At 33.1% G+C, this 72,089-nt stretch overlaps 7 protein-coding genes and 1 long non-coding RNA gene across 8 annotated transcripts in view; 2 read left to right on the forward strand and 6 right to left on the reverse strand.

Moving 5' to 3' along the window:
- LOC114755904 (cysteine-rich receptor-like protein kinase 3) overlaps positions 1-698 on the reverse strand; it is a 1,837-nt gene extending 1,139 nt beyond the window's left edge. The window contains exons 1-2 of the mRNA XM_028944801.1: positions 576-698; positions 1-115 (exon numbers count right to left, since the gene is read on the reverse strand). The exon at positions 1-115 is cut by the window's left edge and continues 13 nt beyond it. Of these exons, the coding sequence (XP_028800634.1) occupies positions 1-115; positions 576-621 (161 nt within the window). The 5' untranslated portion in view covers positions 622-698. The remainder of the gene's footprint in view (positions 116-575) is intronic.
- Positions 699-700: 2 nt separating this feature from the next.
- LOC114755903 (cysteine-rich receptor-like protein kinase 3) lies at positions 701-3,475 on the reverse strand (the record flags this gene model as incomplete). Its single annotated transcript, XM_028944800.1, has 3 exons — positions 3,093-3,475; positions 825-1,240; positions 701-711 (listed from the first exon to the last, which is right to left on the reverse strand). Coding segments are annotated over exons 1-3 (810 nt in total), but the record flags the coding sequence as incomplete, so codon positions are not given.
- Positions 3,476-13,897: 10,422 nt separating this feature from the next.
- Positions 13,898-19,662, reverse strand: LOC114755905 (cysteine-rich receptor-like protein kinase 2). Its single transcript, XM_028944802.1, has 8 exons — positions 19,262-19,662; positions 16,883-17,280; positions 16,019-16,141; positions 15,715-15,842; positions 15,353-15,566; positions 14,863-15,094; positions 14,410-14,566; positions 13,898-14,193 (listed from the first exon to the last, which is right to left on the reverse strand). Exons 1-8 carry the CDS (start codon positions 19,660-19,662, stop codon positions 13,963-13,965), a joined length of 1,884 nt encoding a protein of 627 aa, XP_028800635.1. The 3' UTR covers positions 13,898-13,962.
- A 3,738-nt stretch (positions 19,663-23,400) lies between these two features.
- LOC114755927 (uncharacterized) lies at positions 23,401-25,341 on the forward strand. Its single transcript, XR_003741375.1, has 3 exons — positions 23,401-23,556; positions 24,702-24,782; positions 25,124-25,341. It is a non-coding gene; the product is annotated as an uncharacterized LOC114755927 (long non-coding RNA).
- Positions 25,342-32,597: 7,256 nt separating this feature from the next.
- LOC114755926 (cysteine-rich receptor-like protein kinase 2) lies at positions 32,598-37,500 on the forward strand. The gene is made up of 8 exons (XM_028944823.1): positions 32,598-33,016; positions 34,199-34,599; positions 34,705-34,830; positions 34,992-35,119; positions 35,860-36,073; positions 36,319-36,550; positions 36,651-36,801; positions 36,959-37,500. The coding sequence occupies exons 1-8, from the start codon at positions 32,622-32,624 to the stop codon at positions 37,271-37,273; spliced, it is 1,962 nt and encodes a 653-aa protein (XP_028800656.1). The 5' UTR covers positions 32,598-32,621; the 3' UTR covers positions 37,274-37,500.
- A 4,787-nt stretch (positions 37,501-42,287) lies between these two features.
- LOC114755906 (uncharacterized) lies at positions 42,288-43,391 on the reverse strand. The gene has a single exon (XM_028944803.1). It carries the CDS (start codon positions 43,389-43,391, stop codon positions 42,288-42,290), a length of 1,104 nt encoding a protein of 367 aa, XP_028800636.1.
- A 519-nt stretch (positions 43,392-43,910) lies between these two features.
- LOC114755908 (cysteine-rich receptor-like protein kinase 3) lies at positions 43,911-47,277 on the reverse strand. The gene is made up of 4 exons (XM_028944804.1): positions 46,848-47,277; positions 46,291-46,428; positions 45,952-46,079; positions 43,911-44,141 (listed from the first exon to the last, which is right to left on the reverse strand). Exons 1-4 carry the CDS (start codon positions 47,275-47,277, stop codon positions 43,911-43,913), a joined length of 927 nt encoding a protein of 308 aa, XP_028800637.1.
- Positions 47,278-69,709: 22,432 nt separating this feature from the next.
- The window catches only part of LOC114755909 (cold-responsive protein kinase 1-like), a 4,333-nt gene continuing 1,953 nt past the window's right edge, over positions 69,710-72,089 (reverse strand). Inside the window, exons 3-8 of the mRNA XM_028944805.1 lie at positions 71,805-71,942; positions 71,562-71,689; positions 71,190-71,403; positions 70,681-70,912; positions 70,305-70,458; positions 69,710-70,047 (exon numbers count right to left, since the gene is read on the reverse strand). Of these exons, the coding sequence (XP_028800638.1) occupies positions 69,817-70,047; positions 70,305-70,458; positions 70,681-70,912; positions 71,190-71,403; positions 71,562-71,689; positions 71,805-71,942 (1,097 nt within the window). The 3' untranslated portion in view covers positions 69,710-69,816. The remainder of the gene's footprint in view (positions 70,048-70,304; positions 70,459-70,680; positions 70,913-71,189; positions 71,404-71,561; positions 71,690-71,804; positions 71,943-72,089) is intronic.

Consider the following 72,089-nt stretch of genomic DNA (forward strand, 5'->3'; position numbering starts at 1 on the left):
CCAAATCCTCCTTCTCCTAATTTATTCTTTTCACTGAAATTCTTGGTAGCAGACTTCAACTCCTTATAACTATAATTGATTGAACCTTTCAACTTGGATTCTCCCGTTATCTCACCTGTTAAGGCAAGGACATTTTAAAGTGATCTCTTTAAATGTTTAAAAAACTAGTCAGTAATATTTATCCAGCTATACATACGAAAGTTCATAACATTCTCATTATAAAAAAGTGAAAATGGAAGGGGATCAATAAGCAACTTGCCAACATATAATACTCTTTCTGGTCTTAAATATAAGAGCTAATTGAGAAATTTGCTTTAGTTCTAAATGTGAGATCTTAATTAACAAAATTTCCCCTAAATTTATAGTTTCTAGCCCTAATGATTGCGTATATAGATAGAATCTTGTCTACTAATGAGGATAGTTTCCTGATTAGATGGTGTTTTTTTTTTAAGGAAAATCAACACATAGTTTTTATAAATAACTAATTTAAGTATTTAGCATTTAATGTCGGCAAATTAACCATCTAGCTATTACGTTTGGGACTAGAGTGAAGACTCATCAAATTAACTAGTTACCTCTAGGAACCCTTTCAATCTTTTCTGACCGTCTAACACGCTGCATCCAGGCAAATAATGAAAGAAGAACCAAAAAAAGAGCCACACCTCCACCAGCAACTCCACCAATAATGGCCGCTTGTGTTGCTTCTGGAACCTGCAAGTACAAGAAACCAGACACCTCATTTTGAAATGAGTCACTCACGAAGAACCATTACTACATCTAAAATAGAACCACACCTCTCAAACCTTTCAATTCACTGTATATACCTTGTTTGGATAAGGGTGTGGTATTAATAATGGTGAGGTTATCAGGAAAGAAGGAAGTGGTGGAGTATCTGATGAAACAGCCGGCATCAAAAGCCCTCCCATCTGAATTGGGAAGGCAAGTCTGCATAGTGTCGTAGCCTTGCTTCAAGCAACCCTCGCAGCCACTCTGTGAGATAGTTTCAGTACATTGTGCATAGGCATAAATGGTTGTGTTGATATTATTATTGTCAGGCACTTCTGGCGTCTTTGTGGCTGCAGAGAAACCAGTGATTCTGGGTGTTTCTGTTTGAAGATTCATTAGCACTTGTCGAATAATTGAGTTAAATGTTGTTGTGGCTACTTCTGGAGTCTGATTTCCACATGATGCAGAATTGAAAGACCCTGTTGCTTGCTCAAAGAAATTGCTGCTCTCATACCTCAACGGACACCACAAAGTATTATATCCCATGTCAGTATTAAGAAGCTCGGTATGGGTTTGCTATCAACTATAATGAACCTTTATTTGAGAGCACAAATTTTAGGGGAAAATGGTCAAGAAGTCCATGCTTATAAAATTAATTGGTGCAACCTGTCTTAAATGGGTGCAACTTTTCCTTAACTGTGTGCACCAAAATAAAAGAGATATAAAAATATCTGAAAATATATTGCACATGACTAAAATGCGACCCGCTTAAGGATTTGGATCATTAGGTAGCTTTGCACATTAATTTTCTAAATCAGAAACTTTTTACCAATTTTCTCTAAATTTTATCGTTTGATTTCGCTGACATGTTTATGGCTTCTCAATAGTACTCCTTTGATTCTTAATATAGGATCTAATTATTGTATTAATTTTGATACTAAATATAAGACTTACTTCTCATATTTATAAATTCTTCTTAAATTTTTTTAGTGATACTCTCTCAATCATAATTACTTTCATTTTTTTTTTTTTTGTTCGAAGGTCACTTAAGCACCTTTGGCTGGCAGCTGCCCACTGGAGCTTCAGTGGCTTCTCAAATTTCACTATTTACTATTTTTGTTTGTAGAGCTTTGGTGACTACTATTGTTTAACTAGTGATTACACCAGTTTTAATAGTAATTACTTTTGGTTCTAGAGCTCTAGTAACTATTCTAGTTTTGTTGTTTACAGCTTTTATTTTTAGAACTTCTGTTACTACTCCTGTTTAGCTACACTACTCTTATACCTGAAGTGTGACAATAAACTACTCTCAGCGAATATATTTGCAGGGTAAAGTGTGGTATTAAAATAAAATGGGTGGAAAAAAAAAACAACGATATTAACAAAAGTAGTAATAGAAGCTGCTAATATATGTTTTTTTCTTCAAGTTTTTGAAATGAAAATAGCAAATAGTGAAACTAGAGTAGTAAATAATTAAACGAAAATAGTCACTAAATCTTCGGCAACTCCTAGTATATTTTTCAAGTTTTTGAAACTAACAAAAGTAGTTAATAAAAAATCTAGACTAGTCATCAATCAGTAGCTGTATAAAATAATTACTACAGTTTCATAGATAAAAACAGTAAATAGCAAAACTAATCACTGTGCAACTGAAATACTGAACTAATAAATCTGAGTAGTTTGTCAAATCACACAAAAAAATAATAGTGTCTGCGAATTTGTGGTCATTGGCTGCAATTTTTTCACTAATTGTCTTCTTATCTTTCACATACAATACAACTTGCATCTGTGGCCTCCCCACCACCCCATCAGCACGACGCACTGTAATAATCTTGTGGGCACCAGTTTTATTTTTCAACAATGACGGCAAACACAATGGACCCAGACCCTATTTATGTCTGTGTCATCGCTCCCAATACACACACACACACACACACATATTTATATTACCCACACGTGGACGGGCTTTCCGTGAGTCCGTGGGAATATTAACTTCTTTTTATATAGATAGATATATATATATATATATATAATATTCAAAGGTTAATATCAACTTTAGCCCTTACTTTCACTTTAGTTTAGTTTTGATCTCTCCGGTTTTTAACCTATAGATTTTAGTCTCTTAAGCTTTTTTTTTTTTAATTTAAAACCTTAGTTCTTACAATTTTTATTTGGATCATTTTGTTGTTTGAGGAATGAAAATATGATTATGAAATTTGAGGGATTAAAGAGACCAAATTTAGTGGGTATAAAGATTATATTAACCTGATATTCAAATAGATATTTTATCCTTCGAAAGATATCTCTAATCAACCATTTGAAAACAAGGGAAACTTGAATTTGGCGGAGGGCCCGGCGATACGTACCTGAGGAAGCAGCCGTCGTAGATGACACGAGCAGCGTTGGCCGAGCAGTTGCGGATTTGAGCGACAGCGACGGTGAAGCAGGCGACACAGTCGGCGACGGAGAGATAGCTCCTGCACTGAAAAAGAGCGAAAACGGGGGTGGCTCCGCTGGCTTGCTGCGCCTTGGCGACGTGTTTGCTCTGGTTAGCGATCTGATCTCTGAGATCTCCAAACGCTGCGTTTAGGCTTTGATTGAAGGAATTAGCATCCATAGGATCGAATCTGTTGTACTGGAAGCAGCCAGAGTTGAGAAGATTGGTCTGGGGGTCGGAAACGACGCCGTTGCAGGATATGAAGGTAGTAAATAAGAGAAGAAGGAGAGTAACAGGTTGAAGCGTGAGCATGGTGCTGCTGTGGAGAGAGAATGAAGATGAAGAAAGAAATGAAGAGAGGTCATTTAAGTCAATGGGTCTCTCAGTTAACTATAGGAATATCATTTTTTTTTTTCCTAATGAAAAAGGCGAAATGATATATTAATAAAATAAAAAGGTTCTACTTCTACAGCTCAGCAAAAGAATTAGAGGAGCAGGTGATTGAAAACGACTAATTAATTAAAATGAGGCTTCATTTTCGTGCCAAGACTTGAGAGGAGAAAGGACAAGTCGTTTTTATATAAGGACTTTCTTTATAAAATTATCATGTAGGACCAACATTCTTCAATAAAGATTAAAAAAGTCAGTAAAAAATTCTTATTTAAAAATTTTGTTGGTGAGAAAGACCCGATATGTTTTTACACACATAAAGTTTCAATACTATATATGATTTCAAATACAGAAAATAAAGATATTCAAATCCAGGTCCTTCTCACTAACAAAATTTTGGAATCAGAATTTTTCATTGATTTCCTCAAAATAAAAAGACGTGTAATATTAATCACCGACATATTTATGAGATAACTAATTTATCCCATTTACTCATGTATGAGAAATTTAGCACTAGTGTTAAGTTTATACATAAGGAATATTCTTTATATGACTACTTTTTGGGTCAACAAGCTCATTCACATAGACCAAGAAATAACAGTTATATTATTAAATGTGTTTCAAAAGTATAAAATTTTTTAATCCTACCCTTATGACAAATTTCAGGAAGCTAGTGAAAAATTATTTACATGAGTAATAATAATTTGTAACTAGGGGTAAACTAGAAAAAAATTCATTAATGACCCTGTTAATACCTTATAATAAGAACCAAAATTTTCTTCTAGATAACTCCTTATAATAACGACTAGTGGGAGTATAAATTTCTTCATGTGCCCGACTTTTAGATTTCCTATATGTTTCATCATAGTTATTTCAGTCATTAGATTTTTTTTTTAAAAGTAGAATCTAGGATATGTAGAAGGGAAAATAACCAAAAAAAAAAGAAGCTAAAAATTACTAGATACCAAATAAAGAATATTAAAAAAAATTTGTTATTATTTACAAATTCAGTGTTGTCAACGGTAAATAAAGTATTGTTACTAAACATAATTTGGGATTTAATAATTTTCAGTTTTGTTTTTTTGTCATTTTTCCTATGTAGAATAATAAGGTCCTTGATTAAAATTAAACAAGTGAGATTGACTTGTACCACGGCCAACTAGGACGTACATTAGGAAATTGGGGGGGGGGGGTGGAATTAAAATTAAATTTCTTTTTGATTCCGGTAGAAACCCATTAGTTTCGAAACAGAAGCTCGCACTCGGCTCGCATTAGTCCACAACTCTAATCATTAAATTTGGATTTTGCTTTTGAGAAAAATTGGACAGAAAAAGTTTAGGAGTGTAACTCTAGGTCGTAATTAATTAGAGTCGAATTTTCAAATTATTAAATACGAGGGAGACTTTTTTTTTTTTTGGCCAGACGAGGGAAACATGGTTTTAAAATTATGTTAGCATGTTTCCCACCTTTATAAACCTATGAGCTGCCAGTGCTCATCCTTAAAACAGGTAATCACAATAAATATTATCTTTCTCTTGTCTTATATATAAAATACAAATAATAAAATTAAGAAAATAGAAAATTTGTTTAAAATAACGGATATGTAAAAAGTGTTTTATTTTTCAACCACCTTATTAAATAAATAATAATAATTTTTGCAATCCATGGAGGCTGAAGGGAGTTATAATTTACAGCGTGGAAGCACATTAATGATAGTTACATTACTAAGTGTAAATTATAATTGTGAAATAGTCAGCATTAATTGAATAATTGTTCCATGTGAATGATTTGGGCCGAAAGATGAGTAATGTCTCTACTGGGCCGGGCCCATAATCCAGACGCTAAGTCCAATTTTAGCCCACCAACTTCTCCACCCGTAGGGATTGGTTTTAGTGTTCAAAATGGTGCCCCCACTGTATTTAAAAAAAAACTCCCAAAATAATCACCCATTGATGAACATGCTTTCTATTTATAAGACTGATGCATAATTACACAAAAATACTGGGGAATAGAATGATTTTCGGTTTTAATTAGCTTCAATCAATATAGGCTTTGTAATTTGTAAATTTTATGTTATTTGATAACTTCAGAGATTGTTTGCCTTGGATGCAAAAGTAAACCAATTGCTACATTTGTTTTTTTTTTTTTTACCTTCCCGTGAGATAAATAATTTCACCATTGCCCAGCCCCGTAATATGTTTTCACCCCAGAAAATGACTGAGCCCACCAATCTACTGGGCTCATATTGTCATTTGCCATTAAAAAATTCCAAAAACAAGCGAGTCACATAAATCTGTTATTATTTTTTATCGTAGAATTTAGTGTTAAGGTGCATGATCTAGCACTTTGAACTTCTTTTCGGATACATCCAGTTCTGTAAACTATTTTGTTCTTTGCAGTTTCATCCGTGCCAAAGGTACCTTAACCATAGAATTTATTATTGCATGTTATTCACTTTTTATGTATGAAACTTTTTCATGATTACATTTCTTCCTGGTTAATAAATTCATTTTTTTAAATATTAATAATTAGAATAATATTTTTAACTCAGACTTTCCAATTCCATACGTCTGTTAAAATAAGAAATCGTCGTTAATATTAAAATAAAAAAATTAAATCTGAATTATTCGAATTTAATCTTACGGACGATGATGAGAATGGAAATGAATTCCTTCCAACTACACATATATTGTTTTCACCCACACACACACACAAAAAGTATAAGCAAGGGACAGAAAGGTTTCCCCACAAAATATCCATAGTTGTTACTTAAAAATTAAAAACAGAATTGAATATTTGTCGGGTTTCAATTTTAAAATGAAGAGCAAATAAGATGAATTTTTTACCAAGATCCTACAAACAATAAAATAAAATACCAGTATGCTATGCTTTGAAGAATAATTGGGAGATGTTATATTTAAAATCGTTCAGAGAGTGAACGAGTTTGAAAATACAAACTTCCTATATCATATTTTATTTTTTTGACAGGATTTCAACTTCCATCATCACACAACCCCATGTTCCCATCTTGACCCCGACTTTTATTTTTTCTTTTTATTTCCTCTCGCACGCCCCAACCCTCAAGTACGCAGTGTGGCATTCTTCCCCTTCTCAAATTATCCTTGCTCAATCCTTAACATGGGAGCCGCATCACGCATGCCCCTTCTTCTTTCTTTCTTATTTTCTTCTTTCATTTTCCATTTTCTTTCTTGGTTTTTTTTAATCCTATTGGAGTTATCTCATTATGCTAAAAACTTAATGAAATAGTTTTTAGCAGATATTTGCTTTTTTATTCTTTATTTTTCATAAATAGGTATAAAAATAGGCTAACATTTAATGAGATAACTTTTGGTAGAGATGTACTATTTTATCCTTTATTTTTCATAAATAAGTATCAAAATATGCTAAAAATTAAATGAAATGACTTAAATAGAATAAAAGATATTTTCTCTCTACTTTATAAGCAAGGCTAGAGGAGTATATTTGGTTTGTATGGTAAAAAAGGTTTATATTTAGGACCAGAAGAATTTTTTTATTTTTTGCTTTGCAGGAAAACATAAACCAAGATTGTAAAAATAAAACAACACATAGGAAGTTGTTCTTGCTAGGAATGTCTTCTTTGTAAACTTGTTCACCCTCTGAACGATTGTAAATGTAGCATCTCTGTAATTATTTTTCAAAGTATGGCACTTTTGATATTTTATTTTACTGTTTGTAGGATCTTGGTAAAAAAGCCCAAATAAGATATAATTATTCGAACCAATGTTCAAGAGAGATTAACAAAGTTTATTAAAAATGGTGCTCCCACAATAATCACCAATTCATGAACATGCTTTGCATTTCTAAGATTGATATATAATTACACAAAGATGTTGAACAACGGAATAAAAGACATGATCGTTTCCCGTTTTATGCTTCTTCTGTTTAGCCTTTTTCAATTGTGTGATTGAGACTCCAAAGTCACACTTAGTTGTGAGTTTCTTGCAAATCATAATTATCTCCCAATGGACTTTTACTTAGCTTCAATCAAAATAGGCATTGTGGGTTTTACGTTATTGGATAAACCCTTCTTTTGGAGCAAAACAACTACTTCAAACATTGACGGCCTTAAATCCGCAGATGCTTGGGTGCAAAGCAAACCGATTTCTATGATTTGTTTCACTTCCTCTGCATCATAATCATTAGGGTTTAGGGTCTCATCCACCACCTCCAAGTGGATGCCTCTTTCATATAGTTTCCAAGCCTACCAAGTGGGATTAAAATGTAATTGAGTAATAAGAAGGTTAGAAAAAAGATCACAGCAAAACTTATTTTACTGTTTCTTAAATAGTTATTGAAATTGTATTATGATATAGGAGGAATAGCTTTTCCTAAAGGAGTCAAGCTCCATTGATAAGAAAGTTATATATTTATATCGCCTGAAAAAAGAAAAGAAAAGAAAAAAAAAAGTTGTTTGTAAATAGTCAAGGAAATTTCATCACCTTTCTAAGGAGGAATTCACCTTCAGCATCGCCATCAAGTTTTAACTCATTATTTTTTTGGCCGCTAACAATCTCTAGGATAACAACACTAAAACTATAGATATCATCCTTTTCTGACAATTGACCATGGGTTACATATACTTTGGAGCTGTATATCCTCTGCAAAATGCATAATATTAATGATGTCATTGACTAGAATACGACTCAAGCTAACATAAATGAAAATATTTAGAACAAAAGAAAAATCTAAAATTGTCATATACAACACAAATTATCGTACGATGTTCCACTTATGAATAATATTCCGAAGTATTCATAGCGTACGAAGGCAAAAAAAAGTAGTTAAATATATTGGTGCAATAGAAGCCTTTCAATAATCAAGAATTAGAATAGAAGTTAATAAATTACAGAATAAAATTATTCAGACTTACAATGTTCCTGCAATTTTCGTGCTAAGATAAGATTTTTTTTAGGTAAAAGTCTTGCTAAGCCAAAATCATGATCCAAAAGGATGTTATTAGTCTTAATATCTCTATGTATAATACAAACATGATATTCCTCATGTAGATAAGCCAAACCCCTCGCTTCAGTCATTTTCTATGACACATATGCATATTTACAGGATATATTTTAATACTCAAGCACTGAAATATGACATATATAACATAAGATTCAGAATTACACATAAATAAACCAGAATGTTATGTTGTAATTAAATATTGAAGTATTTGAATTCACTGCACCTTGTTTAACTGAGGGATTATTACTGATATGAATGGTGTAGTTATCAGGAAAGAAGGAAATTGTGGAGCATTTGATGAAACAGCCAGCATCAAAAGCCCTACCATCTGAATTGGGAAGGCAAGTCTGAACCGTGTTGACCCCTTGTTTCAAGCAATCCTCACACCCACTTTGTGAGATAGTTTCAGTACACTGAGCATAGGCATAAATAGTTTCATCATCATCATTATTATTATCAGGGACTTGAGTTTTTGTTGCTGCAGAAAAACCAGTGACTTTGGGCGTTGTGGTTTGAAGATCCATCAGGAGTTGTTGTGCAGCTGAAGTAAATGCAGCGGCTGCTACTTCTACACTTTGATTCCCACACGATGCAGTATTGAAAATTCCTGTTGTCTGCTCAAGTATATTGGTACTCTCATGCCTAACAGTACCATAGAAACGAAAATTCTTATTTAGATTAAGTGAAATATTGTTATTTTGTTGGTCCTGTTACTTTAAGTAAATGCAATTGAGTGTAATGAAAAACTAAAAAAATTAAAAGAAAAAAGCTAATGAGTATTATATATGCTTCTGATGAGGTATTCATTTCTTTTTTTCTTTTAGTAGTGTCATTTTGAATCATTTTAAAAAAAGTAACTATACCCAGTGCAAAAGACAAAAAACAATTCTATCTCACAGTATCGTCAGGAACCATTAATTATTCTTGAATCTCTAGTCGATAATATCCATTTAGATGACGTCTCATAGTAATGTTGATCGTGGAACAATTAAAAAAAAAAAAGATCTTGATTGCACCATTTTTTTGTTACATTTTACGACAAAAGAAAGGCATACCCATTGTTGGACCAACAAATAATAATATAATATTGAAAATCATAAATTTTATTTAGAATAACATGTTTACTTTATAATTAATTATGATAAATCCTGTTCATCGCATAATAATATTCTATGAAAATAAATCTTACATCTTTTGCTAAAAAAATTTTAAAAAGAAACCAAGGGAAGTGGCCGTTACCTGAGGAAGCAGCCGTCAAAGATGACGAGAACAAAGTTAGTCGCGACGGAGCAGTTCAGGATCTGTGCGGTGGCATGGGTGAAGCAGGAGGCACAGTCGGCGGCGGAGAGGTAGCTTCTGCACTAAAAAAATACCATAAACGGGGAGGTTTCCGTCGGTCTGCTGCGCTGTGGCTAAGAACCTGCTTTGATTCACCGCCTGACACGAGAGAACACGAATCGTTGCGCTTACACTGTCATTGAAGGACTTTGTATCATACTCATCTCTGTTATATTGGAAGCAGGCTCGACTCAGAAGATTGGTCTGAGGGTCTGAAACGACGCCGTCAAGGGACCAACATGACCAGACTATGAAGGTAGCGATCAAGGGAAGGAGAGTAATAGGTTGAAGCATGGTTTAGTGGAGTTTTGGTTCGACAGGTCTGAGATATATGTGTGCGTGTGCGTGAATGAGTTGGGCTAGGCTTGCGGGAAGAGAGGAGAGAAGAAGACAGAAATGACAAAGGTCAAGTCAAGTGGCTCTAAAATTAGTGGCATATTGAATGATTGATCGGTCACTGACAAACAAGTGGAGTCAATAGAAAGAATTATAATAAGGTTCCAAAAAAAATAATTCAAAAAGAAGTTTCAGAAGTTATCATTTCCTCCTCTAAAACTTGTCATTACAAATGTTTAAGTTGTTATTGGGACTTTTTAACAATTATTTTTTTTTCTGGAGACTTTATTGTGATTTTCCTGGGTCAATATGATTTCATATGGAGAGAAAAAAGATGAATAAAATAATGATAAAAGGGAAGTGAAGGGTCCTAGATAATGATGAAGGGATACGAAGAAGGCAAGATGTTTAAATATCCTAGAAGTATTCATGAAGGAACGCTCAACATTTGAAAGTTTTTTTTTTCTCTTGTCTTGAAAATTTATTTCCGTAGCAAAAATATCCTAACTGTTAGCTGTAAACAAGTTTGACCATTAAATTATGTGGTTTGACTAGTATCTTTAACAGTTTGGACATTAACATTTTACATTAATCTTCTTACAAGATTCTTAATTATCATTCTTCCATTTTAAAAGGCTACTGAAAATTACATGGGAGACTTGTCATACTTTTCATTGGGAAAATTTCATTCTAAGATCACTATAGCTAATTAATATCAGCTAACCCCCAAAACATTTCAAAATTTTAGTTAATCCTCTTGGACCAAAATGAAATTAAAATTTAAGGATAAAACTACAACAATACCTCTCTTTTTTATTTTTTAAAAAATAAATATTAATTGTTGTCGGAGCTCTGGCCACTGGCGCTTAGGTGGCTGACCCTAGAGGTCGAAGCTCCGGTGGTCGGAGGATTATCTGAGCTGAAGGATTTTTTTTTAAAAATAAGGTGGCTAAGGGTGTTTGAACCCATCACCCCTTGGTACACTAAAAGTAATATGATCACCAAACCTACCAAGCCACTTAATCATATAATGCAAAGAAAAATATATACTACCTCCGGTCCTAATTATAAGACCCAGTTGACTTATTTGAGGAGATTAAGGAAGTAAGTTAAGTTAGTTATTTGTAATAAATAAGTGTTGTCATTCCTAAAATATCCTTACTAATTAAGTGTATTGGCTAGAACTATCATTATTAGAAGGATTATTTTGGAAAAAAAATGTATAAATATGAGAGACAAAATGGATTGGGGTCTTATAATTAGGACCAAACAAAAAGTCAAACGGGGTCTTATAATAAGGACCGGAGGTAGTATATAACAAAACAAATGCAAGTGTTCAAGTATAAAGGAACAAGTAAAGTTTGATAATTTACAAGTGAAATTTAGCAATTTAAAATTTTTTTGGCTATTTACAAGTAACATAATAGAATTTACAACCTTAAATGCAAGTGTTTAAGTATGAATGAGTAAATAAAATTTGAAGATTTATAACAAAAATGTTGTGATTTACAATCCAAATTTGACAATTCACAAGAAGCATAAGAAAATTCACAACTCTAAATGTAAGTGTTTAAATGTGAATAAATTAGTGAAATTCAACAATTTATAACAAAAATTCAGGGATTTACAACTCAAATTCAGCGATTCACAAGAAACATAAACATTACAAAACTTATATGAGAATTAACGACCTCAAATGCAAGTGTTCATGTTTATTGTAAATCACTAAATTTCAGTAGTAAATTGTTGAATGTTTGTTGTAAATTGTTAAATTTTACTTATTCATCTACACCTAAACTCTTGCATTTGGGATTGTAAATTTCTTTATGTTTCTTGTGAATCCAAATTTGGGCTGTAAATCATTGAATTTTTGTTGTAAATCTTTGAATTTAATTTATTTATTCACACCTAAACACTTGTATTTGGAGTTGTGAATTTCATCATGCATATGTTACTTGTAAATTGCTGGATTTTTATTGTAAATTGATGAATGTTTGTTATAAATTGTTAAATTTTGTTTGTTCATTTATACATAAACTCTTGTAGTTAGGGTTGTGAATTTTTTTATGTTTCTTATGAATCACTAAATTTTTGTTATAAACAACTGAATTTTTGTTATACATCTTTGAATTTTACTTGCTCAGTCACATTTAAACACATGTATTTAGGGTTGCGAATGCTCTTATTTACTTGCAAATCACCAAATGTTTGTTGTAAATTGCTGGATTTCACTTGTAAATAGTCGAATTTCACTTGTTTATTTATACTTGGATGCTTGCATTTGTTTAGTGTTATATATATATATATATATATTTCTTTGAATTATATAACTAAATAGTTTGGTTAGCTTGATGATCACATTACTTTTGATGTACCAAGGGGTTATGAGTTCAAACCCCGCCTTGGCCACACAAAAAAAGTCCTTCGGCACCAACTACCTAAGCTTAGGTGGTTGGAGCTCTGACAACAATTAATATTTATTTTTTAAAAAAATAAAAAATTGGTGTATTATTGTATTTTTGCCCTTTAATTTTTATTTCATTTTGTCCATAGGGGTTAACTGAAATTTTAAAATATTTTGGGGGTTGACTGATATTAATTAGCTATAGTGGTCCTAAAATGAAGTTTTTCCCTTGGTAATTCAACATAACTCTGAAGTGCAAAATCAAGTCTCTTGCAGCTAGAAGTAGGGGTGATCATTAGGCTCAAAAGCCCATAATGCCTGCTTGAGCCTTGGTGAAATTATACCCAGCCTGGCCTTGAAAAAGTAGTCCAAACAATAAATGTGCATTTTCAGGTAGAGCCAAATGTTGGGCATGATATGCTACCCTACCCAGGGTTTATATACATAATTGTATTTAATGTATATAATATACATATATTCATTGTATATAATTATATTTAATATATACACACATGCAACATTCATATGTGGTAGAATTATATATTTTAAGATTTAAATTGTTAATATATTTAATTATGGATGTTGTTTGAAAACCTATACTATTGCGTTTGATTATATAATTACAAAGAGATATAGAATGATAAATAGATATATGAATTTGTAGTGTGTTTTTTATATTTCTTTTCTTGAAATAGTCTAAATTATGAAATTATAAAATACATTTAAAAAATCAAAATATTCTTTATTAGGTTTAGTGGAAACCTTCACATAATATAAATAACGCATAAGGGTATCATCACTTAGGGTGGGCAAGAAAGCCCACCCTGCCTAGCCCTGCCCCAAATAACTTGGGTTTTCATCGGGCAGCACTGGGCAATGGGCTCCAAAATACAACTCATCGATCATTCGAGTTGGGCATCAAACAAGGGTAATGCCCTGCCCAGCCCTGTCCATGTACAGCCGTAGCTAGAAGTTATTAATTGTGCAGAAATTCTTAAAATAAAGTTATAGTTGCAAGATAAACGATTATATAAAAGTAAAAATAAAATTTAATTAAGAAATAATGTAACATCAGATTTATTACAGTAAAGTTTCATGAATCTACATCATCTCATAAACATCTACACAATTAAAGCCAAATAAAATACAATCTACCCGAAGTTCATCCCCAATTCATCATTTATACTTTGTACTCGTAAGATCGACGTGTAATTAACACATATATTGAAGAATGGAATAAAGGAAGAATCACTTTCCATTTTTTCTTTCTTCTCTGATTAGGAATCCAAGTCACACTAAGCTGTACGATTCAAAGATGATGGACCTCTAATTAATGAGCTTCAATCAAGAGAGGCATGGTGGGTTTTCTGTTTTCTGACAAGTCCTTGTTTTGGAGCAAAACAACTACTTCAGACATCGTTGGCCTTATGTCAGCATATGCTTGAGTGCAAAGCAAACCAATCTCGATCACTTTCTTCACTTCTTCTTCATCATAGTCATTAGGGTCTAAAGTTTTGTCTACCAACTCTAAGTGCATGTTTTTCTCATATAGTTTCCAAGCCTGTCAAGTGGGATTAAAGTGAAATGGAATATAAAAGGGGCGAACAAAGGAAAAACATAAGTTAACATATATTGGATATTTTTATTAAATGTTTTATTTGATTCACTACTTTTTATACGAGAATTAACCATGTGAATACTGGGTTGCTAAATAAGGCCTCCATTTGTTTTTGAAAAATAAAAATAAGTCTTAAAATAATCATGGGAATTTTCTTACTTTTTGAAGCAGGAATTCGCCTTCATCATGGCCATGGACCTTCAATTCTTCACTTCTCTTACCACTGATGATTTCCAAGATTACAACGCCATAGCTGAAAACATCGGCCTTTTCTGATAATTGGCCATGAATAGCATATTCAGGTGCTGTATATCCCCTAACATATATAGCATGTAATGGATTATATTAGTAATGTCTATGAAAAAATTAAATTTTGGGTCCCATTAAGATCTGGAATGAAGACACTTGACGAGTAATGTATTGCCTTATGATTGATTTGAAGTATTCATGTCTTATAATAACAAAAAAGGGGAATTTGTTAAAACTTTGTGTAGAGATAACAAGGATTTCCATTGACACAAACACATATCGTATCAAGCTTAGTTTAGTTGCATAAATAAGTACAATAAAAGTAGTGAAAAATTCAAAAGAAATGTGACTGTTTCAACTCACAATGTTCCAGCTAATCTTGTGCTAACATGAGATTTGTTCTCAGGTAAAAGTCTTGCTAATCCAAAATCTGCAATTCTAGGTTGAAAATCATCATCCAAGAGAATATTGTTGGTCTTTATATCTCTATGTATTATTCGAACATGAAACTCTTCATGTAGATAAGTCAAACCCCTTGCTGTTCCTACAATAATGTCATATCTCTGCTTCCATGTGAGAAAGCCTCTCCTTTTACCTGTTTCTCAAATCTCCACATTTCAAGGGTGGGAAAAAGATATGGGTAAAACAAAAAAAAAAAACGATATTCTCAAAATGTTAGAATATGTTACTGATCTCTAAGTCTATCAAGCTCAACAAAATCATGAACTATAAGTTCTTAATATTACTGGATCACGGTGAAAATATGTCCATATACTATAATATTCGTAACAAGCAAAATAGCTTATTATTTTTAAAGGACCGCATAAAAGTTTTATGAACTGAAATAACATACCAAATAAGAATCTATCAAGGCTAGTATTTTTCATATATTCATAAACAAGAATTCTCTCATCGCCTTTGCTACAACATCCCAGAAGTCGAGTAAGATTTCGATGATGAACATTACTTATCAGCTTCACTTCGCTCTCAAATTCTTCCTCCATTCTATTGGACTTGCGTACAGTTAATTTCTTGACCGCCACTACTTTTCCATTCTTCAAAGTACCCTATTCACGATAATTAAAAAATTCAATGATGAGAAAATTATTAGTCCTACTTTGTCCTTTGTAAAATGTTAGCTTAGAACTCAATTGAAAACATTTTTGGTTTAGAGCTTGACCCATGTGAAAATAATTAAAATCAAATCTAACTTACCTTGTATACAGCACCAAATCCTCCTTCTCCTAGTTTATTTTCATCACTAAAATTTTTTGTGGCCAGCTTCAAGTCCCTATAATTGTAAGCTTCTGGTGCTTTCAACTTGCTTGCTCCAGGTATATCATCTGTTAAGGACAATTTTAGCCAACGTTTCTTCGTAAATTAATAAAACCAGCCAAGGACTTCTCCCTTCAAAATTAAAACACTAAAGTCCATAATTCATTCAGCGAAAACCAAAGCATCACATCGTAACATTACAACTAAATATATGGTATAGTGAATGACTTCTCAAATCATTTACCTCTAGGAACACTCTGTGGCTTTTTTGGTCGTTTGATCCAAACAAATAATCCAAGTAGGACCAAAACAACGGCCGCAGCTCCAACTACACCGCCAATAATAGCCCCCTTATTATTGCTACTACCTGCGCACAAGACAGATATCTCATTTGCCAATAAATAAGTCACTCACTATAAACACCACACACACACACCTACTTCCTCCGATTCGCAACAACTAACCAAACCACACGGATCAAAATGTTGGTCAACATTAGTTACAAATAATGAATATATAAGATATGTAATTTTCTTTTTAAATATGCCCTTATTTATGAAGATGATAAGTGAGAGATCAGAGGTGATGAGTAGGAAAAGAAATGAGAAAGAATGAATAGGGAGGGGAAAAAAAGATGAGTGTCACATGTAATTATTTGGAGATAAAAATGGAAAAAATACATCAAAGTTTTAGGCAAACACAAAGTATTGCTTATACTCTCTTTAGTCCATAATATAATATCTTGATTAAAATAAAATACTGGTCCAAAACATAAGATGATGTCAGGATAATTAATGTGATTTTTTCATTTTCGCCCCTGTTAAATATAGAAGAGAGAGGAGAGAGATGGGGATAAAAAAAGTATAACACTAAGGCAACTTTATTATTGTTAGGGGTAACATAGGAAAACTAATATTTGAGGATATATTTAATAACTAAACTTCAATTGCTTAGCGTGTAAGAAAAGTTAACTAACTTTTTATATTATGAACCGAAGGGAGTATATAGGACCAGCCCCATGTGAGAGAATGTTGCTTATATACAGACCAGAGAGAGTATTTCACATCTAAAATACCCACGTATACTTAAATCTGGGAATGAATATTACCTTGTTTGGCCAACGGTATGGTATTAATAGTCTGGTTATCAGGAAAGAAGGAAGAGGTGGAGTATCTGATGAAGCAGCCAGCAGCATAAGCCCTGCCATCTGAATTGGGAAGACAAGTCTGCATATTGTTGTCCCCAGCGTTTAAGCAATCGAGGCAAGCACTTTGTGTGATAGTTTCTATACACTGAGCGAAGGCATAAATAGTTGGACCATTATTAGGCACTTGCGTCTTGGAAGCTGCATAAAAGCCAGACACGGTTGGTGTTGTCGTTCTCAGATTCGTTAGCAATTTTTGTGCTGCTGATGTAAATTCTGTGGCTTCTCCTGATGCACTACGATTCCCACACGACACAGCATTAAATGACGTTGTCTCGCTGAAGAAAGTGCTCACCTCGTACCTAATTAAACAAGCCACAACATATACCATGTCATTTTCCCAAGCTCAATATGTATAGTAGGGGTATTATAGTACTGGGTATGATGTACAAACTGACAGTATATTTGTGTTACTAAGAGAACAGATTTAAGTCAATTGTGCACAGTTCACTCACTATCAATAATGATCTTATTTACTATTGTCAAGGCATCGATTGACGATGTATTTGAGTGGCCAGGACTTGGAAACCATGCATTGGGGTATCAAGATATGAGGGAATAATTCTGCAAAGGACAATAAGAAATAGAATCGGGAGAATGTTTGAAAGTGAATCTAGCAACTTCATATGAGAAGCAGCAGTGGAGGACTTTGCCAATATTGTAAACTACTAAATAAGTTAAAAGAGAGTACTTTAGATTCTGTGAAGTATGAGAGGGAATAAAGATAGAGAAGTTAATTAGCCCTCATATATATGTAGACGCAGTGATTTTAAATGTGATTAATATAGTACTTCTTTGTAAAAACACAAAACAACTTAATTTTCAAAAAATAATAACGAAGTATTTTATCAGTACTATCAGATTAGATATATTAATTAGCCATGGTTTTGACAAAAACAAAAATGAAAAGATATTAAATTTCCCCGGTTCTCTGCTCTATTAATTAATCGAATGTCAAACCCTGCAAACTAATGTGATAAAATTGGCCTTCCTTTCGTGATTTTCACAAGGCACGAGAAAATTTATTCTTTTTATAGGGCATTATATAGGATATTTGTTATACCCTTTTCATAGTATTTTTAATATTTTTTCATTTTTTTCAAAATTACAACATACATGAGTTTAAATAAGAGACTTATAAAAATGAAAATAAAATTTAAACCTTTGTTTAATCTGGACGATATTTCTTAAAAATATCTTCTGAAAAGGATGACACAGTATAATTCAAAGTAGAATAAAGTCAATGGGAAACCCCACGCACAAGCTAATAAATGTGGGAATATAAATATATTATCTCTAAGATCCACCAATCCTAAAAGAAAACGACAAGGACAAGGGAAAATAAAAATTAGATGATACTTCAATTTTGGAAACTCTAGTCTCAATAGGAAAAATTCTATTTTAGTTATACAATAGGAATTTTGAATTTGCTGAAATGATCATATTACTCTTATGCTATTTGTTCTTATTCTAGGAAAATATTTTGAAAACAAGTTGTTCATTGCGTTACCAATTTTGTTAATATTGTTACGTAACTTGTTAATTATGTCTTAAAACTTATTCCCTCCGTTTCTTATTATAAGAGACATTTGATACTTATGGCATGTTGCCATATATAAAAGACACTTAAAAGTTGTTTCTATTTTTTTGTATTGATTTCCTATTTACTCCTATTTTTTTGTCTCCAACTCATACTCTCTCTCCCTCCCACTTCTATTTCTTTTAATAATTTAATTGTTTTCTCTCATACTCTCTCTCCTTATTAATGGGGGCATTGTTGGAAAAAAACATTATACCTTTTACATATTAATTGTGCTCAACTAATTTTAACTATTTTTTGGATCAACGTAATTTGGTTATTTGTCTCTTATAATAAGGAACAGAGGGAGTACTAAATAATTTAAAAATATATTTTTATTTTTAAATATGTCTTTATAATAAATGAGAAAAAAATGAAAGAAAATATATAAAACCATAGCGTGCTTGTAGAGATAATAAATAATTAAAAGTCAAATTAAAAGTTCTAAAACTGACCATGTTCTTCTTTAGATTTGAAGCATATAAATTGTATGGAAGAGTGATCCACAAAAGAGGAGCCGAGCGACTAAGTGTGAATACTTAGATAATTATTTCCCCAGGCCTCTACTCTTTATAAATTAGTCAAATGTTGGCCACACTGATTATTATCATACAGTTGGCAATAAGGAACTTATCTACGCTGTATTATTATTATTCAAAAAATATGAGAATAAGTCAAACTTGAATGGCTTGGTAGAGTGGTACCTGAGAAAGCAGCCATCGTAGACGACCCGAGAACCATGGGTCCCGGCGGAGCAATTGCGTATTGCGACGGCGGCGACATCGAAGCAGGCAAGACAGTCGGCGATGGAGAGATAATCTCTGCACTGAAAAAGAGAGGAAGCGGGGTTGTTCTGATCACCTCGCTGCGACGTGGCAAAGTGCTTGCTTTGGTCTTTGACCTGATCTCTCAGATCTCGAAACGTTGCGTTTAGGTTCTCACTGAAGATGGTGAAGTTGGAGACCACGAACTCGTAGAAAGGGCTGCACGCAGTGTACAGAAGATTGGTCTGTGGCTCTGAAACGACGACGTTTAGAGTCCAGCATGACCAGAACAGGAGGAGGAGGAAGAAGAAGGGATGAAGAAGACGAGCAGGTCGAAGCATTTATGTTCTGTTAACGAATGAAGATGAAGAAGATGATGAAATGGCCTGTCTGGCGATTAATGATGTGAGTAAAGCGAGTGTTAATTAATAACGGCTTTTGAAGTTGACGGCAATGAAAATGAGGTGTCGTGCCGTTATACTCCTCTGGTTCTATTTATAAGGCACTTCCAACATGTTTCACACAAACCAAGGAAAACTTTAAACTTCATTAACTCTCATTTAAAATTTAATGACTTTCCAACTTTATCCCTATTTAATATATATTATACCTCATATAAACAAAGTCAACACAATAATAAATGAAAGGTAAAATTGTACATCCATGTAAAAAATTTCTCTCAGTGCCTTATAAATAGGACCAAAAAATACTTTTTCTCTCTGCCCTATAAATAGGACCAGAGGAGTATGTGGTTGAAAATCGTTTGGATATATAATAAAATACTCCCCCATTAGCTAATACCACGCTGTTTCTGTATACAAGTCACTTGTATCAATTCTAATCTACTAGTACTGTATATAAATCACTTTCCAATATGTTTTACACAGACCAAGAAAAATCTTAAACTTCATTAACTCTTATTTAAAATTCAACAACTTTTTAATTTTATCCTTATTTAATATATATTATATCTCATGTAAACAAAATCAACACAATAATAAATGAATGATGAAATTGTATATCCATATAAAAAATTTCTCTCATGACTAAAAAATCTTTTTTCTCTCTACCTTATAAATAGGACAAGAGGAGTAGAATATATTGATAAATTGGTAAAAGTGTTCATATTTATCCCTATTAAATAAAGAGTACTATTAAAGAAAAGATATGTTGTATATTTTTTTCTCACTTATTTTCATCAATTACACATATATATCTTTCATATATTTTTCACGCTCATAACTATCTGATCTCGCTTTCCACTCTCCTAGTCATGCTTTTTATAAATAAAGATATATATTTACGAAAAATGCAATTTTTACATATAAAAATTTTAACAAACTTTTTTAATCTAAGTTATTTTTAATTATATGTTGGACATAAGGGAGTCCTATATTTCAACAGGCATTTGTGATTTGACCAAGACTTTCAATGTTTGAGGCGCCGTGATGAGTATGGAGAGTAATATAGTATATTAATAGTTTTTTTCCTATTCAAATACTTATATGCATATTTCCTATTAAAATATATGTCTTCTTCAATAGTTAAGCGTAAATTACATATTTTTGCGTTATGCATAATATTTATGCCATGATTGATCTAACAAGGAGGATAGATAGAATCTAAATGGAATGTGCCTTTCAAATTTCTCACTAAAATATGATGCTTATATAAATATATAAATATGTATGTATAAACGATAACTAGACCCTTGCCATCCGCAAATCCACAAACACAACATTATGACTTTATTAAATTAAATTAAATAGTTCCTTTTTATGCATATTATAGATTTTTTATTGTAATTTTCAAAAGAATATAGATAGAATTACCTCCTTAAATATGATGTGATGCAATTTTACCCTGACTATGATAAGATAAAAACTGATCAATCTCATACCAACTCTACATCCTTTTTATGCAATGCAGTTTGGAGTTTTTGCATTTCCAACATCCACACCACACCTTCGATGATTTTGTTTGATCATCCACCACGGCCAGCGTGAGAGGGCCTTATAGGAAGGCTTTGGTTTGGCTGCTTCCTGAGAATAGCATAATGTGCTGGAACTCGCCGAGCGCAAGCGAGTACATCGACGATTGTCTTCTGAGTGATGAGAAAGTATGGGTGGCTGTTCTTGTAATGTGATTCTATCATGAGTCCCACATCGGGTTTGTTGTCTTGAAAGAGGCATCACATAAGGTTTGAGTTTCCCTGTTGTGATTCTTCCAAAAATTTATGCTCCCTTGTTACTCTTTTCATAAGAGTTAGTTTGACTTTTAATTTGATCTTAAATATAATACCTCAATCTACTTTGACTACATTCAACAATTTTTATTAATGCGTCTAAATTAGTTAGCAGTTTCTTAGCCAAAAAGGTTTTCCATGAGATGAGAAATGAAAATTATTAGCCCCACACAAGGTTTGTGAATAAGTGATTCTCCGGCAATGAGCAAGAAATATCTGTCTTTCTGCTAAATAGTGTGTATTGAACTTATAATTCATTAGATACTTTTTATGAATGTCAACTAAGTACCATAAGTAAATTCCTCCTGGTTGTTCAATTATTTAATAACCAGAGTCATTCTTTGATAAATGATTAGTATGAGTCTGACTTAATAGAATTTGATCAATCCTTTATTCTATATCGTTAAGGCAGAGAATTGAACCAAGAATTCTCTTCCTTTATCATCAATCGAATCACTATTCAAGACCTAAGATTCTAGTTTATCATCAATCCAATAACCATTCACGTTTTTTCTTTTTCTTATCAAGGAATAAATCGCTTTACCTATATAACTTAGGTATCGTATTTTTCAAAAAAGCGATTGATTGATGGGATTTGGTATGATACTTATGAGATGATGAGATTCAAATATTTCTTCTCAGAATGCATTGATTTGACCCCATCAGTGGGACCACCACCCCATAGTGTAAATCCCTTAACCTCAAAAACATTATAAACTCGTTGTAAAATTTACTACTATAGTAGAAAAGGAAAGCTGTTACAACAAACTACCATAGCAAAAATAGATTGCGCAATTTTAGAAAATTAACATTTAAACTTGGTTCCATCCCAAACCCAGTTGCATGCAACTAAAATCATTCAATAATATCCACTAGGCCTCCGAGCCTCCAGCCTGGGTAACAAAAGGCATCAACATCAGCCCATATAATTGTTTTTCCCAACAAAGTAGATCAAAGTTTCATAACATTAGCAATGACCTCCGGCCAACCAAAATAAGGGGATAACATTCCCTCTAGTTTACAATAAGATCAACAATCAAAATAGTTCAAAAGAACCCTAAATGTGGCAATATATATACTAGCCATACATATACAAAGGCTAGAGGTCTAAAGCTAACCAAGCTCAAGCCTCTGCGTCTCTTCCTAAAGGCGCACGCCTAGAACCCTCACCTGAAAACATGGTAAACCACGGGGTGAGACAAACGTCCTAGTAACCAATCTTTCCAATTCAAGGTACAAGCTAAATAGGTGCTTGTGAGGTGTCGAGTAGGGCATTTCACAAGTAATATTATAAATGATAGCCACAACAATTCATGCAAGTGCAATGATGCAATTTCCATCAACCATATCCCTCACTTGGGGGGATTTTCAAGAGCCGAACCCGGCTTATCCCTCACTATAGGGGACGTAAGGAGCCAAAAGGCCTATCCCTCACTCTGGGGGATGTACTGTGTAATATCCCAAATTTTATGGATTTGAGTAAAGCATGATGAAGGAGAAATTTTTAGAGAAATTGTTGAGATTAAGACCCTTAAAATATGGTCTGAATAATTATAAAGTTAATTTCAAGAATTTAGGACCTATTTTCTTGGAATATTCAAGAAAAATAGTTAGAGGCTAATTTTTGAGCTGAGATTTTTAGGAAAATTATTTTATACACTAAAGAAGCTAATGGAAGAAGAAAATTCATATAAAATATCCAGGTTTGATTTCTGGAATTATTTGACTATCCTTAGAAAAAAAAAATAGAGAAGGATCAAATTAAAAGAAAATAAAGACCAAAGGGCATGATGGTCATTTCACATCCTTTGTCCCTTTTTATCTGCCAAAAACGCCTCCTCCCTTCTCATTCTCCTCTGCTGCCGACTTGAATGAAAAGGAGAAGGAACAGAGAGAGCTTGAAAGGGCGAGAGGAAGACGAATCATCACGAACTGCCGGAGAAAGAATCAGAGGTGTTTTCTTGCATGCAAGTGTGCTTTTCTGATTAAGGTGAGTCCTTCAGGCCTTCCTTTGTCCTTGTTTTCTTTGATTGGGACTATATGAGAGTGGAAGAAACAAATGAAAATCCAGCCCTAGGGAGAGAAATTCAGGAATCGCATGAAAGCTTTGGTCGAAGCATCAATTGGGAGTTGTGTGAGAGGGTGCCTGCACTTGTATGCTGCTGTTTGTGTTTATTTTTTTTATTCTCTGGTACCTGATTGTCGAAATAGGGGATAGGTGATTCAGGGGGTTAGTTTCGGACTCCCTTTTCTTTGGTTATAAGGTTGAATATTGGTGGTATTGGAGAGAGATTTCGTGACCCACATGTATATGAAAGTGCGTTGGAGTTGGTTTTATTTTAATGACATGTTCGAAGACGTCTTTGGACCCAATACCTCTATTGTTTTATGCTGATACATGGGCTCCATACGTGAAAGGCAAATGAAAAGGAAATCGTATGATCATAAAGATTAAATAATGCTACATGATATTTTGGAGTGAAGGCCGTGAGGTTTAATGGGAAAAGAAAAAGGAGTTCTTATTGTTTTGTTTTGGTTAAATGGTCTTAACCGCTGGATAGGAAAAGGGCAAAATGAGTTTGAATATTTGAATGCTACACGGATTGGAAGTGATTATTCTTTAAATCTGGAATTTAACAAGAGGAGGAATTGTTGAATTTGAGAGCCAAAATCTGATTCGAAGTTTATTGGGTTGTCTTCTCAAATGCTGAATATTATTCTAGTTAGTGGACCAACCTTATTGTGATCAATGATTAAATTTTACTACAGTAAAATGAGCATTTTAGAGGAGCAAAAGACATCCATATATTATGAAATGGAGGAATGATGTTAATATTGGGATGTTGCAGCTGAAATTAAATCACTTGGCAATGATTTGATTATGTATAAATGGGAAGTATTTTCGGTCAAGTGGATTGAAGAGGAAATGAAATCTTAAACTAGGGGACATTATAGTAGGAGATAGAATGATATTGATAAAGCTGGAATTTTATAAAAGTATGAAATAAATACTATTGCTATTATAAATTTTAAGGACCTTGAATATTCAAGGGTGTTGATTTATTTTTGAAGCCTAGGAATAAATGATCTATATATATATAAATATTAATTTGCCCTTACCTATATAATTTATAGGATTTGATATTTGTTCAAGTCCATTAAGAAGGGAGTCAAGGAAGAAGCAAGGGGAAGTTAGTACAGAAGAAAAAGCAAAAGGTAGTAACTCTTTTCCTTTAATGTGATTGTATATGGATTGCCACATGCTTGGATGTGCCTTTATGCTGATTGTGCATGAGAACATATAAGTTGCCTTTGCATAATAATATTTGTCATGACAATATGCGCTGGTTTCCATTTATTTTGGAATGTGGGCACGATAGATAGCGATTAACTATATGGGTGTATGGTGTATATGCATCATTGATTATACTTAGATGCAAGGTGTTGTTCTCTTTGGCCTGTGTAGCATGTTGTTTGTGATCTTGTATGATTACGTGAGGGAAATTTGTTACTACTGGGATTCTTTAGAATCTCACCCCTTCTTCCATGTAATACAGTAAGAGCAAGTACTCCTAAGGGCAAGGGAGTAGTGATCGGTGGAGTTTAAAGGTGCAAGAAGCTGGCGATCATTTGTACATCCATATTTTGCTTAAAATGCATCTTATTTTGGAGTAAAGATATATATATTGTATATCTATTTTGGTATGTAAATATTCCTCCATAAGGAGATGACTAAGGGCAGATAGATCATAATGACTGCTATTGAAGGAAATGGTCAAATTTTTGATATAATTATTATTTTTCCTAAAATTATGTGTATCTAATTACGTATCTCGTCGTGTGAGCCAATGGCCAAGGTGTCAAATGTTAAACCCTATTGGCTATAGTTGACTTAATTCAGGATTCGAAGGGCAGGATGGAAATAAAAATATATATATAATTTCCAGGATGAAACCTGGCTTTTAATGGATCATGATTAAATAGAATAATTCTACTAGTATATAAGGGATAGGTGTTACATACTGAGCCAACCATCATGCATTAATGGAGGCCTTACCACGTGGCAGTAACTATCAAAAACTCTCACCAATTCCCAATTCATGCATCATGCTCAAACCATAATCAAATAGTAATTGAACATTTCATAAGTAACTTCTTTCAGTGGCATATCTTTCACAATTCCAATATTCATTCATCATCAATCGAAACCCCACAAGACTGTTTTCCTTTTTATATATAACATACACTTTGAACATAATTGTTACTCTGAGCACAAAACATAAATCAACTCACAATACCACAGAAGCATGTACTAAGGATTCGAAAATGGTTACCTCTTGCCTGAGTAAGGAATAACAACCAACGATATGGTCCGTGCACCAACAAGGCTCACAATTGGTCTACACAAGCACACAAACACACAACCACAATATATTAGCTTTCAAACTAATAATGTGGCCAAAACAACATTTGGGGACACAAAATTCCTATCTCCAATCAAACTCTACCCAACTCAAAGGGTATAACCATCAAAACAACACTCCAAAGTCATAAAAATCCATTGAAACCTTAATTCCTCTCCAAATATCAATTTAGGATTCAAACCTCAAGGACCCACTATAAGAATTCAACACCCAATCACCCCATTTGAACAATTGAAGTCTTAACAACATTCTAAACCGATTAAACATCCAATTTAACCCTCCTTATCATAACCCAAATCACAAAACTCAAAATCAATCTCCACATTGTCATCCTCAATCACAAACCTCCCAATCTCATAAACCCTAACTTCAAAACTCCAAGTTCTTTAAATCCAAGAAAACTACACCGATTAAATACTTAGACTAACCCAAAGCAATCAATTAAACTCAAAACAATCGGTCAAAAACCTCAATTTCATCACAACCTAGAAAACTCTAGGGTTTCACCATAGATCTTCAGAAATTCCAAGAAAGAAAGTAGATTAGAGGTTAAAATCACTTACTTGAGGTAATGGATTCTTAGAAATGCCCCCTCCAAGCCAAAATATCAAAACCCTAGCAGAGCCTCTCTTTCTACCTTAGATTTTTCTAATTTTCGCAACACTGAACCCCTCCCACAACTATATAGATTTGGACTCCTTCGCCGCGGCGAACTAATCCCGAGAGGGATTACTCACCTAAAAACCCGACTTCGCCGCGGCGAACTCCAATCTTCACTGCGGCGAAAGCTTCCCGAGAGGAAACTCTCGCTTGCCCAGAAAATCTTCGCCGCGGCATACCCCTACCTTCGTTGCGGCGAAACCTTCCCGAGAGGGAAACCTTGCTCACTTGAACAACTTCGCCGCGGCGTCCCTATGACTTCGCCGCGACCAAACCTGCCCGAAAGACAATCCCCCCTGGAACTCCCGGTTCACCGCGGCGAAGTAAAACTTCGTCGCGGCGAACATACCCTGAGAGGGATATGTTCACCTATTCCTCCAACATACCTCAAATCCAACCCAAACACCAAGATCAACATTAAATTGCTAATCTATCCTCAAAATCAACCAAAAGAGGTTATTAAAACCCGATAAAACTCAGGATGTTACACATAGCATGTTGTCCTAGAACCAGAACCCCTGTTTTTTTTTAGAGAATCTCCTAATTGTTTTAGCGCAACAAGAAAGAGATTCTTTAACCAGAAAGAAGTCAGTTCAGATATAGGATACCTATCTAGAAGTTTTTGCAACTCAATCATGTATGATGGAATCATCCAGTTTTCATTTAACTATTTTATTGGTGCGTGTAAATTAGTTACCACTTTCTTTGTAATAAATACGAGAGGGAGTACATAAAAGAGAAGGGAGGATGTAAATCTGGCCTATTTTATACACTACAAAAAAAAACACCATTTATCTCTCTTACTTTCGTCTATTTTTTGAAGAGAAAAGTCACTATTCTCATCTCTTTTTTTTTTTAAAAAAAATAAACAAGAAAATAAAAGGCATTCTTGTCTGTTTATACAATATTTATTAGCACTTGTGGGAACCACATCTTCTCTTAGAAGTATCAAAAGCTTCAAAATATGGTTTCACTTAGACTAGTATAGGTTTATTGTGGTTTTACTTGTATTGCCTCTAATTTTAAATATAAGAGTTAGTTGACTAGTTTTAATAAATTAAAAAAATTAGTTAACTTAGTTATTTATAATAAATATGTGTCTTTTTCCTTAAAATATCTTTGCTAATTATGTTTATTAGCTAGAGTTATCATTTGATAAAATATTTAATTAACATGTGTAACTATTACAAGAACTATCTTGAGAAAAAATAGATATGAGAGATAAAGTGAATTAAGATCTTATATTTAAGACCAAAATGAATATCCAACTAGTTTTTATATTGAGGGCTGAAAATAGTATTAGATACTTTTATGTTATTTTAGTATGATTTGACATTATTATTGTCTTTTGAGTACTTACATAACACTTATTTTAATATACTCCTATTGTGTGTACGTTGTGATTTGGATTTATGTTTTTATTTATAATTCTCCTTGAGGAGGTATTTAGGTAATGATAATAAGTATGAAGCATTTTTTGGATTTTCTTATATGTATATATATCTTTATATATATAAGTGATTTAGGATTCTTAAATTAGTTCCAGTCCAACAAAAAATGTTACTCTTCTGGTCCTATTTATAGGGCAGAGAGAGAAGGTATTTTTTGGTCCTATTTATAAGGCACTGAGAGAAATTTTTTGCATGGATGTACAATTTTACCCTTCATTTATTATTGTGTTGACTTTGTTTATATGAGGTATAATGTATATTAAATAGGGATAAAGTTGGAAAGTCATTAAATTTTAAATGAAAGTTAATGAAATTTAAAGTTTTCCTTGATTTGTGTGAAACATGTTGGAAGTGCTTTATAAATAGGACCAGAGGAGTAATTTTCAAAAAGGGACTCAAAACAGAGGTAAAAGCTCATTCAGAATAAAGATAAAAAATGTTTACTATAATAGTGATAGATTCTGTTTCATAGGTAAGGCTCCCAAAATGTTCACTAATAAATGTGCATGGGGAATTGGGGTTATTTCTGTTTTCAAATTATAAAATTGTAAATTCCCAACAGTTTTATCTCTTTTTTAGCTGTTGAACATCGGAACATGTATCCATACATCAAGTTGACCAACGGGTCTTCAATGTACTTCCATTAGCAGACAAGGCCACACATCTTAACAGGGGAAAAAGAAAAGTCAATGCTTAGCCAAGACACTGAGATCTAATTTTCGTTGTGCGTGAAAAGTCGATCGATCAGTCAAAAATTATACTAGTTTAGAATCATTGACAAGATTATTTTTTAATTTTACTAATAAATTACTTTTTTGGCCTAAATGTTAATTTAATTACAATTATTTTAATTGTGATCAAATCAATCAACTTTGACTCGATGCTTTTATCACTAAAATTAAAAATATTGTAATTTAATTAGTTTATAATATTGCTTTTTTTACCAGAAATATTGCTTGATACTTCCTCCAATGACCAATCCCATACACACACACACACTCTCACTTAACAATTCATTTTTAACATGTTTCACTTGACGTTAGGAGAAAATTTCAACCTAATTAATTCTTCTTTAAATCTAAATAACTTTTCAATTTTATTCCCATTTGATGTATGTACTTTTCAAGAAAATAACAATCTACAAAACAACAATGATAAATTAAAGATAAAGTAATACATTCGTGTAAAAAAATTTAATGACGTGACATTAGAAAAAAAAATTCTCCTCTTTTTGCTTTATAATAGACTTAAGAGGACTAAGGAGTACATATAGAAGCAACAACTAACCATATTACACGGATCAAAATATTGGTCAAAATTAGATAAAAAATTTTTGCCAACAAAATTAGCCAAAAACAATAAATATGTGAAATTTTTTTTTTCCTAAGTATGTCATTATTTATGAAGATGATGAGTGAGAGAGAGTATGAATTGGAAAAGAGATGAGAGAAAATGCGTGGAAAAAAAGAAGAAGAAAGGAACACGCAATTGATTGAGGTAAAAAATAGGAAAAGTGCATTACATTTTTGACAAACATGAAATGTTGCTTACATATAGAATCAACCTTATGCGAAAAAATACTATATATAGGACCGAAGAGAGTATAAGATAAAGCAAGGGAGCAATACGACAGAGCTACTTCTCCCCAATTACTCTCTCTCGTTCTTACTATAAGTTGTAATTAATTTACTACCCTATGTAAGTGGTCAAGATAATTAATTGAATTTAGTTTTTATTTCTGGTTAAATTTCGAAATTACCTTTAATAAAATAAAAATAATTAATTGAAGGATTTTGGTTATTTAGTTAATACTACGTGAACAGACTGAATATTTTAAATCAAACATGTTATATTATATTATAAAACATGCAAGAGAGATGTAAGAGAGATCATTACGGCGATAAGAACACCACGAGTAATTATTTTTGAATTTATTAAGTAGCCAATAGCAATTTAGGCCACACAAAAAAAAAAAAAGGCAAGCATGACTGTTCTCTTTAAGAAAGGTTTGCCAATGAACACGGGAATTTAGGTGTCCTTGTCATTTGTATCTTATTTATGACATATTTATCTTTCTCAAATACATTATATTTAAATATTTTATGAATATTCCAAAAGTTTGACTTCTCATACAGAGTTGACTTAGAATAACAGCTTGTGGAGAGGTTGGACATTAATTGCAAAAATACAATAATTTATATATATAGCTCAGGCATTATGAAAGCAAAATAAAAAAGGATTATTATTTAACGGTGCCGTTTATATGTATTGAAAAAATGGCGCCGTAGGTATGTGTGGAAGGGATTCTTTTCAAAGTAAACGGCAAGAAAAACAAAGCTTTCATTGTCGTTTATAAAGTTGAATCTTATCTCTTACCAGTGACTTATTATGGATTTTGATTCAAAAATGTGGAAAGCTAAGTCATTATAAAGTCACGTATTTGCCAAATAGATAACGTTAGAGTTAGAGTATTAAATAGGTAATTATTTCGAATTCCTCTCTGTAGACGGAGGCTTTAAAAAATACAAGTTGGAATGGAGGCTATAAATAAAAATAAAAAAACAAGTTGGCCTTTTTATAATTTTTATAATGTTTAGAATTTTCACATTTAGGCTTGAGTTGAGAAAAAATTAATTCAATAGAGACATCCCCGTTAATATTCAATTTATATGATAAAATTAGCAATAAATTATGTTATTAACAGGTCATGAATGATATAATTTATATTTTAAAATTCATTCCGTGAATGTGAAAATTTAATTTTCTAAACGGTTGGAAAATTGAAAAGAACAAAAAAAAAAAAAAGAAGCCTACTACTACCTAAGCATCTTGTCGCGTAGTTTGCATTTAAAAAATCATCTTTATCTTTCTTTTTCCCCTCCCCCTTGATACGCCAAAATCATATTTTATCTTGTGATATTCCCCCTCCTTTTTTATTAAGGAAAGAGCATTGCTAAAAACCACGATAAAATAAGAGAAGAAAAAATACATGTAGAGTTTTATGTAGAGTTTGAGAAGTCATATGATTCAAAAATTATGATGGCAAAAAAGAAAATTATGAATTATGTAGGTTTGGTATAAATGGACACACATTAACTATAGATTAATAACACGAATTTAGATCTAAAATTGGAGCCTCTAGGTTCCTGAAGTTCAACGATGTATATATGGACTTTACATTATTATACAAAATTCAAAGATAAATATAAATTATGTACGTTTCTATACATTTTTTCTATACTATGGAATATATATTTTCACCTTTATTTTTCTTTTTGATATGAAGAATTTTAATTTTGAAAAAAAAACTATTTTTTGAGAGTCTTAATTGTATGTTTGAGAAAACCCACCACCAGTCACAACAAATTAAATTCAAAGTTAGTATCTTTAATTTTAATTTTTTTTTAAAATAGCATATACTGATATACATACCACGCAACAAATTTTAAGGAAGAGGGCCCCTAACATGGGAAGTACATTTCTAGGTCAATATTCCCAACAGATCAGATGTCTGCATCGGTGGTGACATGCAAAACCATAATTGCCTATTTAAATGATAAATTATGATTTAATCTAACTTAGTTGTACAAATTTATAAAACTTCTATTATAAATTGAGAACGTGATTTACAAATAATTATTAAAATATTAAGAGATATTTTCACAATTTTATTGTAGTTACCCAAAATGGCTAATAAAGTCAGTCCAAAAACAAATGTGGCTATTTTTGCAATTTGCCTATAGAAAACTGTTATTAGTTCTGCTCTATAATATAAAACTTTAATTTATTTTATCTCTTGTGTTTATCATCTGTTTTTAAGCTAATTTACATAACTCATAAACTAATATAATCCAATGTTATGCAGTATCATTTTACAAAGATCATGTCGTGTTTGTTATAATTAGCTTTTTTATTTAACTTTCTTAATTTACTAAAATTAGTTAATTAACTTTGTTATGTTAAAGAGTAGAATTGATATACTACCTCCAGTATGTAATATAAGAAGTTAAGAATTAGTTGTGGATTGTCCCTCGTATTTATCGTTTTCTTTTCAGATTATCCCAATTGGTCGCAAATATTAAGAGAGTTTGCTTTAAAAAGTAATTTCAGTGCAAATGATTTCATGAAAATTTTTAGAAAAACCAACACATATTTTTATAGCATATAGCACACGTCGGATTCTTCATTATTAAGGTTAATTAGATATTATGTTAAGGGGTATGGCTAGTATTTTATTGAGGTTCCCGGCTGCTGCCGAAAGCTAAAATAATAGTTAATGGAATTCAAACACAGAATATAGCACACGTCGGATTCTTCATTATTCTGCTATACACAGACTATTCACTCTTCCCTTGGTCAACGTTCACCATGATCGTCTTCATACACGTATACATACACATACATACACATATACAAACACATACACAATACTTATATATATAGTATCCCACCTTTCATTCACTTCGCATCTTCTCTTTTAAATCTTTCTTTCTCTTCTGCAACTACAGAGAAAGAACACCATGTTGCTTCACCTGCAACAGAAACCCCACTTTGTCTTCTTCTTGAGTTTGATAATCTGGTCATGGTGGAGCTTTGACGGCGTCGTTTCGGAACCACAGACCAACTTTGTGAAACTAGGGTGTAGCCAGTACAACGTTAGTGACTTGTCCATCTTCAGTGATAACTTGAACATAACACTGAGAGACCTGAGAGCTCAGATCAGCAACCAGAGCAAGCACTTCGCGACGGCGCAGGCCGTGAAGGGTAACAATCCGGCGTATGGCCTTTTTCAGTGCAGAAACTACCTCTCCGTCAAAGATTGCCTTGCTTGTTTTGACTTCGCGAAGGTTCATATACGCAACTGTTCCGTCGCCGCCACCGGTGCTCGTATCATCTACGAAGGTTGCTTCCTCAGGTACAACTCTAACTTTGACTTCTTCTTGTTTTTTTTTTTCATACTACATCATTAGGATATAGATATAACATTTTTTTTTCAACTTTCATTATAAAACTAAACATGTGATTTTTATAAATAAATAAGTCCCCTTATCATAGTTAATAAATCCTGCTGTGTGTTCATCAATACTCATCACAATCATGAACACCGTATGCTCATCACTGACACAATATAGATTATCCAAAATTTGATATGGATGGTTTAAGTTTGAAAGTTTTAATATGCAATTTTTTTAATGATAAATTTATTTTTTAAAGAAGGGTTAGTTATAAGATTATCTTTATTTTAAATTCTATATCTATTAAAACAAAAAATTAATTATAATATATAAAAAATTTAAATTAAGTCTAAGCCATCCAACATCAATTTTGATGTACTCCCCTGTTTCGTCATGGTCCTATAATCCAACTGATGTCAAACACCGTTTTGAAAGATCTTTTAAATATGAGATTGCGAGTTAAAACTTAAAAATACATGGACGCATGAGCTATGACAAAAAAAAAAAACTTACTGTTTCATATAATTTTTATATTCTTTTCCTCGGATATATTTATATATATAGGCAGGCACACACATATAAAATATGAATGCGCGTGTGCGTCCACAATCTGGGACCGAGAAAATGTAGACAGTACTAAAACAGGCAAAAGATAAAATGATAAATTGTTCATTCATGCTTAAACAAAGATTAATATTTAGATGTAATTAGTTACATCATGAATAGAAGATATATTGTTTTTTGAAATTTTCATTTTATAGAATTTATTTACTTTTTATAATAGAGGAAATTCCTTGTAATTAATCTGTCCCTTTAAAAGGGAGAATTTTTTTTAAAAAAAAACCCCAAACAGGCTTTATGGCACGTGTAATTTTTTAATCAATAATGAGTTTAGATATTTTGTATAGAGCATCCACGTTATCACGCCACATACTCACTTGAATAAACCGGGGGGAAAAACAAAAACTTCATTGTGTCCTTAAGGAAGAAAAAGTTCGATTTAATGAATAAAATAATTATTACATGATACAGAAATACACAAAGAAATAGTTGTCGTTATTATTATTATATGATGGTAGCAGAGATATAGATATAATAGATATTACATGACTTTTGTGTTTCCTTTTTTGTATCGTGTAAAGGTACGAGAGCAGTGGATTCTTCGATCAGAACACAGACGCTGGGAACAACATAATCTGCGGGAATCAGACGATCAGAAACACCACAGGACTTTCTTCAACTGTGCAACAAGTTCTAACGAATCTGGACATAGCAACCCCAAGAATCAGTGGTTTTTATGCAGCCACTAAGACGCCTGTGCCTAACAGTAATGGCTCAAACATTTATGCCATTGCTCAATGTATTGAGACCCTCACACAAGTTGGCTGCCAGGATTGCCTCAACATTGCCTTGAGAAATTTCCAGATCTGTCTTCCCAATTCAAATGCTAAGACTTATGATGCTGGTTGTTTCATGAGATACTCCACCACGGCCTTCTTTGCAGATAATCAAACCATTAACATTAATCCCTTCCTGAAAGAAGGTATACACACACACACACACTTATAAAAGCTTGGAATTACTTTCCAGTGAGATTTACTTGTGTCTGTGTCTGTGTGTGTTTATTTTCTTTTCTTGTGACTTGCAGGGGGAGCTTCAACGAAGAAGAAGGCCATTATTGGGGGAGTGGTTGGAGGTGGATCTTTTCTTTTGATCCTCCTTGCATTATTTGCTTTGTACAGACGATCAACGTCGTCCAAGAGGATTCATAGAGGTATAAGACAACTTGGAAAGACTTTATTTATGCTTTGTCTTTTTCAGTGATATATATAGTTTGCTCCAAAGGAAAATGCTATATAAATTAAATTATGAAGATGAATCCCTTGCTGATTTTAATTATTTATTGTGAGGTTTTTTATCTGGTTTTTCTTACAGGTGATATTTTAGGAGCAACTGAGTTGAAAGGCCCAATTAATTATAGGTACAGCGATCTTAAGAAGGCCACAAAGAATTTCAGTAAAGAAAATAAACTAGGAGAAGGAGGCTTCGGTGATGTGTACAAGGTAAATCCTATAAATATTTGTCTTCAATATTATAATCGACTGATCCCTTTTTAAAATAGATTATTGATTCTAAGCGTGTTTCATGGATCTGCATCTTTTCCTTTCCAAAATCGTGCTGTCCGAATCTGGTTAATGAGTTTATATTTACTTGATTCAACAGCTGAGATATGAGCTTCATCTAATGGAACCATTTTTATTAACATATGAAATGTATTTCATAGCCATGAAAATCTAACTAATAATAATGGATCTGATTTAAGATATAGAAGAGGACGACACGAGTTGCATAGAGGAATTTTGTATTTGATTCTGTCTCTGTAGGTTCCTTAATATTTGTGAACAAGGTTCAAAGAATACTACTCCTCCGATCCTTAATATAAGACCCATTTAACTAATTTGATTAGATTAAGGAAATTAGGTCAGTTAGTTAATTATAAGAAATATGACACATTTTTCCTAAAATACCATAATCATTTTTCTTAATACCCCTTCTTCCTCTCCTACTTGATTATGGTTGAGGAAGTATCCATAGGGGTAATTTAGAGAAAATTGATAAATATGAGAAATGGATCTTATATTTAGGACCAAAACGAAATCAATAATTGAGTTCTATATTAAGGACAGGAGGAGTACAATAGTTCTTACTTTATGATTGACTTCTATTCATTTACTTATTTGTATGGATTGTTACAACTTCAATAAGCATGACCTATTATTTATAACGTATCTTTGTTGAATAGGGCACTCTAAAAAATGGGAAGGTAGTTGCTGTCAAGAAATTGGCTTTAGGGCAATCCAAACAGATGGAGAAAGATTTTGAGAGTGAAGTAAAGTTGATAAGTAACGTCCATCATCGGAATCTTGTCCGACTTCTTGGATGTTGCACTAAAGGACAAGAGAGGCTGCTTGTTTATGAATACATGAGAAACAACAATGTTGGCACATTCTTGTTTGGTAGGCAAAATTTAAATAATATTTTAAAAATGTTTATGGCCTTTTTTAAAGTATGATATACAAATATGTTTCTCAACAAATAAGCATGTTGACTTCTTTACAACAGCATTATATACAACTAACCAGTTTGTATATCATAACATAGCGTAGTCAAACACTTAAAATGAATTTCTTGAATCGTTTTGAAAATCATCTTTAAAACTTTTCTTTTCATCTTTTAATAATTTCTAAATTGTTGAAAACAGGAGAAAATAAAGGCTCCCTCAGCTGGAAGCAACGTTATAATGTAATTTTAGGCACAGCAAGAGGTTTGGCCTATTTACATGAGGAATTCCATGTATGTATCATACATAGGGATATAAAGAGTAGTAACATTCTTTTGGATGATGATTTCCAACCAAAAATTGCTGACTTTGGGTTAGCTAGGCTTCTCCCGCATGACTTATCTCATCTCAACACGAAATTTGCAGGAACAATGTAAGTAAAAGTATATGCTTATACAAGTTTCAATGTTTTGTGTGTCATTTTTACATGACTGATTTGATCCATTATACCATAAATATTTTGTTTTTGCTAGGGGATATACAGCACCTGAATATGCAATGCATGGACAACTATCAGAGAAGGCCGATACCTATAGTTTCGGTGTTGTAGTCCTAGAAATCATAAGTGGACACAAGAGCGGTGAATCAAAGGATGAGAGTGAAGGAGAATTCCTCCTTCAAAGAGTAAGAAAATTCTCAACAAATATAACAAAAAAGTGCTATTTATCTTCGAATATGGAAGTACAATTTAAAGTGTCTAGCTACATGATCTCCAATAATATAACATAAAAAATAACATATTTTACAGTCACATAACTAACACTTTGTTTCAAACTGGCAGGCTTGGAAACTCTATGATAGAGGCATGCACATTGAGTTTGTGGACAAAACCCTAGACCCTAATGAGTATGATCCAGAAGAAATGAAGAAAATCATAGAGATTGCTTTGCTTTGCACTCAAGCATCTCCTGCAGCGAGGCCAACAATGTCTGAAATTGTAATTATGCTCAAAGGCAAAGGATTAATGGAGAACAGAAGACCCACTATGCCAGTCTATGTGGATCCTAATTTTAATCCCAGAAGGGACTCTTCAACCTCTAACAATTCATCCTCATCAAATGCTACTGCCTCCACTATTGTTCTATCTGGAAGGTGATTGATTGCATTATGCAAGAACTTGATGTCAAGGGTCACTCGAAGTTTCAACTGAAGTAAGTGTTGTAGTAATGATCAAGGAAATAGCGTGTAGGGTTCATCGTAATTTCATGATTCATGATCTGTGTGCAATGAAACGTCAATTCTGTTTCTGTGGGTAGAAGTGTATGTGAAAGTGAGGTCATCCTTGGCCTATTGTGTGAAATAAATTCTGAGCCTTTTTGGTTTTTTGCCCTGTTTTTGGTATTTATTTTCGGAAGAGATATACAAAAATTACCAACAAAAAAAAACCCCTCGGTTTGAACTTTGAAGCTAGTACATGTGAAATACACGTGAGCGAAAGAGGCATGGTAGGCCCCATTATCAACATAATACAAAGCAGTTTCTCTCTACATATATATTTACAAATCATTCTTATCTCTCTCTTTTCTTTATCTCTTTCCAACGAGAATTGAATAAAAATAAAATTGAAAAACAATCATTAAATATTTTACAAATGACTTATATTTAGGACAAAATTTTCTCTATAAGTGATTTATAATAAAGATCGAAGTGATATATAAGATGCATGCCCAAGATGTGTTTGACGCTTGTAGGAACCATTAGCATATGTCCTACGCTTGATTTAAAATAAATAAATAAATAGGGTATAAAATTGATTGTCACAAGTCCCACATTGGGGCGGTTGCCTTGAAAGATGGGCTGTATATAAGGCATTAGGCTCTCAAACTCCAATAGCTAACTTTTGGACCCTGGTTCTCTTAAAAATTTATACTCATTACATTGATTCTTTCATTGAGAGTTAGCCGACAGTGAAGCCATCAGGACATCAACTCTTGATGAGGATGGTGAATTGTGTCCCGTGTTGGGAGGATTACCTTGAAAAAAGAGCCTTATGAAATCTTAAGCTCTCTTAAGAGTGTGGTTCTTTTGTAGTCATTCTATGGGCACAATTAGAATAAATTAATGAAAATACGATGAACTTAGGAAGAGCAAGAAAGAACTTGGAGGAAGGGAAGTTTCAAGGGGGGAGGAAAAATGGTTTCTTAATATCGTTCATGAATTACTATATGTTCAGTAAATATATAACTTCTGTAAGTGTACGTTAGCATCTATCTTCGGTGACAAAATAAACATAACACTTCGAGACCTCAGCTTAGATAAGCAATCAAAACAAACACTTTTGCGACCGTGAATTAGTGGATTCTTCTATCAAAACACATACGTTCTAAACAAAGTAATCTGCAGGGATCAAATTTAAAGAGGAGACTGAAGAATCCAGAACGAAGCAAATAAGCTAGCTGCTGCAGCTATAATGAGCTTCTTTTTGGTCAAGAATTAAACAGATTTAAAGAGATGGGAATACGATATCGAAAATAGACTCCAAAAATTGTTTTCATCCTTTTCTTTCATCAACACACATTTAATATAATTTATTCTTGACATGATTGTACGAGTAATTGAGATAATGTTAAACTCCAATACGAGATTGTTATTTCATGTGACTGTATATAAGTAATATCATTTAAGAAGTCACATTATGTAGAAATATTATCTCCAAGTGAACAATAAGATTGGATAGTTGATGCCAACTGTTACCAATCGAAAATGGGAAAATGAATATCTTACTTTATTACTCTTCATAACCAAGTATATATGTACATGATTAATATATATAACAGAAAGATAACAGAAATTAGTTTCTAACTTAATAACAGATTAATTCCCTAACACCCCCCGCAAGCTAGAGCATGGATGTTTTTCATGCCCAGCTTGGAAGTGAGCTCATGGAATCTGGCTGGATGTAGAGGCTTGGTGAAAATATCAGCTAGTTGATTTGTTGTCCGAACTGGGAGTAGATGAATAACCTTTGCCTGTAGCTTTTCTCTGACCAGATGACAGTCAAGTTCGATGTGTTTTGTGCGCTCATGGAAGGTTGGATTGGAGGCAATCTGAATAACAGATTGATTATCACAGTAGAGCAGTGCAGGATCTATGTGAGATAAGTGGAAGTCGTTTAGAAGGTAGATAACCCATTGTAGTTCACAAGTGGTTGAGGCTAGAGCCCTGTATTCAGCTTCAGAGGATGATCTAGAGACTGTGGTTTGTTTCTTGGCTCGCCAGGAGATTAAAGAGGAACCAAGGAAGATGGCAAAACTAGTGACTGATCGACGAGTATCAGGACAACCAGCCCAATCAGAGTCACTGAAGCTTTTTAATTTCAAGTTGGATGTAGAAGAGAAAAGGAGACCTGCTCCAAGAGAGGATTTAATGTACCTTAGAACACGGTGGGCTGCCTGAAGATGGATATCAGTGGGAGAGGACATGAATTGGCTCAACTGCTGTGTAGCAAAGCTCAAGTCCAGCTGTGTGGTAGTAAGATACTGAAGTCTACCAATAAGTTTCCGATAAGATTGTGGATCAGTCAAAGGTTGACCCTTGTCTTTGAAAAGCTTCAAATGTGGGTCCATGGGAGTGGAGGCAGGTTTGCATGCCAAATAACCAGTGTCTTGAAGTAGCTCTAAGGCGAATTTACGTTGAGATAGAAAAATGCCATCTTTGGACCGAGCAAGTTCAAGACCAAGAAAGAAACGGAGTTCACCAAGGTCTTTAATTGTGAAGGCTGCATTTAAACGTTGCTTAATAAGAGAGATTTCAGCCAAATCATTTCCAGCAAGGACCACATCATCAACATATATTAGTATAGTAGTAAAGGAATAAAAAACAGCTCTGAAAAAGAGAGAATGATCAGAGGCTGACTGAACATAGCCATAGGAAAGTAAAGCAGATGATAATTTTGAATACCATTGGTGACTTGCTTGTTTCAAACCATAGAGGGACTTTTGTAATCTGCAAACCAGATTTGGAGAAGAGGGTGTAAAGCCTTTTGGAAGGTCCATATACACTTCTTCATGTAGGTCTCCATGAAGAAATGCATTATTGATGTCTAATTGATGTAAGAACCAATTTTTTGCAGCTGCAATAGAGAGCAGTAAACGAAGAGAAGTCATCTTGGCAATTGGTGAGAAAGTGTCAAAGTAATCAATGCCCTCTGTTTGTGTGTAGCCTTTTGCTACAAGTCTGGCTTTATATCTCTCAACTTTACCATTAGCTTTATACTTAGTTTTGAACACCCATTTGCACCCAATGGTTCTCTTGCCAGGTGGTAAAGAAGTTAAAACCCAAATCTGATTCTGTTCCAGAGCATGTATTTCTGTTGTCATAGCATCCCTCCATTTTGAATGTTTAACAGCTTGACTATATGTTTTTGGATCAGGGTAGAGGTGACAAACAAGACAAAATTATGGTAAGCAGAAGAAAGAGAAGAATAGGATAAAACTGAAGATAGAGGATACTTAGATGAGTAACCTGGACTTGATGATTGGTCAGCAGTAGAAATAAGGGCACAATGATAATCTTGCAAATATGATGGAGGTTTATGGGGTCTAGTTGAGCGGCGAAGGAAATGGGAGGTAGTCTGAGGAGAGGGAGGAGAAATGGATGAAGGGGTAGATATAGAGGGAGGAATTATTGATGAAGAGGAGTTATTATTATCATCAATAGTGTCAGCAGAAGCAGAAGAAGAAGTGGGTGAAATAGTGGTAGGTTCAATAGCAACAGAAAGAGAAGTGGGTGAAACAGTGTTGGGAAAAGAGACAGAGGAGATGTTGTTGTCATCATCTAAAAAGACAGGAAAGTCTTGAATGGTGGGGTCAGAAGGAGAACTAATGGGTGAAGAAAGAGAACTGACTTTGTCAGATTTGAAAGGGAAAATTAGTTCATGAAAAACAACATCTCTAGACAAAAAAATTTGATTTGTAACCAAGTCTAATAAAATGTAAGCTTTTGAGCCAGACGGAAAACCAAGGAAAATGCATTTTCTAGCTCTTGAATCAAATTTAAACCTATGACTGGATAATGTAGATGCAAAGCATAGGGAGCCAAAAACTTTGAAATCAGAATATGAAGGTTCAGTGTTGTATAATTTTGCATAGGGTGTGGAATTATGAAGCACAGGAGAAGGTAAAAGGTTGATAATGAAAGCAACATGCTGAACAACAAAGGACCAGTAAGTAATAGGTATGTTAGACTGAAATAATAAAGCACGAGCAACATTTAAAATGTGTTGATGTTTCCTTTCTACAAGACCATTTTGCTGAGGAGTCTCAACACAGGATGTTTGGTGTAAAATTCCTTTAGAAGTATAATAATCAAGCATAGAAAATTCTGGGCCATTATCAGAACGGATGACTTTAACAGTGGTAGCAAATTGATTTTCAATGAGAACTAAGAAATTTTTAAGCTGTGTTCTGGCATCAAATTTAAGTCGCAATAAGAATAGCCAAGTATAGCGGGAGTAGTCATCAACAATTGTAAGAAAATATTTATGTCCTTGAATAGAGGGAACAGAAAAGGGTCCCCAAATGTCAACATGAATCAGATCAAAAATTTTATTGCTTTTACTGGAGCTTACAGGAAAAGGTAATCGTTTGTGTTTGGAAAAATGACAAGTATCACAAACAATGGAATGAGGAATACAAGTAATGTCAGGAATTTTCTTATGCAAAACAGATAAAGTTGAATTGGAAATGTGACCAAGGCGAAGGTGCCAAAGAGTGAAGGTTGAGTCTGTTTTGGTAGTGGCCAAATGAATATGAGAAGCAGGAAAGGATAGAAGCATATCTGCATTTAAGAGATAAAGCCCGTCGAAAATTTTAGCTGTAGCAATCATCAGTGAAGGTTGGAGCAAGTGTATCTGACATGAATGAGAATAAAAAAAATTAGAAAACAGTGAAGAGAAAGTGTTAAACGAGAAACCAATATGATGTTGAAGGTAAAATTTGGGAGATACAGGACATTGTGTAAGACCAAAGAGGAAGATAGAGCAATAATACCAGAAATAGAAGCTATGGAATGAGAACCAGTAGGAAGATGGACAGAAATGGGTGAAATAGATTGATAAGAAGAAAATAAATCTAAGGAAAAGCAGACATGATCAGTAGCATCAGAATCGATTATCCAAGTACTGGAAGGTGGAGAAGGAAAACCGAGGAGACTGAAGTAGATACGTGATTAACAGAAGTAGAGGCCGAAGGTGGAGATGGACTTAGCAGAGTTAGGAGATGTTGGTATTGCTCAACAGAGAGTTGAGGAAGGATAGTCATTGTTTGTGTTGAGTGATGAGGAGGGAGAGGCTTAGAAGGATGGATTTCTTGAACAGAGGCAAAATCTTGAGTCAAAAAATTATTCACAGAGGCAGAGGAACCATTGCGAAACCTGAAACCCAGTGGAAAACCATGCTTTCTATAGCATGTTTCTTCAGTATGCCTTGGTTTCCCACAGTAGGTGCATTGTTTGATGGTACTCTGGTTCGAACCAATGAAAGAACCCGCAGGAGAAGGTCGTGAACCCTTAGTAAGCATAATCTTGGGCTCTGGAGCAATGTGAAATTCGCGTTCTTGTTGCAGTACAAGGGAAAAGGTTCGAGTAATGGAAGGTAAAGGATCAAGCATCATAATTTGAGACTTTACGGAAGCATATTGCTCGTTAAGTCCTTTGAGAAATCTGATCACGTAGTCTTCCTCTCTGTGCTTAGCAGCAGATCCATGGGAGGAACACGCACAGGGCTTGATCGGACGGATACTAGAGAGTTCATCCCAAAGGATTTTAAGCCTCGTATAGTACTCTGTAACATTCAAATTTCCTTGCTTCAGACTGTGTATTTCTTCCTGGAGATCGGCGATGCGAAAAATGTCAGACTGAGAGTAACGAGAACAGAGATCAGTCCAAATGTCGGAAGCCCGATCAAACCAAAGGATGCTCTTCGCAATGGTAGGAGAAAGCAATTTGGTGAGCCATCCTTGCACCAGGTTGTTACAGCACTCCCAGTATGGAAACATCGGGTCAAAAGCGGAAGGAGGAGGAAGAGACCCATCGACGAATTTTTTGGACAGGAGTGCCATGCGCATCGATCTTGCCCAGGTGTGATAGTTCGAACCATCAAGCGGCGGTGCAACCAGAATTAATGCGGGATTTTCATTGGGATGTATGTAGTAAGGAGAGGTCTGATCAATGGAAGGAGAAGCGGTGGTGGAGTCAGAGACGACAGAGTCAGCCATGGAAGCTCAGAGAGAGGAAAGTAGGACCGGATAGGGTGAAGGGCAGAAAAGGAAGAAAGGGAGAGAGAAAAAGAAAAAAAAATGTATGCTCTGGATACCATGTTACCAATCGAAAATGGGAAAATGAATATCTTACTTTATTACTCTTCATAACCAAGTATATATGTACATGATTAATATATATAACAGAAAGATAACAAAAATTAGTTTCTAACTTAATAACAGATTAATTCCCTAACACCAACCCTTTAAGTGAAAAGAATAATAGACGTAATTCAACCAAACTTTAAGAGAGATTATTAATGTTATTTACCGAACACACTCTAATAATCAATCAGCAAACAATTTCCAAGATCGAGGTATCCTTATGCACTGATCTTATTCAAGAATGGAATGAAGCACAATCATTTTCCATTTTCTTCTCCTCCTTCTACGCTTTCTTTTTTAATTTTTGTGATGATCCAAACTCCCAATTAAGTCACCCGTAACTGCATTTTTAAAGAAGTCTCCCGTAGATCTCTAATTAGTTTCTATCAAGATAGGCATAGTGGGACTTATGTTGTCTAATAAATCCTTGTTTTGAAGCAAAGCAACTACTTCAGACATCATTGGTCTGGTATCAGCAGATGCTTGGGTGCAAAGTAAACCAATCTCTATGATTCTCTTCACTTCTTCTGCATCATATCCATTAGGGTTTGCTGTTTTGTCGACCAACTCTAAATGCCTTCCTTTTTCGTATAAGTTCCAAGCCTATAGATATCAAGGTGAACAAAAGTGAAGTGAAATAAAAGGAGCAGAAAAATACAACCAAAAAATTAGGCCATTTTCCTGTTTTTATGGCAAAAATATATCTTAATCCTTTAACTTCACATAAAATTTCTTTTCGATCTCGTAATTTTATAAAATTTCTTTTCAATCATCTAATCCTAATGCCATTAGCGAAAAAAAAGTTTGCATGAAACTTTTGAATGTTTAAGAAATATCCTCACGTATTGACACATCAAGTTTAATTTTTTTAAATAATAATAATTGGTACGAAATGTCGTCATTTAATATTGATGATATTAGGGACAGGATATTGAAAAGATGTTTTATAAAATTAACGACCAAATTGAAAATATATTAATGATTGCCATATGTGCACTCCTATCTATTTTTAATATTAAATTACAATGTTTGTCAAAAAGAAATAGCTTGTTTTTTGGGGGGAAAAACCATATTGTTAGAATAGATACCACAAACCGTATCAAAAAAAAAAAAGAATAGATACCACAAATAAATTATCACAAAAAACAACTACCTTTCAAATGATCAAAGTAAACTTACCTTTTAAGGAAGGAATGCCCCTTCATCATCTTCTTCATCAAGGTTTAATTCTCTGCACTTTTGACCACTAATGATCTCTAAAACTACAATACCATACTTATAAATATCGGCTTTCTCTAATAAATGGCCATAAATTGCGTAGTCTGGTGATGTGTATCCTCCATATAATACATGTATAATATATATTAATTAGATATAAGCAAGAGCTCAAGTGAAAACATATATGTTATGACCCAGCAAAAATATGAAATGGACATATGCGATGTAAATCTTTGTGACATGTTTGACATTTATATGAATTCATTGAAGTATTCAAGCTAAGGTGTATATATAGTTATTTTGACTTACAATGTTCCTGCCATTTTTGTCCTTACATGAGATATGTTCTCCGGTTGTAGTCTTGCTAGACCAAAATGAGCAATTCTAGGTTGTAGATCATCATCTAAGAGGATATTATTAGTCTTGATATCTCTATGTATAATACGAATAGGAAATTCTTTATGCAAATAAGCCAAACCTCTTGCTGTTCCTAAATTATATCACATCACTGCTTCCAATTGAGAGAACCTTTCTTTTTACCTGTTTCTCAAGTTTGCAAACTTTGAAAGATAAGAGAAAAATACAGGAAGGTTGAAACATGATAATCATTTCAAAAATGTTACAATAGGGAATTGACATATGCTTATTCAATACTCTAATAAAATCATGACATATGAGTAAACTTTTGTTTGAGAAGTTAGTCATATATTATTAAGTTGAAAATATGTTCACATGTCATAACATTATTAAGAACTTTAATATAACCCATACTTATAGAATTCTTTTAAAAAATTTTAGTTGATTGATGGAAGATACCAAATATGAATCTATCAAGACTGCTGTTTTTCAAGTATTCATAGACAAGGATTTTATTGTAGCCTTTACTACAACAACCCAGGAGTCGAACAAGATACCGATGATGAACATTACTTATAAGCATCACTTCACTTTCAAACTCTTCCTCCACCCTATTGGAGTTGTATGAAGTCAATTTCTTGACTGCAACAACTTTTTCCATTCTTCAGAGTGCCCTATTCATGATAATAAGATAAAATCATAATTTTATTAAAAGTTCTAGTTTTGTTCTTTGCAAATATAATCTTCACAACATTATATTAAACTCATTTAGAGAAATCTATCCTTGCTTTACAGCATGATCAAGACTAAGATATTGAAAAAATCAAATTAAAGTTACCTTGTATACAGCCCCAGATCCTCCTTCTCCTAGTTTATTTTCTTCACTAAAATTTTTTGTTGCAGGCACCAAATCATTATAACTGTAGGTAACTGGGCCTTTCAGCTTGCTTACTCCAGTCAAGTCGCCTTTTATATATACAAACGCAAGTGAATGACAAAAAACCAGTCAAGGATTTATCCTCTCACATATATGAAAATTAAACCAAAGCATCATATATTAAATTATTATGAACTGATATATAGTACTCATTCGTTCCTAAATATAAGACCTATTTTGTAGTGTAATTTACACTATAGAATGAATAATATATTTAGGACCGGAGGAGTATTTGCATACTTTTCAAGTGGTTTCCTCTAGGAACCTTCTTATTGCTTTTTCGTTGTTTAATCCAAGCAAATAGTGCTAGGAGGATCAAAGAAAGTGCTACACCTCCAACAACTTTGCCAATAGTTTCCCTTTTGTTGCTTGAAGAACCTACAGGGCAGGAAAACAAATAAGTCATCTTTTGATTAATTAATCACTCAATTTGAATCGTAGCCAACTTTATTACATAGTTAAATGTAGAACCTTTGCTAATATAAACTATGCGCTTTTGCTTGATATAAATGTATCTAGCATATGTTTTCTCTGTGATTCTTAAAAACCACTGCTAAACTCTTCACCCTAGCATATTTAGTTGCGACTTCTTAGACTATAAGGAGGAAGGCCTAGACTCAATCCACAACTAGTACACTCACATGTTTCTTGTAACAATGTTGCTGCAGTAGAGATTTATATAGAGGATCCTGGATATTACAGAGGACATGGATAATATGTGATTTAAAATTATAGACAAGGAAGCTATTAATGAGATGTTGCAGTGATGTGTGGGATCATCTAGGAATGACTTGTACCTTGTATGACCAAGGGTATGGCATCAATGGTTTGGTTATCAGGAAAGAAGGAAGAGGTGGAGTATCTGATGAAGCAGCCAGCAGCATAAGCCCTGCCATCTGAATTGGGAAGACAAGTCTGCATATTGTTGTCCCCAGCGGTTAAGCAATCGAGGCAAGCACTTTGTGTGATAGTTTCTATACACTGAGCAAAGGCATAAATAGTTGGACCATTATTAGGCATTTGTGTCTTGGAAGCTGCATAAAAACCAGATGCGGTTGGTATTGTCGTTCTCAAATTCGTTAGCAATTTTTGGGCTGCTGATGTAAATTCTGTGGATTCTGCTGTCCTATTCCCACACGATACAGCATTGAATGACGTTGTCTCGCTGAAGAAAGTGCTAACCTCGTACCTAAGTAAAACGCCACAACGTATATACCATAATATCATTTTTCCAAGCTCAATATGAAATACTACCTCTGGCTTTTAATATAGGAACTAGTTGACTAATTTGAGTAGATTAAAAAAGTTTGCTAAGTTTATTATTTGTAATAAATAGGTGTTATCTTCTCTGAAAAACTCTTACTAATCATGTGTATTAGTTAGAATTAGTATTTGATGAAAACTACAAGGAGAACTTTAAAAATAAATAAATAAATATGATATGCAAAGTGAATTGAGGTTCATATTTAGAACTAAATTGAATGTTAAATTAACTTTTTTATTAAGGACAAGAGATTGTATTATACTTTGTACAATGTATAAGATAATAGTACATGTAGGTTATTAATGCTGATAAAGATGATATTTTGAGTTATTTGTTGACTATGAAATTATGTTACATGATTATTGAGTCAAATATGTGATTTATAATGAGCATTCATTTGCACCTGTGCATCACACGGGTATTATATAATTTATTCAAAAACAGAATGACGATAACTCAAGCTTTAAGTAGGGTGGTACCTGAGAAAGCAGTTGTCGTAGAGGACATGAGCACCATGGGTGCCGACAGAGCAATTGCGTATTGCGACGGCGGCAACATCCAAGCAGGCGAGACAGTAGGCGATGGAAAGGTAGTCTCTGCACTAAAAAAGAGAGGAGGCGGGGTTGGTCTGATCACCTCGCTGCGACGTTGCAAAGTGCTTGCTTTGGTCTTTGACCTAATCTCTCAAATCTCGAAATGTTGTGTTTAGGTTCTCTGAAACATCCTTACTTTAACCCCTCAGAGTATGTATTTGGAAGTGTTACGGTTCAAGCGATTCACAAAATAAGCATGTAGATTGAACTTTGTGATTGGTTCTCGGGTTACTGTTTACTGGTTAAATTCCAGATTTTTCGGTCCAACTTTGAGCAATCATAACTCTTATCACACACATCCATTTTGAGTGATCTACTACTGTTTTTAAATATCAGGATGTGTAATTTACTCATGTCAAATTTTATGAGCAGAGTCAATTATTTGCCATACTTCTACTCTGTCACTATTTTGTTACTCAATTAGGGATAGCTTATCCCTTGACTTGCACTAACAGTTCATGATTAAGACTTTCCATACATAATACCATTCATACACTAACTATTCCCATACATTATTATAGCTAATTACATAAGCCAACATCATCATTTATCATCATATACCATCAATGGCACATTTACCACATACATTGGTATATACGGTGTACAACGTAATACAACAAATTTCCCAAATCTTTTCTTCTTTCCTTGCTTCTACTTCACGTATCTTTCGCTTGATCATATCACCTATTATGGTTGGTTAAGGGAGCGTGAGATTCGGGAGAATCTCAGTAGCAAACAATAACCACCCCAAACATACATGGCAAGCTTGGCATTTATAACATGCTTGTAACTCAACATCTTTATAACATAATGACATGTTTAGAAATCATCATGCATTTATCATAAAACACATAGGCCTATGGCATATTCAAACACATTCACAATCACAACACATGAGTTCATACAATCATATAGCATAGAAACATGCCATACATGCAAGCAAATACCAAGCACATAAGAGTAAGGTCAAGTTTGCTACCTTGTGTCCTTAAGCTTTCTTCTTACTCCCTTTTTGTTTCCAACCATTAAAATTGCTTGCTCAAGCACATCCAAACCTTCTCTTGAATGCCTCAAGGTCCTAATCACAGTCACAAGGGTCACATTACTCATTAGGACCAAGAATTACATAATATGGAAGACTTAAGTCCTTAAACTTAATCCCTTTTTCCTTAACTTATAATGTAGAGTTCTGGCCTTGTAAAAATTGTTCCCCTAGGCTAATCCTACACAATTTTACCCAAAGAATCCAAATATGAGCTTAGATTCCTCAAACTCCAATTCCTTCCCTTGGTTCTAGGCCAAAAACGAAATCAGCTACTTAATTTTCAGTTTTGATTCCAATGCTTCCAACTTCATTCTTTCATCTTATCCCTACACAATTTTTCATTTTAAACACATTAGAAGTATCAAAATCATCGAAATCACATTCTAGGCACAAGAACTAGGTCTGGCCAAAATAGTACTCAAGTTACACAATTATGAAATTCAACCAATTACAGCATAAAACCACTTGATTCGTGTTCCTTTCAAGCCGTTGAATATTAATCTAACATCAATTTCATCACCTCCTCCAAGGGTTCCAAGCCAATAAAATTCGTGCAGTGCAACACCTTACATTTATATACTAATAGGATCATTTTTAATATTTGTGAATCTCTAATGCCAGGTTTCCTACCTGGGAAAAGACAAGAATTTTTTTTTTCTTTTCAACATTGGAATTCATCGATCAAAAATTTCAAACCTTTAGAATAATTAAAGAGTGATCCTAAATCAACTCTTCTTTCCACTTAATCTATTATAACCCATATTGATTTCATACTGTGCAATCTTATAATATTATATTAAAAAAAATAGAGCAACACTCTTGGTTGACAGCATATACTTGCACCCAGCAATGCTCACCTTCTTCTCAAACAACCTCCTTATCCTTCGAGCTACTAGCCTTCACTGTTCATCATAAATGGGAGGGTGAGATTCTAAAGAATCCCTGTAGTGTTAATTTCCATTAAACACATATGCAGATCACATAAAACATGCAAAACAAGCCAAGGTGGAACATAACCTTGCAAGCTAATGCAATTAAGCATTTATGTGCAATGACAAATAGACAAGCTAAATAAATAATGCGTAAATAATTGGCAAATACAGCCCAATGTCTATCAGCTACACGTGATCACGGCTAAATAATCCATGCAAGGAATTAAGGATTACATGTTCTCATGCTTTAGAAAAGTAATATGGCACAAACAGACATACAGCAATCATACATAAGTGTAAGGTAGGAAAGAACTACTACCTGGTCTGCTTCCCTCCAAATAAAACCTTACTTGCTTCCTTTCTCTTAGCTTCTTCGGTGGGCTTTTGCAGATATCAAAACCTATTATATTAGTAAGAGTAGGTTAATGCTTGATCCAACATAATTTATAAATTAAATAATTCTCTTTAAATCCCAATCTCCTTCAATTTCTACCCTTACTTAATAGTTGGTCATCCTGAACAATTTTTCTTATTTAAACTATTCTCTTTGGAGGGTTTTCTTCCTTATCTCAACCCATACAGTTACTTTACTTAGTAACTAGTCATCTTGGTCAAAAATACTATTTTTATTTTTTATATTTGAAGGCAAATAATGAGTTCCCTATATTTAATCATTCTAATCTTATTGAAATTAAATCAATTAAAATTCAACTCTACTTCATTTACCAGTTTGGCCGAGACACACACCCAAAATACATGTACTTACCTAAATTCCCATGCACCCATAAATATTTTCATAATTAACTACACATCATTCTTAATCTCTTAGATTCCAACTTAAACTTCCTTAAGCAAATATCTATCTTTAAGATTATTTGGCAACCAAACAGCCATTAACTTTAATTCTCACTCAATCCTTCAATCCTTAAAACTTCCCAAACTTCAAACATCTTGTTTCAATTCCTAACTTAAATCCGGAAGCTTTGAGATTTAAGAACAATATTCAAATAACCATTTTCAAAATCTTTAAATATACTTAATTACTTCAAGCATTTAAAGATTCTTGAACACTATGATCGATTAAATCTGGAACTTCCAGATTTGAAACATACCTTTCAAGAATCAAAACTCCACATACAAACCCATAAATCAAATACTACATGTTTGGCCCTTGTTCTTTATTTTCTTAAAAATGTACCTAAAGCCAATAGTTACTCTTTTTCCTACATTGCAAGGTTTCAGATTTCAATTATAACCCCACAGCCTAACCTCCTCCTGAACAACAATTCCAGATTCCATGTTTTCCACTCCTAACTTCCACGGTCAGCACATACAACAATCATGAATTCATAAGTATTCTCTTATACACCCTCCAAAACCTCAATCCAAACAGCCATGGCATCCCCCGCGCACAGATATATATATATATATAGCTTATTTACTCTAGCATTTAAGTGTTTCATTCCCCTCTATTATCCAAAACTAAAACAGCAACTTCACAAATACAACAACCCCTGTCTCGGTACCTATAAACCAGAGCAAATAACACATACACCCAGAAAATTTACACAGCTATACTCACTTCGTCCATGCTATGGAACCCGACGCCAACTCAGCAAGATAAGACGACACCATCCTATTTGTAAAAATCACATATTTGAACTTAAATCCATCGAGCTTCATCATGCAGAAACCACAACCGCGTGCAACAGCAAATCTTACTTCTATATAAACCGCGTTCTCAAGCTTCATTATATGCACACATGATATATGGCAACTAAGGTCGAAACCTTTCCTATACATGCATGCACGAGTCTGACACTATATATATATATTATTCCCAAGCCATATACCCCTGTTTCGGTAAGTCAAAAACAGAGCAGGGAACCTACATTCAAGCCGAAAGATACATTCCATTATCATCAACAAGCTCTTCTCTTCAACCCTTCTCATGATTTAAATTCGTTCACAGCTTTCACTCACTTAACTACACCCAGAAACAACAACCCGTGAAGAACTTAAAGTGGGGAAACGATTTCAGAGACTTACCTTGACCAAGAATCACGGTTGCATGTGAAAATCTCTTCCTCCGATCACCTCTTTGCCGGCTTCAACTTCCTCAAGCTACTCTCGGTCTCTCAGCTCTCGCTCCTCTCACTCTCCGTCTCTCTCTCGTGCTCTCTCCCTCGTTCTCCTTCTCTCTTTTCTTTTTGACACCGTATGAACTGAATCAGACGCATGGATGACCAGCTGTATAACGGAGAAAGGATTCAGATGGCTGGAGGAGAAGGCAGCACGTGTGTTACAACATTTCTAGACCATTTTGCCCTCCAAAATAATTATTTCTCCAATCTTATCCCTTCTCCTATTTTTCTGAAATATAAGATATATCCAGAAATTAAACCAAAATATCATAAATGGATTTTTCTTATCCATTAGCTTCTTTGACCCATAAAATGATTTCCTTAAAAATTTCAGGTCAAAAGTCAACTCCTAACTATTTTTCTGGAATTTTTCAAGAAAATAGCTCTTAATTTCAGCAATTAACCCTTAACCCATTTTAAGGATTTTATGCCTCAACTATCTTCTTTACTATCTCAAATGATCATCCTAAAATTTTCAGATTAAATATAAATCTCTAAGTATTTTTCTATAATTTTCAGAGAAAATAAACCATTTTTCTCTTAAAATTATCTATTAAAATTATTTAAGCCATTTTTGGGGAAATACCTTTTCCAAAATGTTTCTAAACCCTAAAAATCATTATTTCATAATTTTCCCCCACTTTATTTGGCAAATAAATAATTTTAATAAATTTTCTCTTTTCTGCTCATCCTAAGTCATAAAATTCGGGGTGTTACATGTAGCACCTCCCCCAAGGGTTCCAAGCTCCCAAAATTCATTAAAATCCATAACCAAGCTCAACAACAAGAGTAGTGAAAACTACATCAAAAACCATGAACATGTCTTGTTTTAGAGCTTGATCTTGCATATGATCACTTGGCCTTTCTTTCTCCCTCTTCTTTCTCTCTCTAGAAACCATTTTTCCAGAGCTTTTCCTAGGTTTCCATGGCTTAGGACGAAATGAGAGGGAGGGGAGGGGAGGGGTATTTATAGAAAATAAGACTGAATCTGGGCCGTTGATCTTAAAAATATGTGGCTTGATTTGGGCTGTCCATTTTCTCTTTTTATCTTGTGGTGACAAGTGTCCTATGGCATCATGCTTACCTCATCATGATGACATCATACTTACATCATCAATCTACTTGTTTTTAATCCAACCGTATACGTGTCTTACATCCGACTGTACATGTGTCTTGCATCCAGCTGTACACGTAATACATCCTTTTCTCATATAACCGTACACTTGTCTCATCCATATTTCTTCACCATTAAGGCATTAAAATAGGAAATAAATTAATATAAAATTCGTGCACAATACCACACTTAGGCATTCCTCCACCTATATTGCCATTCTGCACCGTATAAGATACTTTTTCGGGCTCTTACTTACCCGGAACTACTGGGACATGTTCTAGCACTATTTTCTCTCCTCAAATAAATTCACATGGCATTATATAACATGCCCAGAGAAAGAGTGATGCTATTCCCTTGTTCTTCTATTAAAATAATGAAAACAATTAATAATATTTATTTCAGAGTGATCTTGACCAAATTCTTTCTACCGATCCACAACTCTGAGAATCTATCTCCGAATACCAATACTATTCATTCATCACGGGAAGTTCCTCTAATTTTTTTTAAATCAAAAGTCAACCTCTAGACATTTGACCTTAACTTCCCCCTGATAGTATGTAAATAAGCTTTAAATTCTATTAAAGCCAATATCTTCGCTTTCAAGGGACGAAATTATTTTTAAAACCTGTGATAATTCCTCAAGTATTTTTCCCCATTTTCTTCCAATTATATGAGACCTCCTTATACTTTAAATAATTCATTCTCAAAAATATTCCAAATCAGTCAAAACCCTGGGAATTCCACAAATTCCTTCCAGGGGCATTTTCGTCATTTTTAGCCTCATACAGGCCTCTGAACCTTATTCCCATTTTTTTGGAATTTTTCTGAGGTGTTCGGGCCTTGACCTACCATTTCCCATTTTCTAGGATTTTTCTGGGATTTTCGGGCATAACTTTCATTTTTACCCTTACCAGCCCAAAACTTTACAAAATTACAATTTTACCTCTGGTTTGGCTTAACCTAAAAATTCACCTCATTGAGGCCTCCAACATAACTATTGGCCTACATTCATCTTTATTTCTCATTCCTAGGCCTCGAAACTTCTTCTGAGTCTCTAACTTTCTCTTTTCTTAGTCCCAGAAAGCTTTCCCTTTGCGATTTAGTCCTTGGGAATCCCTCTGTCCTTCTAGGGAATCTCTGAAACTCCTGCCATAAGGGGTCTGGTAGCCTCTCAATTCAACCTAATTTCAGTACGTCTAGGCCTAAAATTTGGGATGTGACATTCTCACTGAAGATGGTGAAGTTGGAGACCACGAACTCGTAGAAAGGGCTGCACACAGTGTACATAAGATTGGTCTGTGGGTTTGAAACGACGACGTTTAGAGTCCAGCACGAGCAGAAGAGGCAGAAGAAGAAGAATGTGGGATGAAGAATATTAGCAGGTTGAAGCATGTTTAGTTAGTGAATGAGGATGATGAAGAAGGAAGTAAGGAGAGATGAAATGGCCTCTCCGGAGAGCGATGAACGATTTGTGTTTGAAGTTCAGGGCAACCAAAACGAGGTGTCGTACCATTACTCCATATAAAAGGAGTATTCCAAAACTAGACACATGTCAGAAGATCAGTCCATTGCCTCTGATTTGTTTATACTCCTCCGGTATTTAATGCTTCCAGTTTTATTTATAAAACCTTGTTTATAGTTTATAAATAAGATTTTATGAATAGGATCGGAGCTAATAGTACCTAATTACAGAGTTGATATTGGTCCTATGTATAAGACCTATTTCATATGTTTATAATTTTTTTTTCAAATTAATCTTATTAATAATCTTTCAACAATCATCAAATAAGAAAGGGAGAGAGGAAACTAAGAAAGATGTTTAGGGTATTTTAGAAAAGTAAAATACTCTCACCACCCTTCTGTTTTAGCTTAATTACATGGACCTCCCTTCTATTTTGATAACATATATTTTAGTCCAAACCATTAACATCGTTAAGGAATAATCTGAAAAGATTCTTTAGATACATTTTTTTAATTAAAAAAATTAGAATAAACCTTGTTTCCTACTTTACCCCTCATTATATTAAATCTATAGTTTATCTTTTAATATTAATATTTATTAATAATCTATTTAATATTTTACTAAATTTAATAAAGGGAAAATTAGTTAATTGGTCATCTAACTTTTGACTTAATTGTAACTCAGTCCTTCAAGTTTAACTCATCGCAACTCAGTCCCTAAAGTTTATTATGTTTAACAATTGCACCCTTGCCATTAGTTAGCAAACTTAACATTGTTAACAAAGTTAATAGAGTTAGTCCCCTCCTCTTCCTCCTGATCATTTATGTTTTCTCCTTATCGGCTCCTTCATTTTTCTGGGGAAATCATTCTCAGAACTGGGCCCCATCCTCCGAAGTCTTCAAGCCAGGTATGGCCCTATGATCGATCTCTCTTTTCCTTTGGTTCTCATCCTACTATATGTTTTGAATATGGTCTGATTTCAGTAACATTGCCCTAGCCAAAGAAAGTCTTGCACCATTTTCAGAATTAGACTCTTGATCATCACTGGTTGGAGACACTAAACTTTCTCCTTCACCTTCAGAAGCACCAAGAGGGTCACCTAGAAAGGAGCTTGCAATTGGTGTCACCAATTCTATCTCCAGCTTCGTTACTACGGTTGACATTGGTAGCACCATCTCTATCCCCAGTCCGTGAAGTCAGCCCATAGGCAGAGGCAACAATAAGAAATTAAAATAAATTAAAGAATATATAATTCAAAGTTCAAATCCAACTACTAGCTCGTACCATTCGTTCACTTTTTCTTATGTTAATACAGATTGGCCGCACATATTTTCCCTTTTTGTCTAGTTTTGAATGAAGGCTTGTATGGCAATAGAACGACCAGTTATAAACATAGCAGGATGAGAACCAAAAGGGAGGGTGATCGACCATGGGACCATACTTAGCTTGCAGACTTCAAAGGAAGGGTTCTAGTTTTGAGAATGATTTTCGACAAACATGAAGGAGTCAATGAAGAGAAAACGAAAAGGTAAGGAGGAAGAGGAGGGGACTAACTCTGTTAACTTTGTTAACAGCGTTCAGATAACTAACGACAAGGGTGCAGTTGTTAAACATAATAAACTTTAAGGACTGAGTTACGACGAGTTAAACTTGAAGAACTGAGTTACAATTGAGTCAAAAGTTGAAGGACCAATCAACTAATTTTTCCTTTAATAAATTAAGACATAACTTCATAATTTTATTGAAAATACATATATACAATTGCAAAACATTTTTTACTACTATATATTTAAAAAATTACATCACAAGTAAGTTTAAATAAATAAAAAAGATTTATTGTAAAATAAATATTATGGTAATCAATTCTATAGCATAACAAAAAATATTAAAATATTTATTAAATTCAAATTAAGATGTATGATATGTCATTAAACGATAATTATTAAGTAATATTTATATTAAGAAGGGGCAATTTGTTCAAAATAATAGGTCAATCTTATGATGTAACAGTCAACTAACGAATGGATGGATAGGAGTCGAATCTCAAAACTAGAAAAAAGGTTTGTGTAATATATATTTTGATTTTAAGGAAGGTCGATATAAGTTTCTAAAATAAAAGGGAGATCTTTGTAATTTAGGTTAAAAAGAGGGGACATTGATATATTTTACTCTTTAAAAAATATCATATTAATTAATTTAACTAATATCATTAATCTATTCAAATTAGTTAATTAGATTTTGTATTGAAGACCACATGAGTAATATAATTTGTTATTAATTTATACTAGTATTTTATTAGTGAGTCTCCGATATTATATAAAATTTAAGATATAAATTGCCATACCTTTTACATTTTTGTAAGTAAGATACTAGTTTGTTATAAATTTTATTATTTCATGTATAATCCTCTTATTCTTTTATAAGTCATTTTTCAGTATTTTTGCCGGAAGAGAAGAAAAATTTAAAGCTCGTGAACTTTGCTTAAAATGAAGCACATTTTTAACTTTACTCTTATTAAATTCACTCATCGAGCAGTGCAAGAGAAAATTTTGAAAAATATAAACTAACCTTAATAATGGAAATGTGTTTCAAATAATCCCACCCACTCAAGAGCTAAAGAAATTTTGAAATTTAGTTAAAAAGACGAAAATCCCATCACTTGAAAAAATAAATCATCCTATGGGATGCAGATCCTCTCAGAATTTTTTTTCCTTTTTTCCCCCCCAAAATCCTTTCTGTTCACCTTTAAATGAAAAGTAGATTCCTAGGTCCTCGGATTTGATTCCACCATCTCTTTGATCTTGAAACGTTATTTTATAACCACCCAGCCACCAAACCATTTGGTTTAATGATGCAAAATAACATATGAAAATCATAATGAAGCTGTAACCATCCCAGGAATCATTGTTGACAATATTTCATTAGCTATTCATCATATTAATTTTATCAATTTCATAGTTAAATAATTTAATTTAAAACGATGACTTTAGCGACTAAAAGGACAGGACGCGACGATTATTGCTTTCATCAGATAGACAACGAGTCCTTTTACAAGCCGCATGTTGTGATATCACCACGTGCAAGAGATCCTACCAATTAAGGTTTCTCATCAATAAAAATGATTCTCTATGGAAAAAAAAAACAGAGATACATATGGTTTTAGAATTAATTAATGGAATGATTAAGAGATGGATGCCCGTAATTATCAGCAAGACCATCTTGCCCACATGGGCGGCAAATTTTCTTTACTTTCATAACCATATCCAACTCCGTTGACTTCTATTAGGGGATCTTCATCTGCATTTATTTTCTCCACCATTCTACTTCTTATTATTTGTCAAGTTCTTAGATACCAATGAGAGCATTAAATAGATGAAATCTTTCACTTTTGCTTTTATGAAAGAGAGCATAAAATACTACTCTCTCCGGTCCTTATTATAAGAGACATTTGATGCTTATGGCATGTTCCCATATATAAGAGACACTTAAAAGTTGTCTCTATTTTTTTGTATTGATTTCCTATTTACCCCTATTTATTTGTCTCTAACTCATACTCTCTCTCCCTCCCACTTCTCTTTCTTTTAATAATTTAATTGTTCTCTCTCATACTCTCTCTCCTTATTAATAGGGGTATTGTTGGAAAATATATTATACTTTTTACACATTAATTATCCTCAACTAATTTTAACTATTTTTTATCAACGTAATTTGGTTATTGTCTCTTATAATAAGGAATGGAGGGAGTAGTATATATTTTCTCACTCATTCCCTCTCTTTTCACCTTTACTATAATTAATGGGGCAGAATTGAAAATGAAGCATTAAAAAAAGAATCAAGTGACAAATAAAAAGGACCAAAGTCTCTCCCTACAAGTAACAAATAATAAGGACTAGAGTGGTATATAATAGGGGAAAAAAAAGGTAAAAAGCTTGCCAAAAAAAACATTGAAACTAATAATTAGCTACTCCTTCTTGTCCTTTATATAAGAATTATTTAACTAATTTAGATAAGTTAAGAAATTTAAATTAACTAGTTAAATACATGCATATATGACTTGGTTTCTCAAAATGTAAGATATTATTTTATAAGTTAACGTAGAAAATCAATGTCAATCAACCCTGAAAAAATTAAATTATGAAATTTCATTGCACCCAAGGACCAAAATCTCATGTGTAAAAAGACAAAAATACTCTTTGTTATTTTTTAAAAAACATTCTTGTAAATTACCAAATTCAGGTTACAAATCATCCAATTTGAGTTGTCAGTCCTTATAAATTTTATGGCTGAATAAACAACTCATTAAATATGACCATTCACAAGAAAAATTCGGTGATTTACAATCCATCAAATTTGATGGTTTACAAGAAACATAAATGAATTTATGACCACGATGCAAAATGTTCTGGTATGAATAAATAACTCAAATTCGGTAATTGATAACAAAAATTTGGCTATTTGCAACTGTAATTCGACGATTTGCAACAATACAAGAGAATTCACCGAGTTTGATGGGATGCAGTGAAATTTCAAATTTTTTGAAGGATTGACCGATATCAATTGTCTCTTAAAAGGTTTACTGAAATTCTCCATAGATTAATTTGAGGGGAAAAAAAGATAAAATGAAAAATAAATTATATTGAACTCTTTTATTTAACATCACATGGATGATCGGTGAAGCAATGAACTATAAGTTATTAAAATTAACTAAAGTGGTAAATGGATAATTGGAATAAACCCATGACCCACACCAATCAAGTTCAATTCCATTACAAACATAGTAATTAAGTCTCGATCCACTTTATTATAAATATTTACACATAGACACATAAATATTAATTATTGCTATGATAGGATCATATAAGTAATTGTTTAACACTGTTAGAGTCTAAAATCTTATTAATTGTTATGAATATAATAATATCTTTGTGGATATCTATATATCTCCTGTTATCTCATATAATCTCCAATATCTCCCATTATCTCTATATCCCACAATTATCTCATATTATTATGTAATTTGTAGATTCTATCAAAGGTATAAAGTTGTGCCTATAAATAGAGGCCATATATAATGTATTGAGCACTCTTGAATGGAATGAGAAATACTCACTCTTGTTGATCCTCTCTTTCTCTGTATAATTTTTTTTTTAAATTTCTTTTTTATTTATAACACGTTATCAGCACGAATTATGACAATTAGAATTATAAATAATGTAGCTCAGAAAACTAATGATTATATAGTGAAAGATGTGTTGGTAAAAGAATTTACCTTTTCTCTTTATTTCATGTTACATTTAATTAATTTAAAATTTAAGTTTTATTCTTATCTTATTCTCATATATTCTTAACATTCAATTTGATATTTATTAATATTATAATTTCTTATTACTAAATGGCTAGCAGCCATTACACTCATGTTATTGAATGACATGAAAATAATAACTTATGATGTTTTTAAAGCCTTGAAGGCTTATTGTTCAACTATTAAGGGACACAAATGATTTTTAAAATATATATATATATATTTACTATATAGAGTCTTGAAGACTCATGACTTGTAAATAGCCCTGAAGGGTTATGATTTAAATCTTTGTAACTATATATTTTGATTTTAGTCCTTATAGATCTTTTCAAATTTTTGTTGGATTTATAAATTTATGAATAAATTTTGATGCATTACTTAATATATACAAAGAAGTGAAGTTTTTGAATAATGAAATATCCAGAAAATTTTATGTTTTGAAAAGAAAATATACTTCATACTTTGAAAAAGCATAGCAAGAAGTAAAATATATCATATAGTGAAAAAAAAATATGTTAGTTCCTGAACAACTATATATAGTATTTTCTGAAGAACTATATATAATCAAAAAATTGATATAGCTCTAGAAGAACTAATAACAAAACGTTGATATAGTTTCTGAAGAACTGGTAATTGATAATAAAAATTATGACCCACAAACATATGTAATATCCCGAATTTTCTGATTCAGGATGAGTAGAAAAGAGAAAATTCATTAAAATTATTTAATAGCCCAATTATAATTGGGGAAATTATGAAATATTGGTTTTCAGGGTTTAGAGATATTTTGGAAATATGATACCAAAAATGCAACACCTTAACTCTATATATACTAACAGGGTCCATTTAACATGACGCCAGTGTTCTATTATAAAAATGGCAAAAACTTTTTTTTTTTTTAAATGAATACATTGACGAGTGATTCACACACTTGAATCCTACTCCTGCAGCTCATACGACAGACGCACAGATTTAAAATAATACTGCATTTATATAAGTAGTTATATTGGCCATTTAGGACAATGACCTTTACCTGTGCACCGGAAGTGCATACTCCTTATGGAGGATACAAAATAGTATAAATACTCGCAAGCAAAGATTACTTGCTCTTAAACATCTGATAAGTCAGATAATTAACTATCAAAATAATTATTCTATATGTACAAAAGTAGCAGGCATTCCTGCTCTTCATACAATCCCACCTTTAGCTCTTATGACCTCCTTACCCTTAAATCTGCTTGCCCTGGCTGTATAATATAGGAAGGGAGGGTGAGATTCGAACGAATCCCCGTAGTAGTAATTTCTATCAAACAATTGTGCACATTACATAAGGCATGCAAAACAAGCCAAAGTAGAACACAACCTTGCAAGCCAATGCGATTAAGCATTTATGCGCAATGACAGATAGACAATCTAATTAAATAATGCGCAAATAATTGGCAGATACTGCCCTATGTCTATCAGCTACACGTGATTACAGCTAAATAATCCATGCAAGGAAATAAGGATTACATGTTCTCATGCTTTAAACAACAATATGGCACAAACAGACATGCAGTAATCATACACAAGTGTAAGGTAGGAAAGAACTAATACTTGAACCTTCCACTTCAAAATTAAACCTTACTTGCTTCCTTTCTCTTAGCTTCTTCGGTGGGCTTTCGCAGATATCAAAACCTATTATATTAGTAAGGGTTGATTAATACTTGGGCCAACTATAATTCATAAATTAAAAATCTCTCTTTAAATCCCAATCTTTCTCAATCTCTACCCTTATTTAATAGTTGGTCATCCTGGACAATTTTCTTATTCAAACTATTCTCTTTGAAAGGCTTACTTCCTTATCTCAACCCATACAATTACTTTACTTAGTAACTGGTCATCTTGGTCAAAAATACTATTTTTATCTATTATATTTTAAGGACAATGTCATGTCTCACATGCATTTGCTTTCAAGTCCACTTACTTGAGTTTTAATCAAGTAAAAAGTCCGAATGACTTTGACTTACACGTACTCATTTATAAATACACATTCAATCTCCCTTGTTAGAAATTTAGTCAAATAACTCAATCATTTGAATCCCTACTAAACCATTCATAGTTCATTTAAACACTTGACTACCTTCCAACATTAACCGTTAGCCTCAATTATTTGGATTCAAATCAAGAAGCTCAACCTCTTTCTTAACAAGCTTGATTTTCCTTAAGCAAATTCCTAGCTTAACTTTATTTAACTTGACAGCACACGTGTATACATATTTAAGAGAGCTCACAAATCCTCTGAATCCTTTCAACAACAATAACTTGATTCTATAAACATTCTTTAGTCAATTACAATTCCTCTTCACCATTTGCAAACCTTAAGAACACAAATTTCCTTCTTGTTTCTTGAGTAACTTTAAGATATCTAAAACCAATATTTAATCTTCTAGCTATCAAGCATCAGCTAAGTCTCTATTAATCATTTCTTACTTCATTTGATAATTCTCTAACTTCTTACTTAATTTATAATTTCACTCTTTAATAACTTCTAAGAATCTCGATTGACTTAAACCCAATATCCCTCTAACTCAGCAACTTTTACATTAAACCACTCTCTCATTTGCACAGGGACCCTTCCCCAGTAACTCTAACATCATTTTACATCTACACTACTGTCGAAATCAATTGTAAAATGTTTTTGCTTCGAATCTGGAAGTTTTCCCAGATTTTCAACACATACCCAAGGCTAATATTTGACCATACTTATTCACCTTATACACTTAAATTTTTCTCCTTTTCCTCCTTTAAATCTTACATTCCCTATTCAACCTTTTAACTATAAAACACACCCAAGCCTCACGGTCAATTTCCTACCACTCATACACTCCCCCCGTTCAAACAGCAATATAGCATATATTTATATGATCCTATATATATATTTAGGTGAACCGAAATCACAACTGTATATATATTTATATGTCATCAACCTTTCTTTTCCACTGAACCCGAAGCTAAAAACTTGCAGGCATAACAATCTCTAATCGGTAAACTCAAAAACAGAGCAAACAGCACTTGCATATATCTACTACATATATATACATACTTATGCCGAAACTATATATGTCAGTTCGGTCTCCTCTCAAACCAGTGAACCCGACGCCATATAACATCCAACAACCAGAAAGAAAAACAGATATCATTATCTCAAGTGATTAACGCCTGTGTTAGAAGCTAAGAACCAGAAACGAAAACAACATGCAAGCGCCGAAATACACTCCCCTGTCACGGATTCAAAAAGCAGAGCAACCAGTCACACACAAACTCCTTCTGGATCCCGCGGCATATGCATATGTCTATATATATATATATAAAAGAAGCGTCCTTCTCCTCCCTTTAACCTCTGTTTTCGGTTGACATAAACAGAGGAGAACAAATGAAACCAATACCCAAAACCAGAACAAGAAGCAACGACGTCTAAGTATACCAGTATATTATTTCAGTTCGGTAATCTCAAGATAGAGTATCAACCTTACATGCAAGCTTGAAAACCAACATCAAACACTTCAATCTACCCATAGAATCCGAATCCATCGGTCCTCTTATCCTTTCCATCACTTTCTCTCACTACCCTTCTGTCTCTCTCTCCTCAAACACGCCATAACCACTCGGATAACAGGAAAGAAAATGGTGGGAGGTTGATCAGGATGCTCACCTTGACAGTTTAACCGGTTTGCATGCAAGTGTAGCTCCTCAGGTCACCACCTCCGGCACTACTCCTTCTCCGTTCTCTCTCTCGGTCTGTCTCTATTTCTCTTGTTCTCTCCCTCTACGTTGTAGAACGGAATGAAATAAAAGATGCCACGGTGAGCTGAGTGTTAATGAAGAAGATGGCACGTGTAGTGTGTGACTTAATGGACCATTTTGCCCCTCTAGCCAATCTTATTTCTAATTTCATCCCTTCACTAAATTTCTGGAATCATAGAATAAATCCAGAAATTTTTCCATGATGTTTTGTTTGGATTTTCCTTCTCCATTATCTTCTTTGACCCATAAAATAATTTCTCTAAAAATTTCAGGTCAAAAATCAGCTCCTAACTATTTTTCTAAAATTTTTCAAGAAAATAGCTCTTAATTTCAGAAATTAATCCTTAATCCATTTTAAGGATTTTATGTCTCAATTATCTTCTTTACTATCTCAAATGATTATCCTAAAATTTTTAGATTAAATATAAGTCTCTAACTATTTTTCCATAATTTTCAGAGAAAATAAACCATTTTTCTCTTAAAATTATCTATTAAAATTATTTAAGCCATTTTTGGGGAAATACCTTTTCCAAAATATCTCTAAACCCTGAAAACCAATATTTCATAATTTCCCCAATTATAATTGGGCTATTAAATAATTTTAATGAATTTTTTCTTTTCTGCTCATTCTTAGTCAGAAAATTCGGGATATTACAACATATATATTAGAATATTTGTTTTATCAAAGGGTCTTAAGGTGATAGCATAATTGGATTGAAATTTATTATTATATCTGAATTAGAAAGCATTTGGATTTTCAAGTTAAAAATATGTTATTAGCTTACTATATGCTATTCACTCTATTTGAAATATAGAAATAAGAAAAATACATTTATATGACTCCCACCTGAGGGGAAGATTGGTGAAATACAAGTGTGAATTATGTTAGATGGAATTTGTTATTATTAACATTAATGTCATTCCTTATATCTCATATTCTTTTTGAAAATGGCTCCAGAATAGTCAGTGGCGCTCAACCTTCTATAAGTGCACAAGTTTTTACCATTGGATAAAAGATAAAAAATAATGCTCTAGAAGAGCTATATCATGATTTATTATCCTGAAAATAAAATCAATAATTGATAGCATATTCCTTATGAAATATTAAGATGGAAAATGAATAATATGACATGGTAACAAGAAGTTTACCAATAATTGAGAATAATTTTATAATAAACCAAAAGTTTATGCATTTATAGTTTGCCATGACTGGTCAGATCACCCCGAATCATAATGATGCAAAATATCATGAAAAATATGCATGATCATTTATTAAAGAATAAGAAGATTCTTTAAAAATGATATATGATTCAAAAAATTTTATGTGTTGTTTGCTCTCAAAAGAACTAAATAAGAGAACATCACTAGCTATGCTCAAAATCAGATCTGTGCAAATTTATAATGTCTCAACTTTATATACGGGCCTATTTCGACACCATGTGGACCAAAGTAATACTCTATAAGTGAAAGATGCATCTATAAAATGGTCACAGGTGTTTATGATCAATTTGCAACCTGAAGTTTGCAAATATGTTCAGATAATTACATTGAGTACATAAGTTTTTGATTATGAAATCAACATGATTCTCGTTGAGATTGCTAGTGATTGTTCCTCACATCGCTGATGATTATATGCTTAGTAAAAGCCTCCATAAATAGCTAGATTAGAGTTTGTGAGAACATAATTCTCATTTGAGTGTTGAGATGATTGATTTTATATATTTTTGTACATAAATGCATCAAGTCAATAATGTATTGTGAATTCTCCCATTATAATTGGCTTTTGGTCAGGAGCCAGGCATTTTTCATCTTAGAATGTGCAATATCTATTATTCTACCGCAATGCACATAGATAGATATTAAAAGTAAGTTGAGATCACTGTTGGTAAGAATCTCTTTATTCTTGTTTGTCTCTAAATGAAACAAAATAATGTTTCTAAAAGAGATTTATGGATTAGAGAGACCTACATTCAATGTTCCCAATATGAGGGGGGGAAAATGTGTAGCTGGAAAAGAAAACACAAGAATACATTTTCACTATCAAATGTAGATCCTCAAATATAATACTATGAACTAGAAGTTCATAAAGTATTGCATTCATAAAATATTATTAATATCTGCCAGATGCAATTACTGATCCAAATAAGAATTCTTAATTCTTATATTCCAGCTAAAAGTGCTCTTATTCTTGAATACATGTTAAAAACATGAGAGTATGATCAGTTCTAAAAGAAAAGAAAAAGAAGTAAATGATCATGATCATATTAAGGAGGCATGAACTACAAAAGAGGTTAAGGCATAACTATTTGACCCCTAAAGAGGTTTAAGTATTTGAAAGCGATAAAAAGATCTCCATATGTTATGTCATAAAAGAAAAAAGGGACTGATAAAGGAATAAAATCGTCGACAATAATTTTATTGATGATATCACGTGATCAAATGAGGATCTTATATATAAATCTGTCATGAGATACAGACAAAAAAATGGTTGACCAATAAAAAAAGAAAAGACGCAACAGTATAACAAGGGATTTGTGTATCTCTAGCCCAAGCACTTGAAGTGTAATAGGCATTTGTATAAGGAAAGAAAAATGCAATCTTGTGGTGGGTTAAAATTTTTATGTATCTTATCAATCTAGTAGTTTGATAATATATGAAAATATTTCATATGCGTCTAGAAAATATAGTGACTCACTATAGAGTAACATTATATGTGAACCCCAGAAGGATTCAAATCCTTGTATAAATTCAAATGATCCAATACATGAACAGACCTGGATCATAATGTATGAAAATCCTTAAAGGGTTTGAGTTTCTAAAGGCATACAATTATATTCTTAAGAATATTATTCAATTAAGTATCTATATGAGGCATATGTGGTTAATATCGACTGAAGAAATGATGTAAACATATTCCAACTTGTGAAAAGATTCAAAATGAGTTTGTTATCAATACTATTTATGATGATAGCATCGAAATTCCTGATGAGTTTTCAAAAGTTACGATTACTTAAAGAAAAAATTTGAAATCAAAGCTTTCAGAAGAAAACATATGGATAAGTCACATCCATTATATGGATAAGTAACATCCATTATATGTTTCGATAGTTGCAAGATCTTTAGATGTGGATTAAAGATTGATTTAGACCGCCAGAAAGTAATGAATAAACACTTGGTCCAGAAGTACCATATCTTAGTGTCACTGAAGCATTTATATATCTATCTAGCCATACAAAATCTGAGCTATCATTTGCTGATTAGCATGATATAGTTCTTTATCAACATGAAGATGTTGGAATGAAGTTAAAAATATTCTTTGCTACTTTAAAGATACCGTGGAGATAAATTATTTTATCTGAAGGTACCCAAGAATAATTTTAATGGCTATATAGATAAAATATTCTTGTTTGATCTTTATATCAAAAGATCATAGTATGATCTATGTGTGGGTAAACCATAAAAGGAATATTTGTCTTATGATTTTCAGAAGATTATGAAATTCATATTTGACGTTTTATATCATTACAATATTTGGAAGGGTTGTTCGTTATATTAGACTTTGCAGGCTCGAAGATATCAATTGATATTGCCAAAAGGGAGAGTTGATATACGCTATACTCTTTTTTCCTTGTATATGGTTTTGTCCCACTGGGTTTTCTTAGCAAGGTTTTTAATGAGGCAGCATTGCATAGTGTATCAATGAATGATGTCCTCTTTTTCTTTCACTAGGTTTTGTCCCACAGGGTTTTTCTAGTTGAAGTTTTTTAACGAGGCACATTTATATATATTGGACATCCAAGGGGGAGTGTTATGAATATAATAATATCTTTATGGATGTCCATATATCTCCCTTTATCTCCTATATCTTTTATAATATCTAATATCTCTCATTATCTCTATATCCCACAATTATCTCATATTATTATGTAATTTGTAGATTCTATCAAAGGTGTAAAGCTGTGTCTATAAATAGAGGTCATATATAATATATTGAGCACTCTTGAATCGAATGAAAAATACTCACTCTTGTTGATCCTCTCTTCCTCTGTATAATTCTTCTCTAAATTTCTTCTTTATTTATAACATTACTCTTGTTTTAAAATTTAATAACCTTGTAACTTCGTTTAGTAGAAATATATAAAATGTCACCTTTTTTTTTGGCCAACAAATACAATTATATACTAAAATTTGGTTCTTTTCAAAACATGCTCTATGTGTGTGTGTGTGTGTGTGTGTGTGTGTGTGTGTGTGTGTTTTGAAACTGAAAGAGCAACGGACTTAACTGTGCAATTATTAAGAGACAAAAGTGCAGTAACTAACCAAGTTTAAAACTCGCTCAAACCATGTGGAAAAAAAATTAAGGTTTAATTTTCGAAAGAGATTTGCGTCTTACTTCTACCCCAATTAGATGTAGGCATGTAGCCATGTAGGGTAGCACCAGCCGAGAATCCCTGCTTTGATATCCGTCCCCTCTCTTACAGGAAAAGGGAATTTTAAATTGCTTCAAAAAATAAAAAGATGTAGGGTAGCAGCCACCTCTAATTAATTTCACCGCCTTTAGATTCTATTTTTATCATCTTTTTGTTTTGTTTTGTTAGAGAGCTGCCCTCAATTGGGTTTTGCGATACACAAATATGTTAATCTGACTTAATTAAATAGTTATATGGAAAAAATACTTATCAAAATGGTACTGATGGGATTTATGGATATTTAATTTCGGGACTTACAGATCTAATATTTAATTTCAATTAATTTATTTTGAGCTGACTTTTGACCCTTCAACATGTGCTTTTGTTCTTCGCTTTGAATTCCAATTTCAAATGTAGCAGACCAAATATCTTTTCTCAAAGCACACCGTTTCCCATGTAAATTATGATGCTGCTCACTATTTCTTTTTTTCCCCTTCTTCGGCCAAGATCTTTTGTTTGCACTCTTGTTAATGGCATGAAAGTTAAATTTTCATTCATTTTAAAAATTTAAATTACTATTAAAGGTTGGCAAAGAAAATTACTATTAACGAGATAATCAAAATTTTAAACCCAGAAGGACAATATACGGATGTGTTATGACAAGAAATATTCATTTAGATTTGAGCCTATAACTTTGTTCAATCCATTCTCTTTCCAAAAAAAAAACAGAGGAATATCAGTGGAAAGATTTGACTGAGGGAGAAGGATTCTTGTGTTTTAATGTGCCAATGATTGTGGATCCGAACGAGTATGTAAAATAGAAGATCTCTCTGAATTTTGATTGTATTACGAATCACCTCCCTCATTCCTGCCAGGTTAAATTGCTATTAAATTTAACTATTTTATGCCGTCTCACTTTTACTTTAAAAAGAAAAAAAAAAAATTGAGCAATATGCCTTGTCATTACAACAAATCTCACTTGGTATAATGGTATTGCCATTAAAAATACCGATGAAGACTGGATCGCCATATTTTTAAGGGTTTTTAGGAAAAACCTAATAAGTTTGAAGATTTTTTGCTAACTTTTTAAAATGCTACGGATGATTTATAAATAAGACTGGATATAAATTAGAATATAGGCTTTTTTCAAAAAAAAAATTCTCATATTTAAAATGGGAATACATTTCGCAAAAATCATCACCACGTCTCATAAGTCATATGCAAAAATGTTTAGTTATTTAATTGTTATTCGATGATATTTGATGATGTAAGCTAATATAAAAATGTCAATAAGAAATACATACACACACACACATCTATACTTTTTTTTTTGTCAGACTTACATAGATACCTCAAGTGTACCACATTATCTGAACGATGACCAATGAAAATACGACAACTCATTTTACTTTAATCCGACACGGCACCCTCCATTCTTTGTTGGAAAAGAGAAAAATATCATAATCATTCCAAAAAGTTCTTCCTCCCTCAAAACAGAAGAATATTACATGTAATTTAACCAAACTTTAAGAGAGATTAATGTTATTTACCAAATTGTACACTGTAATAATCAGTTGGCAAATAATAATTTCCAAGAGTGATGTATACTTACGCACAAATTATCTTTCAGATAATTAATATCTGTAGAGGTGAAAGCAGGAACATCGGAATACAGGATCCAGAGCAAGAACACTAAAGAAGTATCCCCCAGATCTCTAATTAATTTCTATCAAGATAGGCATAGTGGGCCTAAGGTTCTCTGACAAATCCTTCTTTTGAAGCAAAGCAACTACTGCAGACATCATTGGCCTTGTATCAACGGATGCTTGGGTGCAAAGCAAACCAATCTCTATGATTTTCTTCACTTCTTCTGCATCATATACATTAGGTTCTAAGGTCTTGTCCATCAACTCTAAATGCCTTCCTTTCTCATATAAATTCCAAGCCTATATGTCAAGGTGAACAAAAGTGAAGTGAAACAAAAAGTGCAGAAAATACAACAAAAAAATTAGGCCTTTTCCTGTTGTTATGGAAAAATCACATCTTGAATTGTTTAACTTCACATAAATTTCATTTTGAAAAGTGTCTTTTTCAGTCATATAATTCTATTGCTATTAATAAAAAAAGCTATGTCATTAAAATAGATCCGACATATATAAATTATCACAAAAAACTGTTTTTCAAACAGTCAAGGTAAACTCACCTTTTGAAGAAGGGATGCCCCTTCATCATCATCAACATTTAATTTTCTACACTTTTGACCACTAATGATCTCCAGAACTACAACACCATAACTATAGATATCAGCTTTCTCAGATAACTGGCCATAAATTGCATATTCCGGCGCTGTATATCCTCTATATAAAGTGTACAATGTGCACTAATTAGATAAGAGCTCAAGTGACACAGATATGATCCAGAAAAATATGAAATAGACATATGCAATGTAAATTATTGCGACATGTATTCAAGCTAAAAGGCGTAACAGGAGCATTCTGTTGACTGACATATATTATCAATACTGAGGGAAATTCAATGGGAGCAAAGAAACATATACACATATGGTTATCTTGACTTACAATGTTCCTGCGAGTCTTGTGCTTACATGAGATTTGTTCTCAGGTAGCAACCTTGCTAACCCAAAATCAGCAATCTTAGGTTGCAGATCATCATCCAAGAGGATGTTATTAGTCTTGATATCTCTGTGTATGATACGCACATGAAATTCCTCATGTAGATAAGTCAAACCTCTTGCTATTCCTAAAATTATGTCATATCGTTGCTTCCAACTAAGAGAACCCTTCTTTTTACCTGTTTTTCAAGTTTACAAACTTTCAAAGATAAGGGAACAAACAAGGTTGAAACATAATAATTATTTCCAAAATGTTACAATAGGGAATTGGTATCTGCTTATTAAACTCTGTAATAAAATTATGACACATGATTAAACTTTTGGATGAAAAGTCAGTGATATATTATTAAGTTGAAAATTATATGTGCACATGTCATAACTTTATTGAGAAGCATAATGTAGCTAATGCTTGTAGAATTCTTTAAAAAGTCCTTGCCAGTTGATAGAAGAAGATACCAAATATGAATCTGTCGAGGCTGCTATTTTTCATGTATTCATAGACAAGGATTTTGTTGTAGCCTTTACTACAACAACCCAGCAGTCGAACAAGATTCCGATGATGAACATTGTTTATAAGCATCACCTCACTTTCAAATTCTTCCTCCACCCTCTTGGAGCGAGATGAAGTCAATTTCTTGACTGCAACAACTTTCCCATTCTTCAGAGTGCCCTATGCATGATAATAAAAGAAAATCATGATATTATTAGAAGTCTTAGTTTTGTTCTTTTGCAGATATAACATTCACAACAGTATATAAAACTCATTTATAGACATCTTACTTTAGAACATGATCTAGATTAAAATATTGAAAATCTAATCAAAGTTACCTTGTATACAGCCCCAAATCCTCCTTCTCCTAGTTTATTTTCTTCACTAAAATTTTTTGTTGCAAGCACCAAATCGTTATAACTGTATGTAACTGGACCTTTCAACTTGCTTGATCCAGTTAAGTCGCCTATTACAGGTGAAACGCAATTCAATAACAAAAACCAGTCGAGGATTCATTCTCTCATATATATGTGAAAACCAAAGCATCGTAATCAATTATTATGAACTGATATATTGCATACTTTTCAAATGGTTTCCTTGAGGAACATTCTTATCTCTTTTCCGTCGTTTAATCCAGGCAAATAATGCAAGGAGGATCAAAGTAAGAGATACACCTCCAACAACTCCACCAACAGTTGCCCCTTTCTTGCTTGAAGAACCTGCAAGACAGGAAAACAAACAAGTGATCTTTGAATCAGTCACTCAGCTGGAATCGCAGCCGCGGTCAGCTTCAAAATTGTAGTCAACTTTATGCATAGTTAAATGTGATTTATGATCCCAGATACTACTTCTGGTCCTTAATATAA

Source organism: Neltuma alba, unplaced genomic scaffold (assembly GCF_004799145.2).
Source record: "Neltuma alba isolate B1F8T4 unplaced genomic scaffold, ASM479914v2 tig00010348_pilon, whole genome shotgun sequence".
Classification (NCBI taxonomy): Eukaryota; Viridiplantae; Streptophyta; class Magnoliopsida; order Fabales; family Fabaceae; genus Neltuma; species Neltuma alba.

What these genes read in the sequence shown, in the direction of transcription:
- LOC114755905 (XM_028944802.1), bottom strand. Translation starts at nt 19,662, where the DNA reads ATGCTTCGACCTGCTCGTCTTCTTCATCCCTTCTTCTTCCTCCTCCTC. An exon ending in TACGATGGCTGCTTTCTCAG is followed by an intron (nt 17,281 to 19,261) that starts GTACCACTCTAC and finishes TTGTTTAATTAG; the next exon opens with GTACGAGGTGAGCACTTTCT. An exon ending in CATACCGTTGGCCAAACAAG is followed by an intron (nt 16,142 to 16,882) that starts GTAATATTCATT and finishes TCTTGTGCGCAG; the next exon opens with GTAGTAGCAATAATAAGGGG.
- LOC114755926 (XM_028944823.1), top strand. Translation starts at nt 32,622, where the DNA reads ATGTTGCTTCACCTGCAACAGAAACCCCACTTTGTCTTCTTCTTGAGT. An exon ending in TACGAAGGTTGCTTCCTCAG is followed by an intron (nt 33,017 to 34,198) that starts GTACAACTCTAA and finishes TATCGTGTAAAG; the next exon opens with GTACGAGAGCAGTGGATTCT. An exon ending in GCTTCGGTGATGTGTACAAG is followed by an intron (nt 35,120 to 35,859) that starts GTAAATCCTATA and finishes TTTGTTGAATAG; the next exon opens with GGCACTCTAAAAAATGGGAA.
- LOC114755906 (XM_028944803.1), bottom strand. Translation starts at nt 43,391, where the DNA reads ATGGCTGACTCTGTCGTCTCTGACTCCACCACCGCTTCTCCTTCCATT.
- LOC114755908 (XM_028944804.1), bottom strand. Translation starts at nt 47,277, where the DNA reads ATGATATTATGGTATATACGTTGTGGCGTTTTACTTAGGTACGAGGTT. An exon ending in CATACCCTTGGTCATACAAG is followed by an intron (nt 46,429 to 46,847) that starts GTACAAGTCATT and finishes CCTGCCCTGTAG; the next exon opens with GTTCTTCAAGCAACAAAAGG. An exon ending in TAGAGGAAACCACTTGAAAA is followed by an intron (nt 46,080 to 46,290) that starts GTATGCAAATAC and finishes TATATATAAAAG; the next exon opens with GCGACTTGACTGGAGTAAGC.